We start from the raw sequence: 72,089 nt of genomic DNA on the forward strand, positions 1-72,089 counted from the left end.
GGCAACCAGGGATCCACTCTCCATCACTTTACTTTTGTCTTTTTGAGACCATCACAAAGCTGGATTCATACAGTATATAACCGTTGGAGGATGGCTTCTTTGGCTCACTGGTGTTCCCTCGAGGTTCCTCCAAGCTGGTGCATAGATCGGCTGAGTTCATTGCTTTTTTATTGCTGGGTGTCACCCCTCTGCGTGGATGTACCACAGTTTGTTTAGCCAATCACCTGTGAAGCACACTCAGGTTGTTTCCAGTTTGGGGTGATTATAAATAAAGCTGCTATAAATACTAATGTAAAGCTTTTATGTGAGTGAATTTTCATTTCCCTAGGATAAATATCTAGGAGTGGGATTGTTGCATCACACCGTACCATTTTGCACTCCCCACCAGCAATGTTTGAAAGCTCTAGCATCTTCACATTATCTCTAGCACTTATTATGATGAGGTGTTTGTTTTTTAATTTAGCCTCTATCAAAGGTTTGTGGTGGTATCTCATTACGGTGTATTTTTAATGAAAAATAATAAAGTAGATTTGAAAACAGATCACATCACAGGAAACAATGGTGAATGCGATGTTTTTAAAGATTTTACTTATTTATTTGACATCGAGACAGAAAGAGAGAGAGAGAGCACAAGCAGGGGGAGCGGCAGGCAAAGGGAGAGGGAGAAGCAGGCTTCCCGCTGAGCAGGGAGCCCGATGCGGGACTCGATCCCAGGACCCTGGGATCACGCACTGAGCCGAAGGCAGACGCTTAACCAACTGAGCCACCCAGGCGCCCTGGTAAATTTTATTTTTATATAAGTATGTGAGTACAGTCACACACATAGGTACATACTAAGTCATAATGCAAAATATATTTTATACTGCGGATTATGGTAAAAAAATGTTTGAAAGCCACAGTTCATACCACAGAAGGAAGACCCAGGATTGGCATTTCTGCTTGCTTCAGGGTGAGTTAGAACCTCAAAACCTTAACTAAGCTCCACATTATGGCAGGGAGAAGAAACCGAGGTCAGACTTCAAGGGCACAGATTGAGAATGCAGTCAGGAAAGATGGTGTCATCAGCGCTGAGAAGCAGGTTTAATAGAACTCACTCCTTTGTTCATTCATAACTGTATATGCAAACCATCATTCAGTAACAAGCTGTTGGCACCCGGGGCCTGCTTTAATGATTGTACCATCGAAGAGAGATGTGATAGAACCACAGATGTATCTACAGGACGTATTGAAAAATGAGGGTAGACGGTTCTTAAAAAAAAAAAAAGGCTATTTAATGCATTATACCTCCCTAAACAGTATATTGCATGTATAAAATAATGAGGTCATTTCCATGTGTTGGTGGGGACGTAGGTGTAGAAGGACCGTCGCGCGGCTGACAGGAGTGTGTCTGGTTGCATCCTGGAGAACATGCTTACAGTCCCTAAATCGCGTAGACACAAATTTGCTGACCTGACAGTTCTGATCATGGGTATGGTGTCTATTACAAACTTCTCACAGGTCCACAAGGGAACATGTACAAAAATGTTCCTTGCAGCATTATTTGGGGACACACGAAATCGGAGGCCATTTGGGTGACCGTTCCCAAGACCTGGATAGAGAAAATGTGGTGGATGAATGCCCGGAAGCACAAGGCAGTGGGCAGAAGCCACGGGATTGGACAATATTGAAAGTATCGTACGAAGGGAAGACTAAGTGACAGGATGAGATAGAGAGAGCACTTACATAAATTAAAACCACATGTATACAAAACAATAATGCAAATTTTGCTGGAACACACGCAAACAAAAAGTACCCATGAAGCACCAAGAGAGGGAGAGAAACAAAAATAGGCAGGTAGGAATAAAAAAAAGAATTAAAAATTTTTAAGAGAGCCTAGATTTTCCAGGCTGGTGGAGTGACTCTTAGCTCTGACCTGAAGGGATCTCAGTGGCTGTTGGGTTTGTGCTATTACATTGTGCAATTTGTACAATATTGTGTTATTTAGTATAATACTTACTTAGCTCGTTAGTTGATTTAGACTCTCATCACCTAGAGGGATCTCAAGTCATCCTAGTTCCAGTAGCTCCAGGAAGCTGTTTTCAAAGGCAGGCTTCCCGTCAACATGCCAATCTCCTTCATGCCTTGGTTTTGTTTGTACTCTCGCTGGTGGATGTTCTGTGTTTACCCTACTCAATTCGCTGAGAGCAGGAAACGTTCTGATTGGTCACATTAGCCAATATCCAGTGTGGTGTCCCCCTATCAGAGAGAATTCTTGCATCAGGCCACTTCACAGGCAACTGGTCCTACCTATGAATGGCCTTTGGCTCAGGCAAGGATCCTTAGCCCAAACAGATTATGGAAGTTTTAGGATTATAAAACAAAGCGTGACCTTTCTCTCTTTTTCTTTCTCTCTTTTTCTTTTTCTTTCCTTTTCTTCTTTCCTTCCTTCCTCTTCCTTTCTTTCTTCTTTCCTTCTTTTCTTTCTTTTCTTGTTCTTTCTCTCCCTCTCCTTCCCTCCCTGCCCCCCTCCCTCCCTCCCTTCTTTTCTTTCTTTTTAATAAGGAAGTTTAAGGATGCTTCTCTCAGAAGAGAGGAGTGTTGTGAGTCTTCCTGGCACTTCACAATGTCAGTTACACCCTGATTGCCGTGGGGAATGTGCCCTAGACAGAGGAGATGCATGGTTGTGAAACCCAAGGATCAGAGGGATTGAAACAGACAGACTAGACTGTCCCCCCAAACACAGCCAGGTCGGAAGGTGACACTGCAGCACGAGGACAACAGGTTTTGGAGTCATGTCTGGGGACCATCCGGACACTGCCAAATACTCAGTGTAGGACACGCTTCATTACTGCCCCCACACAGAATTCTTGCGTGGTTATGCTTAGCGTGGTGATTCAAACATAATACGTGCTCAGTGTACTCTGGTTGCGCGTCTTCCCCTCCTACCTGCCTCGTGTTGGGAAGTGTCAGTGTAGACCACGCAGCCTGTGTGTGAGCATCAGCAGCTCCAGGCATCAGCGGTCGTTTGCCTGTAGCTTGCCCAAACCTATTTAAACCAGATTTTCTCCAATCCTCCCCATTCAAAATAATTGCTTCTGAATGTATTCTTTTCTTTTTCTTCCCTTCTCTGAGAATTATAGCTCGTAGGTCAGAACTGGAGAGCAGGGAGCGTGTGAGTCACTGAGGCGAAGGGAGGGAGTGTCAACAGCCGAACTTCTGCAGAAAAATGGACTGGCTTCAAGGTCAGAGAAATAACCTCTATGCGTTTGCAGCAATCATGCCTGTCTTCTGTCTAAAGCTACATCTATTTCCCACCCTGCACTCCAGCCTTATATTTTAGTGGATTGATTGGGTAGAATTCAACTCTCTTGACATTTTTGCAAACGCCTGACCCCACTTACAATTTTGTTAAAATTTCTCCTGTGGAAAAATGTGTTTCACTCGTCCCAAAACTTTATGACCATTCTGAAGATCCTATGTTAGCACATTTGGAGAACAAGTGGGTTTTCTATTAAACTAATTTATAGCCATACCTTTTAGTTGCTGCAATAACGTTGTCAAGCCAAGTCATCAATAACACTGTGTGCAATTTTACTTCCCAGTTTCTTTTTCTGTTTTCACGGTAATGGGAGCTTCAGTCTGGAAGAAATGAGAGCCCTTGGCACTGCACACCCTGTCATCTGTGCGGGTGGGGAGGAGAGAGCCTGGAGAGTCCCAGCAGCGGCCCTGCGAAGTCACATCTTTCACCCAGTAGAAAGGTCAGCAGGAAATATTTCCACAGAGTATGTGACAGAATGCTCTCCTCTATTTTATTTTTATTGTACATTAATTGCATTTATTAGTTAAGGCACATGTACCTTAAAAATGAATGAACGAATATGTATCAACCAAATTGAAAACAAAAGCTTTCAAAACACACACACACACACACACACACACACACACAAAAGCTTTCATGACAAAAGGAAACGAATGAATGAAATACTAAAAGAAAGGACTGGCGTGCTGCTGAGGGGTGAGAGCGCATCCTGCATTTTTTAGATGAAGCAAAAATAAAAGGTCGGAGTCTTAAAAGTCTCAGTCTAGTCCATCTTTCAAAATTAAAAATCAACTCCCACTTTGCTAGGTGTTTGCCACTGAAATTTAACTTCTGTGTTCGTTCTCATAAACTCAAAAATATAGAGATCAGGAATTTGATAGGAAACTGAACGCTGAAAGCCTATTTAAAAAAAAAAAAAAGCAAGCAGCCTAAAATGTCAAATGACCAAATAAAATGTTTACAATGCAACATTTTAATTCAAGCACTTATAAGTAGTAGTTGAAATGAATGGATGCATTAATGAATGGATGCATGTTGAAAAAAATGTAGCATATTAGCCACAACATAAAGTAAAACTTTGTAACAAGATTATGAAAGTGATTTTTATTATTTTGGTAATGGTGTCCAGTTATAGGTAATTACAGATACAGAATGTTTTTAATCTGGTATATGGAAGAGTAAAAGATACATGTTAATGCTGTGTCACCAAAATGTATTTCAGTTACAACTATGTATGATAGTTGCTCTGTACATGTTAAAAGCAAACATGATAAAATACAAAAATAAGAAAAGGTTAAATAAAAAGTTATCATTGAGCTATAAACATCTACTAAAGTACCACACAGTGTGTCATAGCTAAGAACATACGAATTAATATAAATGCTATGCAACTACTTGATCTAATATAGATCTAATAAGGAAATATTAAGGACATAATAGCATTTCACAGGTGAAGGCTAAGTTCTGAGACATGAAAGCTTTCAGAGAAGAAAAAAAAAAAGCTTTCAGATAACCCACAAAACAAACCTGAGACATCTTTTTGTTTGGAAAAAAGTAATCTTCTTGCAAAGTCAAAGCTTCAGTATATAAAGGAAGCATTTAAGAAACAATATACTTTAACTATCATCATAACCTGGAGTAGATATTCTGACTACAATAGTGACCAGCAAATACATTCTTTCTCTGGAAGAAATAAAATAAGGTTTTCTGATTAAACCAGTAGCTGGATTATTGTAGCCTCCAAGTTTGGTTATTTGTATTTGTCTGTTTGGGGTTTTGCTTTCCTTCCTTTAACTAGATTATAAAATATAGAATAACCTAGTTGTATTTAAATAAGCCAGGTAGCCTCCAAGAGCCCACCTCACTTCCTATATAAGCACAGCTTCTCCGTTGCCAGAAGTCCCAGACGAACTGAGCCTACATCCGTACAAACAGATTCTAGCACATCTGGACTTGGTTGACTTAATGAGGCATCCAGATTGGTACATGATTACTCTTGGTACCACACATGTCTCAGAGTAAGTGGGCTAGGGCAGCCTAAAATTCCTGTCTCGGCCCTGCTTAAGGGTGGAGGGTAATCACGTTTTCGAAGACCTGGTGACAAAAAAATTTAAATATAGTGAGTAAGCCCGATTTCTACAGTTGGCTTTGGTGCCTTTAAAAATACTGGCACAGTTCTACATACTCAAGAGGTAGAGCCATGAGATCTTATTGACTAAAATTATACGAAATGTTTATTAATAAAAGAATTCCAAATTACAAAATTGATCTTCTGTGTTGTAGATTTTTTTTAAGTCTGCTTGGGATTTAACGTTGGGCCACGAAACATTTTTCTAAATGTTCGTATTTCAAATTTTGTGCTTCAGATGAATTAATTTGGAATGAGTGGGGAAAAGCTTAACCATATTTCTTCCTTTTCCTCTCTTTTCTCACCACCCCTACGCACAGCCATCAGACACTCTTCCCTTTGTAATTTTGATTAAAAGATTCCAAAAAGCTTAACAGAATATAAGAAGCAGTAAGCTTTCAGGACATGGTACACCTTCCTCTGCAAGTTCACATGCAATGGAAGTTAAAGCTCCAACCTTTACTTTGAACTTTTGCCATCTTCCATCATGCATTTTTTTGTGTGTTTTTTTTTTAAGGTTTTCAGGCTCTTTACATAAATGGAACATATGTATTTCATTCAGGCTTCATGTTTTCACAGTTACCAAAGTGACTGCTCACCAGGCCGGCCATCCTGAACAGCGCGCCTGATCTGATGGACTCCAATGGAACGTGATGCAATCTTCAAAACAGCCTCCTAACACTACCTTCTGATTCTGACTTTCCAAAACACAGACATGAACACTATTTTTTAAAAAATCATTTAAGAAACTAGGCCTATCATGATGGGAATCTCCCCCCTGGTTCTCTAATAAAGAGAACATCTAGATAATTCATTGCATTTTTCCCTACTCATCAGGCAGACACAGGTTAAATTTCTCTGCCTTGCCCAGGCCAATGGTCAGATTTCCAGTAACTTCAACTGGAACTCAACAATCAGAATGGCTTTAAAATCTAATTAAAATTTAAGCATGCCAAGAGTTTGGAATTATAACATATTAACTACATCGATTTCACAAAAAGATTCTAGATTATGAATATAATTTTAGAAAATATGTTGTAAAGTAATAAGGAACACATCTTAGAGATCCAATTTTGAGACTTTTTAGTTCTCATTCAAGTTGCAGATGAGAGAATGGACTTCGCTTTACCTTGGTTTCCATCATGTTAAAATAGGATCATTTCATGTATTTGAGCCCAAATTGGTTGAATTGTACTTTTTGATTGGTCTTTCTTTTGGAAAAATGTACATTATTCAAACTTTTCTTAACCAAAATAGCTAATACTATTTAATAATCTACTAACTAATACATATTGCTTATGAATAATTATATATGTAAATATATTGACTAGTATTTGGTGACTTTTTTAACCTATGAAACTTCCTGAAATCAGTGCATTATAATCATATACTGTAAAGCTTAGCTGGGCTGGTAAATCTTTTTTTTTTTTTTCTCATCATTGAAATTCTGTACTTTGGCAACAACAGAGGTATGACTTCGGCTTAGAATTTTTTACAATTTAACAACTTACACTTTAAAATTCCTGATAAATCATTGAATCCTACTATAATCACTGAATCAACCACACTATTAATTTCTTTATAAGCAAATGACTTTATGATTTATGCAAAAAAAAGAGAAAGCATATCACTAGGCAAAAAGACAAATCCATCCCTAGATACTACAGCCTCCCTAAACTATTTTTCATTGAAGAGGTGAGAAAGGAATTTCTGGTCTTTACCCTTTTCCCTTATCACCCTCAATCCCATGTCTTACACTGAAATTATTTGCCTTTGCATATTCAACAATATATTCTAAAACTTTGCTTACTACGATTTTCCTACGGGGCAGATTTCAGCAGCGGATCATCCATCTCGGACCCCACCCACGGAAGCATGGTCACTGAAACTCTTCTTCATTCGGTCATTTAATTCTTTGGCTCCAAAACCCTTCCACGAGCTCCTTCAGAGCCCAGCGCTCCTCTGAGCACATGTGTGAAGCACATCATCTCCCGGTCAGTTGGTTTATGCTCACTCCAGAGGCTAACTGAGAAAGTGGCGCCGAGGAGCTAGCAAAGTCTACTCCCCATCCCCCCCCCTTGAGTACTTCTAAAATTCGAGCTCGCTTCTTTGTGGCTTCTCACTGGCAGTCTTCCTCGGCTTGAAACTTTTGGACAGCACTATCGAGGAGCTCCATGGACTCTCTGAGAGTGACGTTGATTCGAAATGACTTGGGTTTAATGGTCAGACCGTAATTAAAATCCATCTTCGAGGGTTCGTCTGGATTGGCCTTGAAATTGCACTCGTGAGCCAGGATGGAAATGAAGAGAAACAGCTGCATCTTGGAAAGCTCTTCCCCAATGCACCGCCGTTTGCCCATGGAAAAAATCATCACGCTGCTGGCCAGGTCCTTGTCGATGCAGCCGTCTTTGTCCAAGAACCGGCCCGGATCAAAGTCCTCTGGGTTAGGCCACTTCGCTGGGTCATGATTCACAGACCACTGGTTAACAAAAACCACCGTGTCCTTGGGAATGTGGTAGCCCAAGACAGAGGTGCTCGTGGTGGTGGCGTGAGGAATGGTGACGGGCACGAAGCTGGAGAAGCGCATGGCTTCATAAAGAAAGGCCATGACGTAGGGCAGGTTGGGCTGGTCATCCAGGCAGGGTAGCCGGTCTCTACCCACGACTTGATCCAGTTCGGCCTGGACCCGAGCCTGCACTTCAGGATACCTGTTGGGTTGTTAACGCAGAAGGAGAAAATAAGTGAGGAAAATGAATCCTTCTTTCGTCTAGAAAGCACATGACCATTTATTTTAATTTCAACTTCTTTATCTGAATCAGTGGCTGAATTAACACTACCAGCCCCCAAAAAAGAAAAGAATCCCAAACAGCTTCCTAATTTCTCACTAAATTACAGGATGAATAAACTAATAGTTACATTTCCTGTAATAAGCCTCACCTGGCTAATGCTCTCTTTCCTTTCGTAAGTCGAAAACAGTCTTAAGTTTTCTAGCCTGAAAAAGCTCCTAAAGGACAAAGCCAACTTCTCCATGAGCACAAGGACCCACAAAACTTTCCAGGGGCCCATGAAAATGTTTTCATTTCATTCAAAATCAAAAAAAAAAAAAAAAAGAAGAAGAAGAAGAAGAAGAAGAACTGTTAGGTCAAAGAAAATGTTTTAATATGTAATTTTAATATATTTATCTTTATTCCAATTAGTAATAAATGTCATTAAAAATCTCTTATGGGGTAAGCTGTCTACAGAGGCAAGAGCACCCAGGACCCACAAAGGTAAAAAAGCAGCCCCAAAAGTGGATCCTTTTTTTCTTTCACCTCCCAGGATAATTCTAGCACATACACTCCTCTCACTTCACACCAATTGGTATCCTGATAGATAAAGCTACACATCTTCTAAACATAAAAGGAAATTCCCAACATTCAAGAGACGATGGTACAAGCTGTAATGCTTATTCACTGTTGGCAATACAAAAGTACTGTCTTTCTGGAAAACAAAATCTGAGTACAAAGCAAGATGCAGAAGGATAACTCCTCCCCACTCTTTTTAAACCCAGTAATCCATGCCTAGAAATGTATGTGCAGGAAACAACAGGTACAAAAATATATAACTACAACAACAGCTGAAATTTTAAAAATGCAATCAACACTATTAAAAGAAGTGATCAAAAATAATGGGGATATTATGACAAAAATACTAGGGAGCCAACAAAAATCACCAAAATAAAGTTTAAAAGACAGGGAAATGTCCATTACAATAAGTGAAAACGTCAGAAGTTAAAAAAAAAAGTAAAAAATTATTGCATCTCTGAAAAAAACTTAAATATGTATGGTATGAAATTATGGGTGATTTAAAAAACTGCTTCATGAACATCATACTTCAGGGGTCCGCAAACTTTTTCATGAAAGGCCAGATAGTAAATATTTTAGGCTTTGCTGACCAACCCCCCGTCACAACTCTCCAGCTCTGCCTTGTGCTAGGAAGGCAGCCACAGACAATACATAAATGAACGGGCATGGTTGTATTTTGCTAAGAAACTTACATACAAAAATGGGTAGTGTAATTTGCCAACCTCTGTCATACTGTCTTTTCACTAAAAAGAAGAAAAACGTATTCATCAGCTATATTGAATTGAAAGTGACTCCAAAATTGTTTAATTTACTTTTGCTGCCCAATTCAGTTTCTGATTTAAAAAAAAAAAAAAGGCGGTTTCAAAAGATGATATGCTTCTGGTGGGATGCAAAGGACCTACTGATCTCATTTTGGGATGTCTTTTCCCGATCTATTATTGACTTCTTTGTATTTGATTTCTGCTCATTGCCCATATGTGTTTCTGTGCTCTTAATACTGAAAAGCAATTGTTAAATATACAAAAAATTCCATTGATAAAAGTAGTTGCACAGGATCTAAGGACATAGAGGTTGCAGGATTCTAATAAGAAAAGAAGCAGTGTTTGCCTTCCAATGTCTGGATTGCCAGCAAATTCAGCATCCCCCGCCGCTTCCTTCTGAGCCAAGAAATGGTACAACCAGGACTTCAGGTCTCTCAAGGCAACCAAGATGTGCCTTGAGGGAGCCATCTGCCTCTGGAGCAGGGTTCCCGGACAAAAACAGGCTGCTCTGTTAAATCTAAATTTCAGATAAACGATGGTTAATCGTTTAGCAAGAGCATGTCCTGTGTGAATTTTCTTTTTTATTTTCTAAGTCTGGCAACACCCTATACCAGCAACCCGTTTGCGTCCTGCGTGTAGAGCTTCCCAGAGGTCTGCGACCGTAATCCAGGTGGGCACTGCCGACCAGCCTGCCAACCGAGCCGGGCCCGGGGACCAGAAAAGTCCGTCCGCAGGCGCCCCCTGGATACCCTGTTTGCCTTCCGAGGCGCCGCTGTGCGCTCGGTAAAACTGACTGCTTCTGCGATTTTCTTTACCTGGACGCTATTAACACAACTAGCGCGGCGGTTTCGTAAACCCAGCACAACCTGCTAATTTCTGGCCGCCTTCCTAAAGCTTCCGTGCCGGGTAAGCGCGGGCGGGGCCGGCCTCCGAGCGCTCCCTCTGCCCGGGAACAGAGCCCGGACGCGCGGCTGGCTGGCAACGCCGGGGCTGGGCGGCCTCTGATCTGCGCCCGGGACTGGCCGAGCCGATTCGCTGCTGTGTTTATTGAACATATTGCCCGTTACCCTTTCTTTCGGAACCGTGCCAATTTTGCTTCTGCTGTGCCAAGGCGGCAGAGATCGGGGCTGATCTGCGGACACTTAGAAGATCTTGCCTTTCAGGGGGCTCTCACAAATTTGTCCCCAGTTGGAGAGGTAGCGAGCGACAAGGTCAAAGATGCGGGCGGTCGGGGCCCGGCTGGGTAGGGTGCGCGTGCGGTCTCGGCCCGCACTCTGCCTTCCTTCCCGAGCTAAGCTTTCGCGCCGCGATCTCAGCTTCGAGAGGTGCAGAACCTTCGAGAGGTTCTGGCGCAGAACCCCAAACCCTGGGCGTTCGTCGCGACCTCAGCATATCCTAGTCCCGCTCCGCCTTTTACAGGGGAGGGAAGGAAGGCCCGGCCCACGCCTGCTGGAGGCTTTACCTGGTGAAAAGGATGAGCAGCCACTGCAGCGCGGTGGAGAGCGTGTCCTGGCTAGCGCCGAAGATGTCGGTGACAGTGGCCGGCACGTACTCCAGGTCCTGCCGCGCGCCGCCGTCCTCCGAGCCCTCCGCCGCCTCGGTTCCCGCCGAGATGATGAAGGCGTCCATCATGTCGCGCGGGCCGGCCCCGGGCTGCAGGCTTTCGCGGTGCCTCAGGAACTTGTCGAGGACGAAGTTGCTGAAGTTGCGGTTGAGCTGCTCGAACTCGCGGAAGGCGGTGCGCACGGGGTTGGGGAAGCGCTGCAGCCAGGGCAGCACGTCCACCAAGCTGCCCGCGCCCACCGTGCGCCCGAACTCCTCGTTGTGGCTGAGCAGCTCGCGGAACTCGGCGTCGTCGTGGCTGTAGCGGCAACCGAAGCACACGGCGCTCATGACGTTGGCCACGGCCACCACGGTCAGCGGCCGCGGGTCCACGAAGGCGCCGCCCGCGCTGCCGCGCACCAGCAGCGCCACCAGCTCCCGCGCCTCGCCCAGCACGTGGCCCTCGAGGACGCGCCGGCTGCGCGGCTGGCGCGTGGAGAAGGCCCGCATGGTGCTGTGCGCCGCGCGCCGCCGCACCTTCCAGCTCTGGGAGTACGGGCCGAAAGCCAGGCTGCGGCCGCCGGACACCACGCGGAAGGAAGCGAAGCGCGGCCGGTCGGCGAAGGCGGCGCCCTGCTGCACCAGCGCCTGGCGGATGGCGCGCTCGCCGTTCAGCACCACCACCGGGCAGTTGCCCAGGCGGATCTGGAAGACGTCGCCGTAGCGCCGCGCCAGGCGCGCGAACGAGAGGTGCGGCGCCGGGCCCATCGCCGCCGCGTTTCCGATCAGCGGCCACGCAAACGGGCCGGGCGGCGCGGACCCCGGCTGCCGCCGCCGCTGCCGCAGCAGCCACTGGCCCACGTGCACGGCGGCCAGCACCGAGAGGAGCAGCAGGAGCGTGGTCTGCTGGGACGACAGCGCGCTCGGCTGCAGGGGAGCTTCGGCACCGAGGCTGGTGGCCATGCTGGAGAGAGAAGGGCGGAGGCGTGACGCTCAGGTGTGCAGAGAAAGAAGCGGGCGCCCCGCGCCCCCACCCCTGGCGTCCGGCTACGGTGCGCTGTTGGGAAGGGAGGAGGTCGCGCGTAGGTCAGGGCGGGCTCACTGGGGAAGCAGCAGAGGACGCTTCTTCCCATCCCAAACCCATTCCTCTAAGGAGACGGGAAAGAGCGCGTTTCCACCTCTCTGTGCCCCGGACTCTCCGTCCCCACCTCAACCCCCAGCTCCGTAACGGTTCCAGCAATTCGGGGACAACCCGGAGGGCATCAAGACGGAGGCGCTCAGTTCCCTCTCAGTGCCTACCACCCCGGCCCGGTAAGGCCGCGGGAAGGCGGCTCCGCGGATAGACTGACCTGCGAGGTGGCGCGGTTTCCAGCGGCGCGGGATGGACCGCTCCGAAATCGGGCCGGGGCCTTTGTGGAGGGCAAGACGTCTCCAGGAAATCGGAGGCCTCGCCTGGACACCTGCTGCTCTGCGAGCTTGAGCACCCACTCTGGGGCCTCTAGACGTCGTCCGAGCCAGGGGCGCTGGGATTGGGCTGGGGACCGAGAAGGGTGTCTCCTTTGCCGAGCCCCGCTATACCTGGGGCCTCGGCAAAGCGAGGGTTTTCTCACAGAGTGCGGACTGAGACTGGGGGTCAACGAGTGCGGCCAGTTCCCAGCCCTCAGGACCCCCGCGTGTCTCTGACAGCTGGTGTCGCCGAGGCGTGGCCCGTTTGCACGCAGTCACGCCGGAGTCAAAACGCGCCATCCCGCCTGGCTTTTAAGGTCTGTGGAGGGTGGGGGGAGGAGACGGCCGAACCTGGCGGGGCGGGGCTTGCGGGGGGCGGGGCGCCGGCTCGCTTCCAGCCGCTCAGACCCCGACCCCGGTCGCCGGGCTCCCGAGGTCACGCTAAACGGCCGCGATTCTCCCGACGGCCTGGGCGCAGTGGCTGGCGGCTTTGCTAGAAGCTGCGGTGTGAATTTCCCGTTTGCCGGAAAACCACACTTAATCAGTCGCTCCCCATCGAAGCCGCAGTTTCCCGGAAGCGCGCTGGGAACAGAACCTGCGGGTCCCGCGGCGCTCTCCGTGGGAGCGCGCCCCCCGCCTGGAGCGCACGACCCCCCTTCCCTCTCGGTGACTGAGCTCCGTTCCCCGAGAGAAACCCGCTCGGGCTTGTTGGGCGCCCGGGCCGAGAGAGGGAACCTGTCGGTTTGGGAACGCGAAATGCCGGGTGGTGGCGGCGCTTGCCTTTTACAGCATCCCTAGTTGTTTTATTTATTGGAACTTTCGTGCAAACAAATGAGGCTCTTTGGCGCGCAAAGTTCTGCTTCCCCCTCGCGCAGCGAGATCAAGAATCCCCGTAAGACTCCGCTCCCAGACCCCGGGCCCCGGCCGCGCTTTGCACACAAAGGCCGGTGCTGGCCGGGCGCAGCTGGTCGCGAGGTTTCCCGCTTCGCAACCCCCCAGGTGGCGCCGCCCACTGCCCCGCGCGGGGTCGCGCTGGCCGCGTCCAGGACCCTCGGCGGCCCAGAGCCGGGAGCCAAGCTGGGGCGAACGCGCGGCGAGGAGCGGAGGGACGGCGCTCTGATGATCCCGGAGGGAGGGACGAGGGGGAGGAGGAGCAGGAGGCCGTTCTCCTCGCGCCTATCAATTTTATCGGGTCGAAGTTTCCTCAGCTGTCCCTCCCCCTTGCGTGCAGAGCAGGGCTTTGCGTGCGCGGCTTCTGGAAAGTCTTGGGCTCTGGTCATATCCTTGGGCGCTTCTCACGGCACCTGCCACGCCGAGGCGGCGGGGGCGGCGGCCCAGGGCGGGGTGCCGGCCGCCACCACCCTCCGCGGCGCACGCACGGCCGCACCCCGGCTGGCCACCGAGGCGGACGCCCTTGAGCACCCTATCCGGGGGCGGATGTGGGCGCTGTGAACTCGAGATGGGGACGCTTCCTTCGAAGGGGGGAAGCCGGAGGTGCTCGCGCCCCGGTAGCTTCCCCGGCCGGCTGCGCCCTTCCTTACAGGCTGGTACAAAGCATTTGCAAGCCCCTGGGGAGCAAAGGTCTTCTCCGCAAGGCTGGGGAAAGGGCGAGCCCAGGGAAGGGTGGGATGTATGGTAGTTGCCCAGGCTGGAATTGTACCTCTCTCTGGGATCCTCAAGCGTCAATATAAAAGTTGGGCGTTTAACACGTGACAACTCTGCGCTTTGAGTATTACCCATGCTAGACATCTCTATTTTTCTATTGCTTCTCAGTTTACATATGTGGAAACTGGTGTTCGGAGAGGTTATGTGACTTAACGAAGATCACACACACTGCAATACAATTACAGTCATACAGTATAATCTTGGGGCGCCTGGGTGGCTCAGTCTGTTGAGCCTCAGACTCTTGATTTCGGCTGAGGTCATGATCTGCGACTTGTGAGATTGAGCCCCATGTCCACCCCCCGCTGGGCGTGGAGCCTGCTTAAAATTCTCTCTCTCTCCCTCTGCTCCTCCACCCCTCTCTTTCTCCCTCTCTAAAAAGTAAAAATTAAAAAAAAAAACACAATATAATCTTAAATGATTTCTCTTTTCAAGGAAGTGATTGAAATGCTTGATGGTTTTCTCTCCTTCCCACTTCTTACCAGCTATCAAGAGGTGAAGCCAGAATTTGAACCCCCTGAGTCCCATTCTAGATCCATCGTACCCGTTTGTGTGGAAGGAAATCCTCAGACGAAAAAAGCACAAATGCTATCTTTCCTGAGTGCCTTTAAAAAAAAAAAAAAATTCAGCTGGAAGGATTTTTTTAAATAGTTGTTTTTGTTTACAGAAGTGAGGACTCTGAGGATCAGAAAGAAGAAATAGTGTGGTCACCTTTTGCAATAAAATTGGATGAGGGAGGCCTGTGGGCTATGCCTCATAGCTGACCTGGAAATAAGTGGTTAAATTTTAAAGAAGCCTAAAGAGGTGTCTGAAAAGAGACACCTTCAGTGAGAGACTGAAACCAACAATAAAACATCTGACCCGATAAGAAAATGCTTTTTGTAAAAGTCTCCATTCAGCAGTTTTTGAGAGGTTCTCTGAAAATGATTTCATACACTGTAATGGAGCAAATCCATGATGAAGTTATTTTTGAGCAACTGGGTAAATAAGCACTGGTTTCCCAGAGCTGTGTTGGCCCGCACATCCTGTGAAATGAGGTTCATAACCTTACAATGTCCAGCTTTAGCAAGACCCTTGCCTAATAATTCAGTTCAAGACGACTGCACGCATCAATCTCTCAGTAGGCGTTAATTTAATAGACGGGAATTGTCTGTGGGCTTATGCCAATTCTGAGCCATCAAACATTCCTGAAAGCCTCTATCCCAGCATCCCTACCAGAAACAGAGCAAATGGGGGTTGCCTTTAAATCGAGTACATTACTGTTTTCAAAAGTATAACCCAAGGCTATTCCTAAGCCCTCTTGTTAATAATTCCTGAATAATGCTGTATAATTTTTCGATAAACTAGATGCATGCCCACTTGCCATAGACAATAATTTAAGCATATCCTCCAAGCTGTGGTGCCTTGGGCTCAGCTCTTGTTCTAGGACATGCTCTAAAAAGCAGAGTAACCAGTTGGGCCCATGCTGTCAAAAAGGCAGGTCCTTATCGATTATGACAAACCCAAATGACCGGCTATGATAACAGCTTCTTCAGAATTTGCAGGTCTCAGGTTCTCTCAGACTTTGTGGTGGAGGATCCATCTGGTACTGGACAGAGACGTAGGGTAAATCCTAGGTGGCCCGTGGGAACCCCCGACCCAGCTCAAGGCAGGGCCCTCTTGCTAGTGAGAATCCACACCAGGCTCTTTAGTTACCAACACAACTTCTCAACCAAAGCCAGTAGTATTTAAGGCCCCGGGATCTCCTTTCAGTCAACAGCACAGGATATGGGCATTTCGCCCTCCCAGATCCCAAACTTGAATTATGTGGTGCAAATAACTTTCAAAAGAACAGCTAAGCTAGAGAGAGAGTTTAAAGTGGAGGTTTAAAATACCTTATATTATACTGATTCCAAAGACCAGAAATCGAGCACAAGCTTGTTTAAGCAGACCAGGAATGCACTGGCTCATGTGCAGAGAAGGCTAACTATGGTACCTTACAGGATGGAAGGATCTGGGGCTGCTCTCCCCGATATCTGTTATGCCGGTCTCTGCTTGGGCTTTGTTCTGGAGACTCTCCTTATGTGCTGGGAAAGCTGGCCAGAGGCAGCCCCAAATGAACCACCCCAAGAAAAAGAGAGTGTCTCTCTTCCAAGGTCATTATACAAGACCCCGGAAGGACTCTGACACGCCAGGCCAGCATAAGGCCACCCTGTGGCCAACGGTCTAGGTCTGATATCAGGAAAAGAGGGATGTGGGAAGAGAGAACATGCTAGCAAGCCAAAGATAAAAGCCCCCTCAGTCCTCATGTATCTCACTTCTGTCCATCACTCCCTTTTGGGTTGAAGAATACCCCAAACCTATTATCATCATCATCATCATTTTGGTTTTTTTTTTTATATTTTATTTATTTATTTGGGTTGGGGGAGGGAGGGAGGAGGGGTAGGGGGGAGGGACAAGCAGACTCTGCACTTAGCGTGGAGCCCAACATGGGGCTCCATCTCACAATCCTGAGATCATGACCTGAGCCGAAATCAAGAGTCAGATGCTTAATGGACTGAGCCACCCAGCCTCCCCCTTCATCGTCATTTTAAATCAGCAAATCAGAAAGATGCGTTACACCTGGAGCCAATAGCCAGGAAAGTCAGCCCTTATGTCATCAGGCTAGAAGTCGGTTTTCTTGATGGGCTTTCCCTCTAGCATAATCCTCCAGCATAATGTCAATCTTGCGGCTGCACACCGTGCTCTCCCAACCCCCTCCAAACACACATATGCACATGCACTGAGCGGAGAGAGGAGTAAAAGCAACAGTTTCTCGCAAGTCTTCGACATATGGGATGCGCAAGAATCCATCATCAGACCCATGCTAGCAGGCAGAGAAATAGCAGTCGGGGTACAGCAAGTGTCCCAGGCCACTGAGAGTATGGCAGAGAGAGGAGTAGTAGGAAGCTACAGATCATATGCTGGGAAGAGGATTCTTAGCAGGTAACATCAAAACCCTGTGCCCCACCTGACTTGATTCTGCTTCCTTCCTCCTGGTCCACACGGGCTAAGAAGCACAGAGCTAACAAATCTTTCTTATTTTATCTAATCTAAGAAGTTATCATTTGTGGATGCACTGTTGTTTTATGCATTAATGTAAACACAGGGGGCTGCCATTTCTAATTATGCCACCGATTAATAAGACATAATCTAATTTCCCAGAGGTTAAAAACATTTTCAGTGTGTTTTAGAATCGACAAAGCACTGTGGGCGCTGGCAGTGATCCTCTGGGTTCTCTGCCTTTGTATTCAGTAGTAGTGGTCCTGAGAGCTCTTAGATGAGGACGTTGGAGCCCGGAGTGTTACCTACCAAAGCCATAACCCCTTTCATTTTTTTTTTTTTTTACTTGATGTGAACAATTGATGTTTTTTCAATTCCATGTAAAGCATAGGGAACAGCTTTGCTTTGGAAGATTTTGCTAATTTTATTGACCTGAATAAACCCAAGAAATGGTCACTTCTAAATCAGTGCAGCTTAAGACCATTTTCTTAGCCCTCCTCCCCTTCTGACCTGAGCGCCCCACTAAGCTCTTTCCATATAGTCTGGTATTCATGAAAGCCACAAAGCTACACTGGATTATTCCAGTTTCCCACCAGAATACTTTCATGTGTATTTAGAAGTGAATGGGCATCCGTGTTTGCAACATACTCTCAAATAGTTCAAGAAAACAGAGAGGGAGGGAGGGAAGGAGGGGGAGAGAGAGAGACAGAGAGAGAGAGAGATGAAAATCATAAAGCAAATATGGTAAAATGTCCATAATTGGAGAATTTGGGTAAAGGAGAGTTCCTTGTGATGTTCTTGCGACATGTCTGTAAGTTTGAAATTGTATCAAAATTAAATGTTACCCCAAAAAATTAAAAGTTACTAAGAATAGAAACTAGGAGCATGAGAAAGAATTATCTTCCTGACATTATGATCTTACATTGTCTCCTCAGTTTTGATTGAGAATCTCTTATGAGAAAGGACAGTGACAAGAGCCGGGGATTGGCGTGTCCATGGGGCTCCTTCATCTGTTGCAGCTCCTGGAGTTCTGGGCTAGGAGAACGTATGGACGTGCTCAACGGGGATGGCTTTCCCCAGTTTCCTCTCTGATTTGCCCCTTCCCTTCTTTGCTGTCCTTGCTCTTTGAATGCTCTAAGTGTATCTGGGTTTTTGATCTCCTTCAAGTCCTTTTGAAAGTGAAAGGAATATAGTATGTAAACAGCCTCTGCCCCTGGTCCCACTGTTTCCAGGAGATAAGCCACTTACCATTTCCCCCCGCGCTGCATAAAAGCCGCCAATGGCGTGGTTCTCGGATTGCTTCTTCCCGCTTCTGTCAGTTTCCTTCCTCCTCAGCCTTCTTTCTTCCCCTTGCTCTGCATTTTTCCTTCTTTCCTGCCTCCCCTTCTCTCCCCTTCTCCCTTTCCTTGGGTCCGTCCTTGCCTCACGTCACCTGCATTCCCTCCGAGACCTCTGTCCTTTCTGGAGCGACCACCATCTCTACTCTCCTTTGTCTCCTTCTCTCTCTCTCTCCATCCTCCTGCCCACCTTTTCTCTCTCCCCAGACAGTAAAGAGTTAGGGGTAGAGGAGAACAGAGAAGAGGAGTGAAGAAAGTAAGAAAAGAGATCAGGGAGATAGAACAACTAAGAAAAGAAAAAGGGGCAAAATATCAAAGGCTGGGGCTAGCAGAGAACCCAGTGATCGTTAGGGCAGTCTCCCACCCAATGGGACTCTCCTGTTCCGTGTTTGTGGGGGGAAGCAATCACTAACTCAGGACGGTGATGATCCAAAGGAAGGGAAGGGACGCCAAGGTCTGAGGTTGCTTCTGTACCTTTGTTCCCTGAGTTTTTACTACCAGCCACCCAGTTCCTGAAATTCACCATTCTCACAGTGGAACTAAGCCTGCTGTCCACTACTTCGGTCAACAGAATGCAGGTGACGTGAGGCAAGGACGGACCCAAGGAAAGGGAGAATGGGAGAGAAGGGGAGGCAGGAAAGAAGGAAAAATGCAGAGCAAGGGGAAGAAAGAAGGCAGAGGAGGAAGGAAACTGACAGAAGCAGGAAGATGCAATCTGAGAACGGAGCCATCGGCGGCTTTTATGCAGCTTAAATGTCCTAACTTCGGTCAAGCAGAGAAAACCTTTAGGCAGATGAAGGATATTGTTTTTCATTTTTGTTTCCTAAAAATGAATATTTACCAGGTTACCAAGAAAATGCATAAAGCAACAATAAGTAAAGTGCAACCACCAAACAAAAATGTACATTGGGGTTCAGCGAAATCAGTGTCTAGCCGTGGGCTGCTGACTGGTACAGCTTCCAGATCTGGGATGGATTCTTGGTTGAGGATCCAGATTCCAGTCTTCTTTTACTCCATGAACCTCTTAGCTTTTAGGGTTAGATCTGTTTTCCTTAACAGGTTTTCTTCTCTTTCCTCCAAGGGGCAAAACTTCAGGTCAAAAACTGCAGTCATATGCAGGGCTTAAGAAAATATTGGGCAGTTAAATAACTTACGTGGTTATCCCTCCCCTGCCCATTCCCAAAAGGGAACGCGAGGGCTGGATAATTATACATTGGCTTTTTGACCATCAACCCCCAGCGGGATTTTTCTGTTCGCCAAGGGGAGTGTTCATTTCTCAGCCGTCGCCTGGCCTGTTGGTGGACTGCTCGGGTTAGAAAGCTTCAGATGTTAGAAGGTTCTTTCCAACGTTACCAAAGAATCTGGAGTGAACATTCTTGTCTTCTGCTGAACTTAGAGCTACCCTTCGGAGAGACATGAAGCAAGACTAATGTCCTTTCATGTAACAGTCCTTCACGTGTTTGAAGATGGCTGTTACACTGCCACGGAGCCATCCTTTCATCAACCAAGAAAGGCTCCAGCTCCTCAAGTCACTCTGGGTTTCTAGAGCTTTATCCAGCTTGTCTGTGCCTTCTAGACAATGTAGTCCTTCAATATGCCTAAGTGCGTACCTGAAACCGAGCACCATACCCCCAAAGGTGTGGGTGACATCCTGTGCAACCCAGAGGGACGCAGTTACTTCCCAGAAGACTCAGTGTTCCTTTTAACGCAAACTAAGGTTTTTGTACTGTTTTAAAAATCTGCATTCCACTGTTGTGCCCATACTAGGCTGGTGATCAACCAAAGTCTTCAGCTTTCATTATAAGACTTGATACCATTCTGAGCCTTTAAGTGCCCTTAGGCAATCAATTTTTTAAAAAAAAACTAAGAATGAGGTTTGCATTAATTCCTATTAAATGCATCTTGGGGCTTTAAGACAGTGTTCCGGTCCATGGAAGCTATGTTACTCTTGCTGACCCTCAGGGCCAGAGATCAGGAGCGGGAAAACAACATGGGGATAAATATTTATTTATTTTATATAAATATATATTTATTTTATATTTACAACATGTATTTATTTTTATATATGTATGTATATATATAAAGTATATTTTCTTTTTTGGTCAGATAGAAATTTTTAAAACACACAAGTAGCACATAAATAGATTCTCGCTGCAAATGATTTAATCAGAATATAAGAATATGCAGGAAAATGGGAAGCCCATACTCCCACCCCTTCTCAGATGTGACCCCGGGAACCATGCACCTTCTGTTTACGTACATGCATATGTTTGTACGTATGTATGTATTTTTAATACAAATGAGATTGTAAATTACTGTTCGGTGACTTTTTTTTTCCCACTTGGTGACCACAATAGAAGGTACAGACCTACCTCACGCTTTTGAACTATTGTATGGTATGACTATAGCATAATTCATTCCACCAACTCTTAGATGGTCATTCGTGCTGTGTCTCACTTGTTATAGACTTCACCGGAGATCCTGCACTTTTCTGTGCAATTCTATGTACACGTGCAAGTGTGTCTCCAGGAGAGATGTTTAAACCATGGGTATATGCATTTTAAAGGGTCTTGTTACCCCCCCTTTGTCTTCTGGAAAGGTGCACCAGGTTTGCATCCTCAGGAACCTGGGGTTTTATGCCGAGGAGTCTGTGCCAAAATCCTCTTCCTTCTATAAAGAACCACGCTTTCATTTAGCTTTGCAAATGTAGAAAGAGAACAAACAAAACAAAAAGCTTACTTGTCTTTCAGACCTCTTCCTTATTTTGAAGAATATGTGTGCTTGTGTTCGGATGTCTCTTCTTGACAGATGAGGGAAATCCCCAGATTAAAGCCTGTGAAGCATCAGAGGGGGAACATTCAGGATCTCCACATCCCTGTGGAAGACATCACAGATGCCTGGGTGGGAGGGTGACCTCGCTGTGCCTTGATGTCCCCTCTGGGATAATGGCAAGTCTTTACAGGCTCCTGGGCTCAGGCCCAAGTGCCTTCTAGGCTTGTCTCATCCTCCCAAGGAGATTAAAAACAGTAAAGCCAGCACACCCCCCTTATCAGGAGTTTGGCTCCGGGGACCAGGCACTCTTGGGTGTGAGGCCCAGTGTGCCTCAGTGTACCAGCAGTGACCTCGGCCAGCTTATTGAACTCTGCTGAGCCCACGTTTCCTCCTCTGTGCAACAGAGGTAACACTATCCCCACCTCCGAGGGCACTCGTGGAGATTAAATGAGATACTGTGAGGGAACTAGGGAGCGAAGAGCGAGCTGTCGGTAAGTTAGCCCTTACTATTACTGATTGTTGTTGTTTACTACTACTACTACTACTAAACCTATACATATTTTTTCTGTTTTGGTCAGATATAAATTCTTGCTCCTTTCCATTAAGTCAGAGTCCTGTACGTGGTGCTCACAGGGATAAGGACACACGCCCTTACCCACCTGCAAGCTTCTGAAAGCCTAAGGTGACACCAGTCACCCACTCCTCGTATTCCTGAGGCAGCGCGGTGAGCAGAGCCAGCCGGGGGTCCGAATCCGGCTCGACCACCCACATCTGCGTGACTCCAGTTGCTGCAAATCCAATCAGTTCCCGGGCCCGGGTTCCGCTTCAGTAACACGGAGGTGATAGCAGGACCTAGTTCACAGGGTTCATACCAGGGGACTCACTGAGCCAACACGTGTAAGCTTTAGAACGGTGCCTGGCCCCCGGCAGGGGCTCCCACGGTGTCAGCTACGGTCCTGATTCTGTGGGGGGCTGTTACGGAAGCTGCACTGGATCGCCCTATGGAAGAACCAAGCAGCACCCGCAGATCTTGGAGGAGGTTTATTTAATGCCGGCGGGCTCAGAAGAGAGTGGTCTCCAAAGTTCTGAGCCCCAAGCCCAAACAAAGGGGACAATTTATACACTTCTACTTCCGCATACTTGGCACCTTGGGCGCGTGCGCGAAGCGGGGCAGGGAGAAGAACCCGGATTGGTTTGCGCGGGAAGCAGAGCAGAGAGAAGGACCCGGAAGAGCCCCGAGGCAAGGACTGGGACTCTCTCACTGGCTCCGTGCTCCATCTTAGGACACAGATTTTCCTTATCAGAGCCATTCGCTGCTGCCTGTAGGAGGCTGCTCTTGGCAGAAGGGCTCAGCACCAATAGCCAAGCTGCATTTTCCTCCACCTCGCAGATGGTGCCATACCCTTCCTCACCTCGTGTCAGCTCACCTTGGACGAGCTTCACCTCAGGACCCTAGTACAGAGGCAGTTCTTTAGGTGGGAGGATGCCATGTTCCCGAAAGATTGTAGCCAAGGCCGTGCTGGGTTCCTTCCCCTCAGCTCAGCTTGGGGCCAGTCCCACCATGGCTTTTGTGAATGCTTTGCAGCCCTTAGTAATGAGGCTCCGGGACAACACTCATGCGATTCCCTGCCAAGGACAGTTGAGAAAGCACCACTCCACGTGGTGCAAATTGGAGAGAACTCAAGCGACCTCCCGGTGATTTGTACAAATGAGACAGTGCTCTCCAGCTTCCCAGAAGCTCCGGCCTTTTTTTCTGAAATTACAGGTGGGGCTGAAAGCACATCTAACAGCTCCGCTGGAGGGGCCGAGGCCATGCCCAGGAGCCAGAACCGGAAGGCAGGGCGGGCGGCTCTCAGCTCCCCGTTCTTAAATGCCGCGGAGGAAATTGGCCAGAATGCTCCCCCATCCAAAATGGAAAGTTAAATTTAATAGTCCGGACTTCGGTGGTGACTAATCTCTGTTTTTCTTTTCCCCATTGCGCTGAGTCAGTCCCTGGTGGCCCGTTCATTTTAAGGGTTTGGATGCAGAAGGAAGGAGGGCTCTGGCAGTTTCTGGGCCTTGAAAGGATGGCACCCTGGTTTGTTCAGGTGTGGGTGAGGCCCCTCACCACCAGCTGTGCTCTTAGGCCCCTTGCTCTCTGTTCACTATTTCAGGGACTTCTTGATGCCCTAAGAATGTGACTGAGCCCTGAGCTCCCAGGTTCCGGCGCCACGCCACAGAGGCTTACCTGGGGCTACGGGGTAAAATAGAAATCTACCTCCCCAGCAAGGACTCGGGAGGGATCTGACTCCCAGAAGCCCTCATTTCTGTTCTCTTTTACTGCTGGGCTCTCAGCACCATACCTGAGGCAGACCGGAGAGGTAAAAACCCAATTATACATATCATTGAATTCAACAAGGGGTAAACACACCAACTGTGAGGGCCACGTGCAAGAGCACTGTGCCCAGCTTGGGAGGACGATCCTCCACTCTGATATAACAGTCATAAGGTCAGGGCCTGTGCTTTATGGCCCTCTATGATCTTAGGGTGCCTAACATCACAAAGCAAGTTGAGACAGAGAAAGACAAGGAGCTAATATTCCTCCCCAGTGCCAGGAACTGTTTTCTGTGCTTCACATCTACTATTTCATTGACCTCTCCTAATCATCTTCAAAGTATTGCTAATTTTAGCCTACTTTACATATAAGGTGATTAAGGTTCAGAGACAGTGAACTATTTGCCCAAAGTCACACAGATTGCAAGAGAGGGGGTCAAGATTTGAACTCAGGTCTGTAAGCTGCAAAACTGATCCATACCCCAGCAGGAAAGACACATTAAATTTGCCTAGGATCTTGAATCTTACAACAGCCCCTCCCTCCCAACTCTATGCTGAGTTTAGACTTCTCTGGCACGATTATGGCTGCTAAGGACCTGGGCAACCCCAAGCCTCTCCACCCAACCCCATCCTGCCAGGGAAAGCTGACTCCCTCGAATGGGCCAGGACCCCAGCAGGCAAAACCATCTTGGTTCCAGTGAGGGGTGCGATTCAAACCCCGTCTCTCCCCTCCCAGCAGAGCCTCTCCCTGGTATCTACCCTACACAATTTAATCTCTGTAATTTACAGTCTGGTCTTGGGAGAGCTTAGAAATTTTTCCTTTAAAACAGTGGCTGGAACATGCCAAGAGCTGGAATGAGAATTCCACATGGGCTTCATGACTAGATCTGCTACACTCAAATCCATTACATTGAAATTACTATAAAATTCACACAATTCCAAATCTCCAGAAATGATGGTTTTATTTAGAATAAGTGAGCAAAGGGATGATTTCATAGACCCCAATGCCAAAATACTAGCTCAGTGCTTCTCAAATGTTTTGTTTTCAGGACATCTTTATACTCCAAAAGATTACTATTGAAGCCAAAGAGCTATTGTTCAATCTAAGCTACATCTACCATTATTTACAATTTTAGAAAGGAAAATGCACAAAATTCAAAATATTTATTCATTGGACAAGAATAAACCTAATACATTTATGTTAACCTAAATAACATGTTTTTAGGGAAAATAACTATATTTTCCAAAATCAAAAATATTAGCAAGAGTGGCATCGTTTTACATTCTTACAAATCACCTTAATTTCTGACTTAACAGAAGACAGATGAATACTCATATCTGATTCTGCATTCAGTCTGTCCTGATCGCAAACATCATGCGTGAAAGGCCCCTGGAAAGGTGAGAGAAAGAGAGGGAGAAAGGCGAAGAATAGCCTATGACCAGTCTGAAACTTGGGGATCCCTTGGCAGGGTCTTGGGGACCACCCACCCTCTCAAGGAGTCCCTAGACCACACTTTGGGAACCGCTGTCTAAGCTTAAAAGGTGATTTTTTTTCTTTGGACTGTCTCTCCATCCAAGCAATATCTAAGGGGCTGTAGTCTTGATATAGGAAGTTGGTGGGAGTGGGGGTCAATTTCAGGGGAGTGATGGCCCAGCTATTGGTTTGAGGAGGAAAACCTTGGAGACACGTGTGGACACATTCAAACTGTGTGGCAGCCCGGCTGGGCTACCCAGAAGGACCATCCACAGGTGTCCGGCTGGGACGATGCATCTTAAGTCCCAAGTAGGGCCAGGAAGAAGAGGCAGGCTGGTAGCCCGAGCTCTGCTGCCAGAGCCCAGGCGATGTCTGAATCGGGGGGCTGGGAGAGCGCAGGGGAAGAGGTGGAGGGTGAGGGGTCCTGCTCGGGTGTGGGGCCAGGACGGCATCTGAGCCACAGCCTGAAACGCAGCAGCTCTTCAGATAGCAGCTCTGCCAATCATAACGATGACAACAAAAAGAATATACAGCCGATAACGTAGAACTACCATTTACTGAGCACTTGGAGCCAGGCAGTGTGCCAAGCACTTGACAGAAATCCTTTCATTAATCTCTCACAACCAACCCTTTGAGGTAACTATTAACCACAATCCCTTTTCTATGGACAAGCAAAGCAAGGCGGAAGCGATTAGAGTTATCAAGGTTGCACAGCTCCCTGTGGCGGCTGAGCCAAAATTTGAATTCAGGTCTACCAGACCAAAAACTCTCTGCCAGCTCCCAGCCACACCAAGTGGGCAAACTCCTGATGGAGAAAAACCCAAGTTTGAGGGCAGGAAGCCTGAATGTTACTGCTTCCCATGGGATGAAGCATGGGGACAGAGTCGACCCCCTTTGCAGCTCCAAGCATCCTCTCGGGGGCTTCAGAGCTGAATTGTATGGGGGTCATCAGAAACTGAGGACAGTGAGGAGCCAAGGTGAGAGCTCTGGGTGTACGGCCCCTGGCTTTCAGGAGCCCCCCAATGACCCTCCCCACCCGACTCTGCCCCCGCCAGCCCCCTTACCATCGTTTGCCACCAGCGGGGCAAGTGTGGGAATTGGCACGCCCCCCCACCCCAAGCCTCCTCCCTGAAGGTCTATAAGAACTACACCCCTTCAAAGCCTTGCCTTGGGGTCCTTCCGAGCCCCATTCCCCAGCAGACCGCCTGGCACAAAGCCACCTCCACAGCCCGCCCCTTCTGAGCTCAGGCTCCCAGAGGTGCAAACTTCTCATAAACAAGCACTAGGGGCCATTCCCTGAAAAAATAAACAGGGAGATGGTGTGAGAATTCTCTTCCAAGGCATCCTCCCCTCTCCCTAACCAGAGGCTCCGGGGAGTTCAGCTTTGCACGAACTTTTAATTTGCGTGCAGACAAGCACAAAAGGCCCAACCGGATATACCTGTTATTTCCCAATGACCTGAGAGTCCGAAGTTTATGTTAAGCCTTGGGTTATGGCTCAGCTTGCACGCAAGGCTCCAGGACTCCTGCAGGCAACTGAGAGGTGGCGGTGGGGAGGACAGAGGAGCGGCACTGAAGTGACAGCACATAATTTAATTCCCCCTAAGCTTTCCAAGCATGCAGACTGTTCCTCTTTTGTCAGCCTATAACCTAAGTGATTTGTTCTACTCAGGCAAGAAATGTCTAATTTAAACCATATTGCAGCGAAACCTTAGTAAAGAGAGCTCCCTGCAGCTTGGAGTGTGTGTGGTTAGGCTGCGTGGCAGCTGAGGCGAAGCAGGCTCCCCACAGCCCCTGGGTTTCCTACCCAGGTCATGACTGGCAAAACAGGCATTCTCGGGCTCTCATCACCACGCTCACTCGGCCTTCTCGTGCTTCATCCCTCGTGAATGGGTTTAATTTTAGTAAGAATGTTTCTAGGAAAGTGTGGGCTCATCGTGCCCTGTGTCCCGGGTTAGAGTTCCACGTGAGCCCCCGGTGGCTGTGGGACTTGAGGCAAACCTCTTAAACTCCAGCCATCATTTTTCTTCCCTGAAACATAGCCAGGAGCGGTGCAGATGAGACATTCTAGTGGCAAGTAACCTGGTTTACTTGTTTAGGAGGGAAGAAATCTGTGCCCCAAACCTGGCTTTGCCCCTAACCTGCCAGGGATTTGAGACAAGAAATTTTCTCTGGGCATCAATTTCCTCATCTGTAAAGTAAGTGACTTGGATGAGGTGGTCTTTAAAGTTCTTTCAGCTCTAAAAGATAATGTATGCCCTAAATCGCTTCCAGTTTGACAAAATAATAATAGTAGTAGCTATTATTACTATAACATTATTATTATTATTATTATTATTATTATTATCTGCGAGTCCCTTCTGTAATTCCAAAGAATTCACGAGCCAGGGAAATCTTCTTTTAAAGTTTTCAAAAACTACTTTTATATGCCTTACTTCCACGAAACAAGGAGGATACTAGCCCCCGACCCCTCCATGGCGAGATCTGATGTGAAAGTTCTAGTCCAACTCCTTCCTGTCAAATTATTGAATTTCCCCTGTAAGCTTGCCAGACGGCTAAAAATGGTCTCTAAACACAGCCTACATTTCAAGGCTGTTCCCTCAGCTAAAAATGCCCCCTCCCTTTCTCTGCTGTGAAAAGCCTCATTCCCCTTTTGCTGTCCTCCCCATTATGGAAGGAATTGTTTTCTCCTCTGAATCCCTTGAGCACTTTGCACTATTATTCCATTGACTTCATTCTATCATGTTATTTTTGGTTTCATACCCAATCTATCTCTGCTTAACTAGACCCTCAGGACCTGGGGAGAGGGGACCGGGTCATCTGTACAGCTCAGCCTCGCTGCTCCCCTCCTTCCCCCTCCCTCCCCCAGCACCTGGTATATATTCCGTGATCGTAAAAGAATTAAACTGTTGAGCCCTGTGGATTTTATCACAATGGGATAAGAATGCTCCAAGGGTTAGAAGTTCACAAGCCTGGGCTGAGCGGCACTGATTCCCCACCACTGATTAGGCTGGTGAACCGAAGGAGGCTGTGGGCTTGGGGGGGCTGGTTGGGATCCCAGGAGCATGTGTTGTGGGGCCCAGGAGAGAGCTGGCTTTTTAGTGGTGGGCAAAAGTTGGTCTGGCCTCACTTGATAGGAGGGGCTGCATATTCCCTCTCTTTAGCCAGCTTTAGAACCAGCTGGTCGACCCTCCTGTCAGAATGTTTTGTAAATAGCACCCAACTTGGATTACATGGGAGCTTTTCTGAAATTTAAAGAATAATTGCTATTCAGTTTTACTTGCCCCAGGCTTTTCTTTTTTCCAGCATATGGTAACTCTCTTAGGAGTGTTTCCATTTGCCCCAGTCTTTCTCCAAGGTGGACCCTTGCACGCACTGGTACCTTCCTTGCCTTTAGTGTGAAGTCATGTTTGGAGGCTTCAAGCCCTGTGGGGTCTTTTCATTTTAAAATAAGCAAGGACTTAAAAAAATTTTTTTTCTAAATGAACAAGGATTTGAAGTTAACCTAATTAAGAAAAGCTTAGACGAAGTGCTTTTAAACACCGTGGTAGAGAGATAAGAAGAGCTGTGCTATTGGAAAGGTGATTTTACATTCAGCAAAGCTTTTTACAATGAAAATGAACAAACAGAAAAATTTTGTAATGAAGTGTGGCAACCCCCCAGAAAGTTCTGAAATCCGCCCTTGATTGTTGCCCTCTCGTGGGAGAAGGAATCATGGGTGCTGCAAACTTCGAACAATTTCTTCAGAAAAGGATCCGTTTAATTGAAAAGCTGAATGTCTCGGTAAAAATAGTCTAAGTATTGAAAGAATTAAGAGCTAAAATAATTGTGTCCTTGGAGGTACATTTGCCTTAAAATATGTGAATTATCTCACCAAAGACATCTGAAGAAGAATCTGTGTGGTTGTTGCATGCAGGTCACTAAGGGCAAAGGAAATTGGGGATTTCATTTCACCTGGGCTGAAGAAAAGCCAGAGGAGGAATAGAGGTCATTTCTGGTGATGGGGAGAGCACTGGGTTGGGAATTCAACGGATGGTAGGTTAGCGTCCTTTTGCTTTAATAATTGGGATAAACATGACAGATACAACTTTACAAAACATTCCCAGATAGTGAGAGAGCCAGGGAAGGCTGAGACAATTTACATGAATGCTTGGGAAGCAAAGCAGCTAAAACCTGTTTGCTAGCAAAGGGCAGATGGGGGAGCAACATTCCAGAAATGGAGGGGAAATGAATGAAATCTCAGGTCCCAGAGGGGAGAAGCAAGGCCTGGAATGCTGGCTCAGAAGAAAAGGAAGGGTCGGGGGTTTTATTTTTTAAGAAGATGTCTCAGCAATGAGAGTGAACGTGGCGCAGGTGGCTTTCAAAGATGAGGAGGGGAGTGAGACAGGTAGCTGTGGCCTGTGGCAGATAGGCAGGGGGACCTGGGAGAGGAAAGAGGGCTCCTGAACAGCATCTGGCAGCTTGGGTGGAAGGACTGGCAGCCTTGAGGTCCATAGACCGAGTGGAGAAATGGAAGGGCAACAAGAACGACTTTGGGCGGGGGGGGGGGGGGGGGGGGGGCAGCAGGGTGGGGAGGGGGTTCTCCTTTCTGAATCTGAGGAGGGGACTTCACGTTGAGGAGAGCCACACAGGAGGGACGGGAAAGCCACCAGCAATGCCAGGAAGGCGTGTGGTATCAAACCTGACCTCCAGCAACAATTTCTGCAAAGATGGTGACACCACAAGCCTGTGTCCCTTCACCTCTGCCCTAAAAGTGCCATTAGCTGAATGTCTGTTTTATCAACACTATGTGAAATTGGCTTTATTTGTGGAATTCTGCTAGACAACCTGCAGTCATGGGAGGGCACATGTGACCCAAGGAGAAGCAGGCCCTTCTCTGAGGCCCCAGGACCCTGGAGGCAATTCTTTGGGTTTCAAAACTTTTCTTGGAGATTTTGAGAATAGTGAAATGGGAGAGAGTGTTTACCTTAGAGTAATGTCAGGGAGCAACAATTCCTGTCTGCTCCAAGGTTCTTCTGGCTGGACCAAGAATCAAGTTGACATGAGACAGATTTATAGGAGAAAATTAAATTTCATAGTGTACTAATGGGGAATCCACACAGACGTGGAAATTTCAAAGACAGGCAGGCAAAATGAGATATCTATGTCCTCCTGAACGAAGGAGAAGGGGTAGGAGTCTGGGACTTTGAAGGGAAGAAATGCAATTCACAGGGCAGTAAGAAAAAGAGCAGATGTTTGGTGATTAGATGTTTGCCCTGCTCTACAGATGGGTCATTCAGAAAAAATTTATCTCTGGTAATAACCATTCTTCTGGGAAAGATTTCCAATTTAGATTCCTCTGTGTGGTTAAAGGAGGGGCAAAGAGTTTCTCTCAACCCACAGGGTCTCAGTTGCTTTCAGGTCAAGATAATCTTCAGGCCAAAGTGGCCCATCTTGGGGAGGCCTGTCTTTGGCCCCTTCAGTTCCATCATCTGAAACTTCCCGAAGTTTCACACATTAAAACTTGAGCTGGTAGATTGTTTTGTCTCACTGAACCACTCTCCTTGGTCTTGACAATAGGTCAGTTTAGTTAAACTCACCTCAGGAGGTGGTGATGCAGGTATGCTCTCCAAGTTTGCCTATGGTCCCAGTAATCAGGTATTAAAGAAGAGGCCTTATCTATGGAAACAAAAGAAAAGCAGTGGCTAATGATTAGATCAAGTTATACACCAGTCTCTGAGTTCTGAGGGTAGCCGGTTGAGAAGACTTCTAGGTGTCAGACTTAAAGCCTCTTTAGATAGAGTGAGGGCAGGCCGTGGCAATCGGACAGATTTTCTTGGTTTGTCGCTAAATGTCTCTGGTGATCCTTTGAGTGGCCATAGAGCAAGAGGCACAAAGATCATCTACACATGAGCTACTGTGGCGATTTCTCTGAAATTTACATCACATCGTTTATATTAAGTTTGCAAGCCCTAAAAAAGGGAAGTTTTAGTTCTCAAATGATTCCAACTCAGAAAGATCGGAGAACATTCAAAAATGTTAGTTTGGAGAGCTGGAGCCAGGCTTTGGAGGACACTAGAAGAAATCAGGATTTAGTTCAGCGTATAATGAATAGTTGTTAAAATCTAGTATTTACAAAGGTGTGTTATGGAAACATATTCTCTCTATAATCACCCTCATTTTTACCGAAGGTAGCCAAATTAACACTAATTTATTTGCAAAATAAGTCTCATTTCAAAACAAAACAAAAACAAACACCGCCCCACCCCAAACTTGGCCTGATTATTTACATAAATGCAGCAATAGTGGTTGACCATATAGGCTTTTTAAACTCTGCTTTGCTGGAACTTTTCATAAGGAATCCCTAGAATGAACTTTTAATAACCTCTTGAGGTCAGAAGCCAAGCCAAATACTTGCCATCTGATTTCATCTGCAATACTTATAGATTTGGGTGAATTCCTCTCTTCTCAAGGTTCCAAAATATCCTGAGCTCCCTGCACCTATCAGAAGTGACCTTCTTTACTCACCTGGTAAGACTGCTGGGAACTCTGTGAGCAAGGCACCATGCTGATGTTTCCAAGGGGCCTTATCGGCTCCATAAAGTCAGCCTTAGTTCCTTAAAGCTGTCTGTTTATATCTGAGACTATGCGTGTCTCTCTCAAATATGACATGGCTGCCAAAGCCTTGGTGACATAACCAAGATTTCCAATTGTGTCCTGTCATAAAGAGAACAGATTCTTTATTGAACTTAGGCAAATAAATACATTGACGTAAAAATATAAGACTACTCATTGAGAGTTTCTGAATTCTGGCGGGTAGGGAGAAAAGATAAACGTTTCAATTTAGTCACGAAGGTATATTTTATCAAATTGCTGTCAGTTAGCCTGAGAGAAAAAGTTTTCTTCAATCTGGAAAAAAAAACAGTATTTTTTTAAAGGCAGCAATGTTTCAAACAAAAAGTCATAAAAATTATAATTATCCTCCTTAGTTTATTGAGGTCCCATGTGATTATTAACTCTTGTTCTGCTTGAATCCAGTTTTTTCACTAGTTCTGGATTTTTTTTTTTTTTTTACCTAGTTCAGTTTTATGGTCTTGAGGTTATCAGAAACCTGTACTCAGAGTTCTTTCCATGCACCTCCCTGAAGATAAAGCACATTTGCAAGAAGCTTTTATAAAAAGCATCTGAGTAAAAGTATAACTGTCGGGAAATAATAAAAGACTTAAAAATGGCCACAGTTAAAGATCTGATTAGAGTTCATCACAATGCAATTGACAAGGAAATTTGGTTAGTTTTATGACCCACAACAGGTCAAGATAATAACATACCAGGACATCAGATTTCTAGGCATTTCACATAGTTTTTAGAACACTGATTTAAAACACACACACAGACTGATTTTAATAATATATCTACATAAATGTCATCTAAGCGGCTTTACTATCACTTACTAGACAATGCTTCCCATGTAATTTAACACACCAAATAAACCTAATTATCTTAATTTCTCAAAAACTTGTTTTTAAAGAGTTCCAGGGGCCCCCTGGAAAGGTTCAGTTAGATTGTGGTCAAAAACCTCCTTTTAGAATTTGATTTTTGGAAATATGTCAAAAAATGTCCATCAAAATTGATTAAATACGATCACAAATCCCTATGAAACAATATCAAATGATCCATGTAAACAAAATGACAATAAGAGATTTCAAACAGGTTACATAGCTGTGAACAAAATTTAGCTCTTAATAAATACTAAGACTCGGTTTTCTTAAGTAATCAAAGAGCTGATAAATTTAGGAGATTAGTTTGGCAATACAGATCATTGTTTTTTAGGCAGATAACTTAAAAAGATAAAGAAAACTTTTGTTTACAGTTTCTCTTTAAGCGCAGACCCATAGTTTAAGGAAATTCTGTCCTTTTCACAGAGAGAAAACAAAATTTTAATTTTGCCTGTGTTTATTTACTTCAATTTATCTTAATCTTACCCAGTACTGACCATGCACAAAAGTTTTTTCCAAAGATTCTTTTTCCATAAACCTTCTGCAACTTTCTTTTTTACATTCAGATTTTGTCCTATGTTTTCCCTCTTTAAATAACTAGTCTCACTTTAGGACAAAATTATTTTCTTTTCCTTCAACAAAGATGGGTTGTTGGTTTTTTTTTCTTACCGAAAACACGTATCTTACCTTCCTTGCATACAGAATTATCTCCCTTAACTCCAGTAGTCTTAATTACATTTATCAGAATTCTTCATGCTTAGAAACCTTAATTTTTAGTGAAAACCAAATAGTAAGAAATTGTGCATTGTCTCCTCTACCAGAATTTTTCAGATTGGCAAATTTATGAATATATTTCATAAATTTCAAGAATATGCACTTTTTCATAATATAATCTGTTGATAAAGCATAAAACATGTTTACAAACAGACCCAAATTTATCTTGAGTTTCTCTGTAATAAGACAAAAGTAGGTAAGTTATTTTCAGTATTTAATGTTCATTATTTGATCTCATTTGAAATGATCAGGATAATCAATGAATTTAAATTTACTCTCCATTTAACTTAGCAACATTTTAAAGTTCTAGGTTACCAAAGATTTCAGAAGCTATTTAAGAGTTTGCCTACAAACTTTTTTATCTTACACCTACTTAATTCACTGGCTCCTAACAATTATGCTTAAGACTACCCACAAAACTTCATGAGGCATTAGACAAAGTCAGCCAGTATTCTAAGGGTTTTTTTTCCTGACAAATTTGGCAAGAGAGTTAACATGTACTTCTCTGACTTTTAGTAAACACAAGCAGAATGAAAGTTTTATATTTAATGCTGATAATTCTAAAGATATGTCTATTTTAATTAAACCAGCAACCTTAAATTAGCTTTCGTTTCAGACATTTTCCCAAATCACATGAACTTGGAAAACACTTGGGTTAGTTTCTAGCTTTCTGAGTTTTAGAATGCCCAATCCTTACAAGTGTTTGCCTTCAAACCAGCTAAAATAGACCTCTTTTACAATTAATTTTAGCAGTACCATCCGGAGATAGAGAAAATATTTCACATTTACAATATACAACACACAAAAATACAAAGACAAGATGCAAACAAAATCTTTTACAGCTTTTGCTTTTTTACTAATATTTGCGGAGAGGACATTATAGGCCCAGTTTCCAAATATTTCCCTCACCCCGTGAAAAACTCCTCCCTGAAGTTTGCATTTCAAAGACTGGCTCTTAGGTTCTAGAGAAGGAAGGGGGGTGGAGGTAGTTTACATCACAAAGACAGAAAGTACCCAAGTTTTTTTTTCCAAAGTGGATATTGGGAGCATATCTGCCTATCCTCAGATGTGCTAGTTTGGACATTAGAGCCTTTTGAGCAGTTTGGATTTTAAAAGGGCCTCTTCCCCACACCCCCCGCCCCCTTCTTTCCTTCAATCTCAGGAGACTGTGGGCTGTGTTTATATTTCAAAGACATGATAAGATTTATAATTTCAAGGGACAGAGAAAGAATGTAAAAAAAAATTTTTCCCCCTAGAGTTTCAGGATAATTGTTATTTAAAATTTACTTTTTTTTTTTTTTTTTAAAGTACAGGACAATTTTGTTTCAGTATCCTGATATTTTATAACATCCACAAACATTTTGAGAAGACTAGGTGAGTTTTGGAGATTGGTAAAGATAGGTGGGCTTTGACTTGTTTCTAAATCGCATTTCGGTTTTGTAGAGATTTGTAAAATAAAGACAGTTGCCCCTAAGTCCCCAAAGATCAAAAAATTACAGCCTGAATATCAAAGGACTGGCCCACCTTTTATTTTTTTATTATTTTAAAAATTTTTTTAAAGATTTTATTTATTTATTTGACGGAGAGAGACACAGAGAGAGAGGGAACACAAGCAGGGGGAGTGGGAGAGGGAGAACAGGCCCCCCGCTGAGCAGGGAGCCTGATGTGGGGCTCGATCCCAGGACCCTGGGATCATGACCTGAGCCGAAGGCAGATGCTTAACGACTGAGCCACCCAGACGCCCCCTGGCCCACCTTTTAAGCTAAATTTGCTTCTTTTTATCAGGGAGATTTTTAACTAAAATGGGAACCAAAAGATTTTTGCCTATATAGTCAATATAAAGCATTTTAATAAAAAGCCTTTTTCCTGGGTATGCACCTAACCTTGACTTCTATTAGCCCTGATTATTAGTCTTTTGCAGATCATTTGTAGGAGGGCCTCTGAGAAATTCTGGTCGTTTGTTTCCTCTGTGAAGGGAAGGTTGTGTAATATAGTCAAATATTCTTTGTAATTTCTCTCTAAATTTGGTAGTATCTTCTAGATACTAGAGGTAAAAGGGCTTCCCGGTTTAAAAAATCTGCTGCTGTCCAGGAGACATGAATTCTTTTGTGATAAGCAGTCTAGGATACACCCGCAAAGCACATTGTGTAGGAAGGCCTGAAGCAGGCAGAGGCTGATGATGGAGCCCTGGGAGGGAGGAACAAAGGGAGCCTTATAGTCAGGCTCAAGGGCTTTTGTTAAATTCCTTTTCTGGCTTTCAGCACTTACAGGAGCAACCTTTATACTTAGAACCTAGAGATTAGGCCAGAGTGCTCTCCGTAAATCTTATAGGGAAAGGGAAGTTAAAATAGGCAGATGTGCCTGGATTTTAAGAAGGGGAGTTTACGTTGGATATGGACATTTATTTTTAAGTCTTAAGTCTAATTTCTGTTTGTTTGTTTTTTTATTTTGTCAAAGGAGTCCCTAAGACTAGTCATTATACTAATAAGACAGTTGGAGCTCTTCATTTTATATATTTATATATGTATAAATTTATATATATATAATTTAACTTATATATTTATTTTTATATTACATATTTAATTTACATATTATAATAATTTATAAATAAATTATATATTTATATATATTTCATATCTATATAATATATATATAATTTAAATATAACCAATTTAAAGGATCCATTTTCTGGTCATTGGTGAGTAGGATCTATTAACAGCAACCCTAACCAATAAGCCTAATGGCTTAACTGAGGATGCAAGAGGTGTCCAGAGAGAGCATAGAGGATGCAGCCCCCATGACCCAAAAGTTTACTCCTGAAAGTAGTCTAAGAAAGCAAAAGCTTTCACTGCAGAGGCGGTAAGCATGGTGTAGTAAAAACAGTGTCTCCAGTCTCCCCCCAAATCGTGAGCTGCCTCCAGTCACAGACCTGCTAATCTGTGACATTGAGCAGGCGCTACTAGAATGGGACTTTCCAGCACTAACAAGCAACGAAGGTTGAGATGACGAAGGTTCCTATAGGCTGCCGCCTCTCTTGACAAGCTCCATGGCTGGACAGAGAGAGAGAGAGACTTAGGTCCCTAGTCTATTTGACTGGCCACCAAGGTGTAGCCCTGTTAGTGCATCCTCTGGATGGTGGAGACCAAAGAGAATGTTCTCACTGGTCACAAAGCCAAGCTCTTAGGACATAAACCAAGACAAAAGGAAGTCTTATCCAGTATACACACATTAACAGCTTTTCTAAGCCGTGGGTCTCCTGGAGCCAAACTAACACCTAGGAGGGATGTGCCACAGAGTGGGGGGTTTTGTGATGTTTTCCAGTGTACCTCATTGCATGGACGTTTTGTTGATGGGTGACCTTGTGTCGATCTAACCTGTTCCACGATCAACTGATCCTAATACAGGAGTCCGCTTGAGGTGGCAAGTGCTCTAATGGTGTTTAAATGCTCAGCCCATGCCCACCATTTTGTGGCTTTGGCTAAGATGTCCCTTAGCAACAGACTTTACCTCACGTGCCCATCGGCCCACAGCAAAGTTCGTATGACAAATAATGTAAAAGACACAGGCAAAGGAAAACAAAGACAATCTCTGGGAGGAAACGGATCAGCAGCCAAAGAGTATTCTATCGAATTTAACCAAAGAGTCACTTAGCCCAAGGAACTAGTTTCGCAAACATTTGCTCCTGCTAATCTAAATTTGGGAAGAGAGGAAAAGGACTCTGATCTCATCATTCTCACTTCGTCAGACTCTGCACATAGAGATTCTAGGAGGCTGACACGGTTAAGAACTCTTGCCTTCCGTCAGCTGTGTGTCCCATGTGCCGAGATCTCTCAGCGGCAGCAGTGTTGGGGGCAACGAGGTCCTGATCTTTTATAACATCCACAAACATTTTGAGAAGAATAGGTGAGTTTTGGAGATTGGTAAGGATAGGTGAGCTTTGACTTGTTTCTAAATTGTTAAAGCATGCTGCTGACTATGCCAACTGTCAGGGAGCAAGAAATCCTGTCCCCGTGAAGGTCCTTCTAGCTGGACTAAGAATCACGTTGACGTGAGACAGATTAACAGGAGAAAACCAAATTTCATAGTGTACTAACGGGGAATCCACACAGACATGGAAATTCCAATGACAGTCAAGCAAAATGAAAGTATCTATGTCCTCCTGAACTGAGGAGAAGGAGGTTGGGGTCTGGGACTTCAAAGGGAAAAAATGCAATTCACAGGGCAGTAAGAAAAAAGCAGATGTTTGGTGATTAGATGTTTGCCCTGCTCTACAGATGGGTCATTCAGATAAAATTTATCTCTGGTAATAACCATTCTTCTGGGAAAGATTTCCAATTTAGATTCCTCTGTGTAGTTAAGGGAGGGGCAAAAAGTTTCTCTGGAACTCACAAGGTCTCGACTGCTTTCAGCTCAAAATAATCTTCATGCGAAAGTGACCCGCCCCTAGAGTAATAATAGCACCAACCACTGCTTTGGTGCCCAATGGGCTTAAATCTACTGGGATAATTAGCCTAGAAAATTCATGAGTCAAGATGTCCACACAGTGGGCCCCACAAAGTCTGAAGAGGAGGGACAGATAAAGCCAGAAAGCCAGTAGACTAAGTGTGTGTACATGCAGAAGTGTTCATCACTGTGGCTATTTGGGGGAAAAAATAATTTATACATATATAAATGTATTGTTTTTTCTACGTATTTAGTCCAAATGTTTGTTAAGATATCTGAAAACAACTCCAGACCAACCCCCACCCCATCTTACTTTTTTACCCGACAGGCAGTGTTACAGAGATATCCAAATGCTCTGAGAGGAAGATCTTAAATATACAAGGATTTCCTAATTTTTTTCTTTTTTTTTTTTTAAGATTTTATTCATTTATTTGAGAGAGAGAGAGTGTGTGTGAGAGAGTACAAGCATGGGGAGGGGCAGAGGGAGAAGGAGAAGCAGGCTCCCCATCAAACAGGGAGCCCGATGCAGGGCTCGATCTTAGGACCCTGGGATCATGACCTGAGCCGAAGGCAGACGCTTAACGACTGAGCCACCCAGGCGCCCCAAGGATTTCCTAATTTATCACCACATGCATGATGTAAATAATCACCCACAGCGCTGAGTTGGGTAATGTCCTTTTAACTCTAAATTATAAGTTAATCCAGGACAGGGGTGTTAGATTTCAGACATTAGTTGCAGCAAATTGTAGAAGAAAGGCAGGATGCTATGATTCATGACCTAGAAAGAGGAGCAACAGCTTCTAATTTCCACTCATCCTTGGTGTCATGTGGTATGTTTCAGAAACTCACTTAAAATTGAGAAAATAAGCTATTCCTAATTATACTTAAGGAAATAGTTCATTTATGACTCTAAGAAGATTAGAGAATCTTTAGTGTGTTTGTTTAGAAACTATGCCAAAATTTTCTTCAGAGGCATAAACCTGGTTTTCCCTTTCTCTTAAAAAAAAAAAAAAAAAAAACCCAAAACCTTTAGTAAAGCCACATGTATATATATATTTAAAGATTTACTTATTTTAGAGAGAGAGAGTGAGAGCGAGCGTGTGAGCATGAGCAGGGTGGGGTGGAGGGCCAGAGGGAGAGGGAGAGAGAGAATCTTAAGCAGACTCCACAGCCAGCTCGGAGCCTGACGTGGGGCTCAATCTCACAACCCTGAGATTATGACCTGAGCCAAAATCAAGAGTTGGACACTCAACAGACTGAACCACCCAGGTGCTCCAAGCCAAACATATTTAAAAAAATAAAAAAATAAAAAGGCTATCACATGCAATTACTCCATTCAGAGATCTTGGCAATGAACTCACCTCTGCTCTGAGTGGAGATTTTTGACTTTATGGCACATGACTTTGGAACAGAGACTTTGTTTATTTCATTCACCATTCTCTTCCCTTAGTGCTTGGCACATAGTAGGCATTCAATAAATGTGTACTGAGTGAGTGGATAAATGATATGACATTAATCTGTATTTATTTCCTTTTGGGCTGTCTTTGTCAATTTTTGGTATTGATTTTTTGTGCCCATTACCGAGAAGGAGAAAGGGGTGGGGGAGGAAGGAGATGGGTTTCACAGGCCAAGGATGAGCCCTGGGGTGCTCCAATTGTTCAGAGTTCACATGGAGGGAGAGGTGCCTGCAAAAAAACCTGAGCAGGAGAAGCCTGTAAGTTAGAAAAGAAACCAGCAGAGTGTATTATCATAGGATGTGGGATGGTTGGGTGTTTTCAGGAGAGTGGCTGGTTGTAGACGCTGCCTCTGCCGCTGGGGCTCAATCAAGACAAGGCCCAAGATGTGTCCCTTAGATGTGGCAACATGAAACGAATCCATGATCTAGACAAGAACAATTGGAGTGAGTGCTAGGGACTCACTGGGAGAGCATGGAGAATGGATGTACAGTAAGCAATTTGTGGCGAAGAGTGTGGAGAACATGTTCCCTTTTGGGAAGGGAACCTAAGAGAAATGGAGTGAAGGCTAGAGGGGCCATGGGCTCAAAAGAGGGGTTTTGTTTTTTTGTTATTTTTGATCTGTTTGTATTTTAAGATGGGAGATGAGAGAGTTTCTTGTATGCTGTTGGCAATGATCCAGGAGACAGATGATAGAGATGATGACGATGATGTAGGAAGGAAAGGGAATGTTACAGGAGAGAAGTCCTTGAGCAGTTGGGCAAATGTGGTTCAAGTAAGGTGTTGACCATGGCTAGCCACGTGGACTCTGCCACAGTGAAAGAGAAAGACAGAGAAAATGGGGTTCCAGTACACAGTGTTTGTGGCGGGGATTGGGGGGTGCACTGATTTGGGGGTGAATGGATAAGAGTGTTACCCTCTATGGCTTCTATTTTTTTTTTTTCTTTTTTAGGTAGGAAACCAGGATATCAGCTGGACATGTGTGGGGGGGGGAGGGATGCAGTAGGGTTAAGAAGAAATGAAACCAATTTAAAGAATTATCTTGAAAAGTAGGAAAGCAAACTATGTAAGAACGTGTGGTAGGATTGCAGCGCTGAGTGTCCATTTGAGTTTTAGCGTCATGAATTTGAACTGAGACAGACAGATTTGGGCATTTTCCCAACACTTGTGGTGGGAATATAAATTGTTGCCACTCTTCTGGAGAGCAGTATCTTTTGACCCAGCAATCCCCTTCTAGAAATTCATCCTAAAGAGAGTTGGACAAGTTTGCAAAGATGTATATACAAAGATGTTCAACAAAGTATAATTGATAAAAAATAATTGGAAAGTACCTAAATATTCAACAATAAGGGATTGGATAAATAAATTATGAGATATCCATGGGATATTTTCCAGCTGTTGAAGACTATATGTCTACACTCGTTGATATGGATAGAGAGCCAAGATGAGTTACTGACTGAGAAAAGAAAATTGCAGCTTTCCAAGAGGCACACAGAGTAAAACCTGATGTGTTGGACGCTGACGCAGTTGCTATAGAGTTCTCGGCTGAGCCCACAGGGGGGACAGGAGCTGGGATGGCCTTTCTGAGGTGCCTGGAATCAAAGCAAGGGCTCAGGGAGGGAGTGAAACCCTGGTTGAGGCAGAGCCCTTCAACGGAGAGCAGTTCCCAGTGGGGGACTCAGCAGCCAACACTCCCCACAGCCAAGGGGATTGAGTTTCTCTGTCCTGAGGGGACATCTGGGGAGCACACCATAGCATCCACTGGAGACCTGCAGTTCCCAGGCTCTAGTTACAGAGGTAACTGTAATGTCTGCCGTGTATTTCTCTTTGGGCTAGTGTGAGGAGCTAAGGAGATAATGCATATGAGATTGCTCTTTAAACTGTGACAACTATCAACTGTGGTGTTTTGTTATTCATCATTACCTGTTGTTCTATCCTGCCTTTCGCCACCTTCACTAGGCCTGAGGAATCACATTTGCCCTTTCTCCTTAGCTTTATTCTTGGGTCACTAACACAGAGAAAAAATAAGAAGAAAAAGCAGGGTAGAATTCTAAAAAAGAAAAAGTCCTGTGCTTTTTCTGCCCGGCTTCTGTACAATCCTCAGTGGGCCCTGTCAGGAGCTTGGGCCTTCTGCCTTGCCCGGCGGCTGACCCCACTCTCCCTGGCCAGAATAGGGGTCTGAGGAGGGTCGGGAATGACCCTAGGAAGGTCTTCCTACCTTCTCCCTCACTGAGACACGAGCCCATGGATTATCTTGGAAAGATAGGAATGAAAGGAAAAGCCACTTCAGGCAACCACATTTCACAGTAGCAAGAGGAAGGTGCGAGGGAAAAACCAAAGCCAAAGTGAAAATCTGAAGCATGCTTGAAGAGAGGCCACAAATACCTTTCTTGTGGAGAGTCATACAAGGGGAAAGCAGAGAAAATGGAGACTATTTTCCTGACTTTTTTCTGTGGAAAATTTTGTTTTCCTGTGAAGCACGTAAACATCTCTTTAAAGAATGTGTGTGGTCACACAGTTGAAGGGCTGAACAAATTACCTCCCTGCCTCCAGATGGTTTTAAATGGTAGCAGAGAGGAGAAGGAGGCGTGAAGGCTCCCCACCCACACCGCAGGCCTCCTGTCCACTCTCCTGGTGCCCCTAGCTCTGAAAGGGCTACTAGGGCTGCTTTTCAGACCCAAGGAATGCCTGCAGGCTGACTGACAGGCATTCAAGAATTAGAGGTTTGTATTCCCCCCTCCAATGCTTCCCCCCCTCAACCCCCACCCCCCTTCAGGCTCTGAACCACTCAGAAATGCTCCAACAAAAGACACCGGAGCTCGGGGGCGCCTGGGTGGCTCAGTCGTTAAGCATCTGCCTTCGGCTCAGGTCATGATTCCAGGTCCTGGGATCGAGCCCGCATCGGGCTCCCTGCTCAGCGGGAAGCCTGCTTCATCCCTCTCCCACTCCCCCTGCTTGTATTCCCTCTCTGGCTGTGTCTCTCTCTGTCAAATAAATAAATAAAATCTTTAAAAAAAAAAAAAAAAAAGACACCGGAGCTCCTGGAAAACAATGGACCACAATGGAGCAAAGAGAGAGAGAAAACCACTCCCCTCCCAGGAGAGAAGAGAAAGGTCTCTGTCTCCAGAAACACACACAAGAAAGAGAACACAGATGGTTTTGTGTGCCCTCAGCTGCCAATGAAATGCTCTGTGCCCTCTGCTGCCAATAAAATGCCGTGTCATGGGATTTGGGGGGTTATAGGGCCAAGCAGAGATCTCATCGTCTTTACTTGTGCTTTGAGCCAAGGTTATGAGTAAACGTGCTTATCCTGATTGTAGTTAAAGTATCTGGCTGGGTGCATCCAGACATGGACTACTAGACCAGCACTGAAAATCATGGGAATATGGGGGAACATTCACAATACATCCGTAACTTAAAATAATTTAATAGTACATTGTTAACAAACTAAACAGTACACTGGGTAGGATCCCAATTTTGAAAAACAAAATAAAGAACTCTCAGTATGCTAAGCGAAAAGATGGCAGTGCCAGATACAAGATGTTTAAGTGTTTCTCTTGGTGATGGGATTATTTTCTTCTTCCTACCTTGCTGTGTTTTCTGATTTTTCCCCTACAGTGATCATACATTTTTACTGTCATCTGAGAAAGAGAGCACAAGTATAGTTTGGTCAGAGGAGCTGGTTCCGTGGCTGTGAGCACTCCACAAATGCACAGGCACGTGCATACATAGTATAACACATGGGGTGTGTGCAGGCCCACGCATGCGCACGGGTGCCCCAAAGCTCTGGGCTACTCCTTCCGTCTCAACCAGAATCCTTTGTGTCTCTGGTGAACCCTCAAACTCTGTGTAACCTCAGACCATGCTTCTGGAGAGATGATCTCCTAGAACGGAACCCCCAGCCTTCTACCAAGGGTTCCTGGCAGGTGGCCATTGCCAGTTTAGCAGTAATAGGGCCGCCAGGGACCCTGGCCTTGGTCTCCACCGTCATACTCTGGGATGGAGGAGGGAGGAAGAGGAGAGGACTGTGGTTTTCTGGTCTGCAGCTTTGCTCGTGTGCCCCTTGGCAGAAGGGCTCACATGTGGTGCCACATTCTATAGGATTAGAGAAGACACCTCCAGAGCTGAACCCTAAAACTGCTGAGCTCCAGGGACAGGAGAGAGACTCTGCCAGAGGAGCACCCCATAGGCCGTTGGCACTCAGCTGAAGGAGGAAATGGATGAACTGCCTGATTCTCCAGCTTTATGTTCCCATCCCCACTTTCGGAGGTTCTGGATTTCCTCTGACAGTAACTGCTTCCCGTCCTCACAGGGTAGTGCCACCCCTTTCCTCCAAGCATCTTAAAAGGCAATTTAGGGCGCCTGGGTGGCTCAGTCGTTAAGCGTCTTGCCTTCAGCTCAGGTCATGATCCCAGGGTCCTGGGATTGAGTCCCACATCAGGCTCCCTGCTCAGCAGGAAGCCTGCTTCTCCCTCTCCTGCTCCCCCTGCTTGTGTTCCCTCTCTCGCTGTGTCTCTCTCTGTTGAAAAATAAATAAAATCTTTAAAAAAAAAAGGCAATTTAAACAGAACAGTGTATTAGATGAAGGTTCATATTCTCCTGTGCCCTCTTCTTTACGCGTGCTATTGGCCCTTCTCCCACTCTATTGTTGTTCTCATTATGAAAGCCCATAAATTCTTAGCTGCCAGGGCATTGTCTTTGAGGGCTTGACTCTACCACCACCACCACATACCTGTAAATGATTAATAAGCAGTGTTTGGTTAATAACTAACATTCAGCTCTGATATTAATAACAGATTTTTAAAAGCTAGACACAGCTGGTGATGATTTAGTGACACCGGGTCACCTTAGTTCTTTATGCGTTAGCTTGGAGGAGAGACTGAATGCTGCCAGATGTCACCAAACTACAAAACAAAACAAGACAAAAAACCCAAATGTAACTGTGTCCTAAGAGAGGAACCTGGAGGTTGTGTGTGTGTGTGTGTGTGTGTGTGTGTGTGTGTGTGTGCGCGTGCGCGCCCACACATACATAAGAGATTCCTGCTCTTCTCACATGTCACCTCTTGAGACCCTGTGGGTCTATCTCATTGATGATGACTCTCCACAGATCTTCACGTCCCTAGAGCAAGTACATTTTCTTGTCAGAGCTCACTGGTTGGCCATGGGTCAGAAATTAAGAATGCCCCAGAAGGGGCGCCTGGGTGGCTCAGTCGTTAAGCGTCTGCCTTCGGCTCAGGTCATGATTCCAGGTCCTGGGATCGAGCCCCGCATCGGGCTCCCTGCTCCGCGGGAAGCCTGCTTCTCCCTCTCCCACTCCCCCTGCTTGTGTTCCCTCTCTCGCTGTGTCTCTCTCTGTCAAATAAATAAATAAAATCTTTAAAAAAAAAAAAAGAATGCCCCAGAAAAGTTAGGGAGAATTGGTTCCTCAGTAGCGAGGCATCCAGCAGCATTCCCGACCGGCCATGTTTGTTCTGCCATATTGAATAGCTTGCTCAATGCTAAGTGCTTCCAGGGGCTGGGATTACAAGAAGAAAACTTTTGTCTTCCTAGGGCTTCACTTGTGTGTGTGTGTGTGTGTGTGTGTGTGTGTGTGTGTGTGTGTGTGGTGGGGGTGGGGTATCCCGAACAGGAACTCCATTCTGGTCTGTTCAAGTTACAAGTGGATGTTTGACCTTGCTCAGCTGTGGCAGATGGCTCCCCTGTTCAAGCTCCTCCTAGCATAGACATCTTTTTCCTAGCTCTTATCCCAGTAGGGACTGGAGTTCTTCCTTCAGTCAGAGAAGACAGGTCCTTTTGTTGGCTTTTTCCAGACCATACTCTTGAGTGCCGTCCAACAGGAAACCTCCCCTGACCTCACTGTTCACATGGGACCTTCTTTGGGTCAGGCCAAACTTTCCTCTTCCATCCCTCAAACTGGCGCTTCCCATACTCATGGACTGGCTGTTTCTTGAGAAACTCATCTTTTACTTGTCCTCAGTGTGACAGTGGCTTTGCAACCATCTTTCAAGTTTCTCCTCATCACGCCCTCTTTATCATAAATGAAGATCCAGAAATGTCTTTATGTATATTAAATATGTAACATGTAGAAAGGGACTCCTGTCTTCAATGAAAATAAAAAGCTATAGGGATGATGTATGTAGTCCATTTTGACTACAAATGCTGACCTTACAACAAAAGACTGGGGAGTAGGGACGGGCAGGGGAAGATCCCAGCCCTGACCCACTACCTCTTAGGCAGTCCACAGTTTTTCTATTTGCAATTCAAAGCCCCTGCAGAATGACTGATAGCCTGAATTACTTTCCTCTCTTGAAGTCAGAAAGAGACCCCTCTTTAGCAAGATCACAGAGTTCACAAATTGCTGCCCAAATTCCCTTTCTTACCCATGTGGACTCCTGTCCAGCACCTCCACGGGCTGCTAATCCCCTGCCAGTGGGGCAGACACTGCCAGGAACAAATGCCTTCCTCTTTCTCATTCTGCTTCCTTCTTCATAGATCAGCACCCCTGTCTTCCCTTTCCATGTGCTTTCTCTTCCTTTTCTTAGGAAAGAATGTGATATTTGATGGCACATTGTCAGGCAGCAGCATTCTAATTATAGCTCCATCACCATCAATCTGGGTGTGCTGGGGAACAGACTTGTAACCAATGAGAGATGACAGATTTCACTGTGCAATTTAGTTCTTCAGATCACTTTGTCATTCTGACTCCTTTCTATTTAACCAGATGCTATGTCAGAAATTCTAATTCAACCATTTGAAGGGCTAAGAATAAAGGATTAACAAAACCCTTTCCCCTTTGGCATGAACATTTGACTTTTGGTTAACTTTGTTGCTCTGCTTTCTGGAAACCTGATAAAAGAAAGTAAACATGGCCCTGATTGTAAACTGTATCCAGACTGGGACAACTGTAAATAGATTGGAAGACATACCTTTGGGTGTCCCATAGGGCAGTGACTCTTGTAACTGGCATGACCCCGTAGGGACAACAGAAGCTATGCCTGTGGGATATGGGGCTTCCAATACAGGGTGACCTCCATACCCTTCTGACATGAGTCTCATCTCTTCACACCAGAGTTGTCACCTGGGGGCCAAAGAGAATAGCTTTTGACCTCAGTATGGATGGCCTTGTTTCCTGCTGCAAGGCCCTGCAGAAGAGCAATGCCATCTGTGCCCACTGAAACCCTCTGCATCCTGGCCTATGCCTCCTTTTGAGCCTACTGGTGTCCACAGGGCAAGGAGGTCTTGTGAGTCTGCATGGTTGGCAGAGCCTTAGAAGACCCCCTGGCAGACACGGCGGGTGAGGTTTTGACTTTCAGTGGTTTGAACAAGAGCCTTTGCCTGTGAAGCTGTCTGTGTGAATCCACAGGCCAGTCATCTGTTTTTTCTTAATTGCCAAATTTTCTTTATAAATTAAAATAACACTGATGTGAAAATGGACAGATTCCTCTTGAGGACATTACACTAAATGAAAGAAGCCAGTCACAAAAAATTAATACTGTAGGATTCCACTTATACGAGGGACCTAGAGACACAAAGTGGAAGGTGGTGGTAGAGGGGTGCTGGCAGAGGAGAGAATGGGGAGCTGTTTAATGGCATAGAGTTCCAGTTTTGCAAGATGAAGAGTTCTGGAGATTGGTTATGCCACAATGTGAATGTACTTAATGCACTTAGAAATGGTTAAGATGGTAAATTTTATGTGATGTGTATTTGACCACCATTAAAAGGAAAATTTGACAGCATCCTCAGAACATCACACTTAAATCATATTTTCAATGATTGGGCTTATGCTAAATATTTCCAAATTTTACTATAAGTATACAGGAAAATTTCTGTGGTCATCTTCCCAATACTGTCTTCCAATTGTGGTTAAAAATCACGTATATTTCATTTATCATTTGACCAACTGACAGTTTCAGCGATCGGTCATCACCGTGGGCTCTCATGTTAAGTGGTTACCATGCCCCTTACTAACAGAAGACCCCACCTAGGGGTCATTGGGAAACTACAGGTGGCCAGATAGGGGATAAGTAAGGCCTCCCCCAGGCCTCTCACTCCTTGAAGGGAAGGAGCACCTAGAAAGGGAGCCAGACCTAAGCACCACTCTTTCTCCACCATCCATCCAGTCAGTATAGTTTCCAAGATCCTGCTGCTATGAAAAGAAAGATCTCCCAGTATTTACAGTATTTGAGGTTAGAATAAATAATCTTTTATGGGTAGAGTACTAATATCTTGCTAATAAAAGCTTCAACTCCTAATCTTTTATTATTCTCTTAAGACAATACAACATCTCCAGTGCAAATAAAGCTAAAAATTCTTGCACAAACTCTTGTACCCACTTAAGAATGAGATAGAGTAGTTTGGGAGAATGGCCAAATGATTTTGCATTTGGTACATTTGTGACAAGCCTGTATTGTATACAGAATCCCAGGGTCACAGACCATTGGACCTTAAACAGCTTTAGAGACCAGCTGGTTTAGAGACCAGTGGTTTTCAATCATTATAGTGACAACAGCCCTCTTTGACACTTTGATACAAAATGAGAGGCTTTTGTCCCATGAAAGGCTAAAGTAGCAGAAGGCAACAAGAGGTGTAGACCAAGAGAAGCTCCGGAGTAGCTCTGGAGAATTGCAGGAAGAAGTCTGGCTTCTTTGGGAAACCTCTCCCCAGGGACTTCTATAAAAAATCCCTAGAAAGAACTGGGAGAAGACTGGACTTCCAATGTAATGGGAAGGGTTCTTGCTACAAATGGGATACTTTGATTCACGGGAAACAAATGGTAGGGGAAAGAGCCAATTCTGATACATTTTGGTTTAAGCTCCCCATTGAAGATGGCAGGAGTCACCTGGCATTGCAGGTGAGTCTCCCACAGCTGCTGCCTGGGGAGCACCCAGCTGGCATGGACTTTGTAGCAAATTGTCATAACGCTTTCTGAAGCTCAGTTTCCTCGTCTACAAGAGAGGATCAGGACTTGTTGAACACCAACTTTCCTTCCAACGTGGAAAATCTTCTGCTCCTATGACCAAATTGGAAGGCCAGGTTTAGGCTCTTTCAGCAGATCTGAGTGAGTCATTTCTGAATTGTTTGCATGAGCACTATCCTCTTCACTCAGATATTCCCTTGAGGCATAATTATTTTGAAATTTGGGTAAGGGAGACTCTGAGAGGCTGGAAGGAAACCTATAAGAGACTGAAAATCATGTCCCATAATTCAGAAAGAAAATGAAAAGGACAATTATCAGGATTGGAGTTATATTCAAGGTGATGGATTCCAAGAGAATACACCAGCAGATTTGGGTCTCGCTGGACAAGAGAGGTAGGGCAAGCTTGCAGGGTGACTAATGCAATGGCCCCTGTCCCACTTCTCCACGATGCACAACTCTGTGTTCAGTTCCATTCTCGGGCTGGGAAAATATGGCAATTGCAGCAAATATGGCCAAGCTTGCTGTTTGTACATTTCAGTGTCCAGGGAGAGAGACTCTCTCTTCCTATCGCTCCCTCTTAAGAGTGGGGAATTTGCCAGAAGCCCCAGCAAACTTCCCCCTTGAATCTCATGAAACCAAACTGGTTCACATGCCCATTCCTGAACCTATCACTGACAAGGATGAGGAGATTGTACTCAGACAATTCGGGCCTACCCTAAAGGTACAAGGCCTACAATGGGGAAGGGTGAATACCTGACAAAAACCAAGGCTTGTTGGAATGATGAAGAATGGCAGCTGAGCAGACCACCATCAGTGCCTATCACATGCTATATTTCAAAAGCCTTACTGCACTCTTCTTTACAGAATCATCTTTTGAAATACAGTGGGTGTGTGACCATGTTTCCCATTCTACAGATGGAGTAATTAAACTCAAGGTCACAGAGTTGGGTTAGAGCTCGGGGCAAAAACATCACTACTCGGAAACTGGAAACCAGGGTTTCTCTATGTACATTCCAAAAGATGTAAGTTTTTGGTTTATCCTTTCACCCAGAAAGTCTACTTCTGGGGATTATTATAAGGAAATTATTATAATTTGTTATTATAATTATAATGAATGGGAATAAAGAGAGACAAGAATGTTTATCCCAGTATATATGTATATATATATATATAATCATATATATATACACATATATATGTGTGTGTGTGTGAAAAAGTGGAAACAACCTGAGAGCCCAATGATATGCAAGTAGATAAATCAATGGCAGTATGTACATAACAACAGAATATCATGCTGCTATTACAATTAAGTTATAGAAGAAAAAGCAGTTGCAATGACCTGGAGAAATGTTCACAATATATTGTTACTTAAAAAGCAGGCTATAAAACCATTGTAAAGTTGGGGCGCTTGTGGCTCAGTCGGTTGAGCGTCCAACTCTTGATTTTGGCTTAGGTCATGACCTCAGGTTTGTGGGATCAAGTCCTGCGTTGGGCTCTGCGCTCAGCAGGGAGTCTGCTCAAGATTCTCTCTCTCTCCCTCTCCCTCTGCCCCTCCCCTACTGTACTCTCTCTCTCTCTCCAGAATAAATAAATAAATCTTTTTTAAAAATAAAATTGTTGTAAAAGAAAATCATGTCTAGAAAAATGAGGAGATGTATACACCACCATTTTATCAATGCTTATCTTTGCAGAGCAGAGCAATAGATGATTAATTTCCTACTTTGTGCTAATCTCTATTTTCCAAATTTCTTTGATGCGAATCTGTAACAAAGGATTTCTTCTGTGAGAACATTAGAATTAGCAAAATACGTCTGTTAGGTTTACAATGTTTTTTAGGAAATAGTTTTGTTTTCACTAGAACACTGATTTTCATGCTGCCAAGTACCAGAGGGTTCCACAAAGGATTTCGGGAAATAACAGTGGGGACTAATGACAAGAGCCCTCACAGTGGCCGGTGCAACAGTCCCCTCAGACCTCTCCTCAGTGCTGATGAAATCTTAGTTTAAGAAACATCGCTCAAGAGGATTCTAAAATTTCTTACCCTCTGCTGCCTTCAAAGAGTGGTTCCTGTATCCATGGCTGATGAGCGAAGCACAATGTGTGCTTTGGGGACCACAGGGAGAACTACAAGATACAGATTCTCCTTAAGGCGACACTTAAGGATAATAATTATTTCTGGAGTTCCTGGCATTTGGTGCCTAATACGTATTGCGTAAATGAAGAGATGCTAGGCCAGGAAAAATTATTTGAAAATATTAAGCAGTGAAATCACTAATTTCTAAATACTGAGCATAATCCCTTCTTCCAATTATATTTGGTGGAGGACAGAATGACTCTCATGCACTCTGCTTTTTCTGGACTCATTCCTGGGCCTCCTGACCACCCAAGTATGCAGAGTCATCCCACATTGATCCCAGTTGTCACGGATGAGAAGCACTTTCTCTTCTGTTGACCTTCTAGCCCCTGGTGATTCTGTCTCCTGAACAGACGGAAAGTACCCAGGAAACAGCATGACTGAAAAATTCACATTTTCAGCCTCAAAGCAAAACCCCAAAGGGAAAAAAAGAAAAACCTAAAGGAATTTAAGGTCCCAAGTTATTCAGGTCAGAAGCTAAACTGAACTGGCCTACCCCACATTCTTCAAATAGGTAAAGACTGGAGACTGCCAGATCCTGAACAAGTATCTTTTAAAAAGAGCACATCCAAGGGTACCCCGGTGTCTGCTCTGCTTTGAAGACAAACGGCCCCCATAATTAGAAACAGCTTTATTCACATGCCAGATGTCCATGCTTCCCTTCCAATTATTTTCAGAAACATCATAAAGATCCATTAGCAACAGTGTGAAATGCCCTTTAAAAAAAAAAAATCTGTTCATCCTTATGAGTTTGGTCTGATATGAAGATTGCAATCTGCTTATTCCTAAGAGTTGGGTTTTGTTTTTTGGGTTTTTTTGGCAGGATGACTATGTGTTTGACTTGAACTTCTACCGCCAGAAATACTATCACATATTTGGTTTAATCACAAAGAGCAATCTTATAAAACTTTTAACCAAATGTCTTCTTATATCGCACACATGAGCGCACGTGTACATGCACACAAACACAAATGCACGCAGGCGCACGAACACCACATTAGTACACCCTGAGCATTCCCTAAACATAATAAGAACAATCGAAAGTTTTTGGAAGCACAGGGTCCATATCATGAAGTAACAGTTCTTCTGAACTCTGCACTGGTCAGACCACTTGGGAATATACTATTAAGTTCTAGAAACCACATTTGGCCAATTCAAGAAACCCCAGAAACTGGGAATAGCACAACCACTATGGACTTCAGACTTCTTTAGGGCAGGGTCTGTGTCATGTCCTGTGTGGCCCCTGGCACAGTGCCTTATACATAGAACATGATCAAAACTATTTGTTGAAGGTGCCTGGCTGGCTCAGTCGATGGAGCATGTGACCCTTGGTCTTGGGGGTGTGAGCTCAAGCCCCACATTAGGCATAGAGCTTACTTAAAAATAAATAAATAAATATTTGTTGAATGAATGAGTAATGAATCTATACTTAAAGCATAATTGTTGAAGAAGTACATATATTTAACCTGGGAAATAAAAGATATAGAGGATGTGACAGCTCATTTCAAAGACTTGAAGGGTTATCATAAAGAACAAATCAGAGATTTATTCCCTTTTGTTCTTTGGACCAGAATTAGGGTTACTTAGTGAAAACTACAGGATCCATATCATTATTGTTCTGTGTATCTACCTTGGAGAACTATGGGATGCTTGGGTACGTTCCAGGTGCTCAATTTTAGTTTGAATATTATAGAGATATAGAAAAAGAAATTTGGGCTTGTGGACAAATTAATTTCTTCAGGAAATCTTTATTGTGTGTGGTGCCAGATGACACTGAGAGATAGGTGGGTAGCTAACAATAAAAGGCAGGACTTCTTCCCTTTCGAAACTTGTTGTCTATTCAGGAATGCAGAGGAGTAAACAGGTGATCACAATATACATGGGGGAGGAGGGCTATGGTGGAACCTGTGGCAGCCCCTGGGTGCTCAGGAATCCCTGCAGGCTTAGATCAAGTGATAACGCAGGAGATGGGTAGGCTGATTCAGCGTGCATAAAAGCCCCAGGCATGAGAGAAGGATACTTTGGAGAGCCCTCCACCACTGAACCCCGAATCTTTAAACCAACCACACTTGCCACTTCCAGTTCTACTCACTCTTGGCCTGGGGAACGTTCTCCTATTTCAGTCCTACAGATCAGCCTTGATGGCTGAATTTTGCTTTTCAGGTTCTGATTCTCATTGCTGAGGCTTATTTCGAGATTCAGTATCTATCTCATTCCTGGTCTGAGGGAGTCAGGCCTCTGGCAGAGGAGCTCTCCAAGTAGAGAGGGAACTTGGGATATCTGATCTCAGCCAAGAAGATCACTACACCAGGGCCGGAGGCAACATGCTAGAACCAAGAGCCAAGCTTCAGTGAAGCTACACTCAACCCGACCCGACTGACATCTGAAAAGCAGCAGGACGATGGAAATGTTCTGGAATTAGATCATGGTGATGGTTACACAGCCTTGTGAATACACTAGAAATCACTGAAGCATACACCTTAAATGGGTGAATTTTATGGTATGTGAACTCTATCTCAAGAATGATGATTTTTTTAAAAAGCAATAAGAGATGGCTGCTGGAGGAGGCTGAGCTTCATCTCTGGTTAAACTTCCTGCTTTCCCTGTATTTACTGGAAAGGGAAGTATTTGTCCCTAGACATAATATTTTTGCCATCTTTAGAAATTCCTGACAACCTACACCCCTTTTAAGGCATGAAAACAATTGGATTAGTGCTGACTCTATACACAGTGTATTAATTAATAACTAAATAATGACATGTTGTCAGATTCATGATTTATCCTTGTAAGCATGTTTTCATATTTGTCATCATGGGTGGCACTGAGTAGTGAAAAAGCATCTGGGGAGGCCCTAGGATTTTGCCATTAGCCAAGCCCTGGTTGGGGGGCAGGTATCCTAGAACCTCTGGTTCTCTGTCTCCTCAACTCTGACATGAGGGGTTAGACTCGGTCGGCCCAGTTTGTCCTCATGATTCCATGACTCTCTGACCTTCAAAATCTTCAGAACAACCCTAAAGGTAAGTAGGCAGAGGTTTTTGTCTATATTTTACCCATGAAGAAACTAAGGACCAGGATTAATTAGTGTTTGAATCAGGACCAGAAGTGGGTTCGCCTGAGTTCTAGTCCAATATTTCTTATAGTGGGAGAGAAATGTGGATCCTTCATCCCAAGAATTTTCCATCTAAGCTTATTCAGTTGGTGAGGGTTGGAGGCAAGATCGTAGGCTCTGGGGAGAGTAAGCAAGGGAGGCAGGAACATCCGGAAGGGCCAGTGAGACCAGGGTCATGACCACCATGGAGGAGGTAAGTCAGCAGAGGTTCTTTGCTGAGGAATTTGCATCCCCCGGAGCAGAAGGAAAGTGAAAGTTGCCAGGAAACCCTGAGTTTTCCAATTTGGCAGTCAGTACACAACTGAGCTTTCATAGGAAATTGTTCAGCTCTTTGGAAATTTTATGCGGTATAAATATGGCCTTGGAGTCTATATATGTGCTTAGCAAAAGGCAGAAACAGTGTTGGAACCTCTGCATTTGGAATATCTGCTAGCATTATTATTATAATTACTTTCAGTTGAACAGTATAATACAAAATTGCATTGCTAAAAGCAATTTAATTTTCTGATCTTTGTAACTTCTTGGTAACAAGTAAAACCCAAGCAGAGGGAAAGTGGAGTGGAAAAAGCAGTTTATTCTGAATCAAAAAAGTTAGGTCATGAGCTGGCTTCTAGCTGACTGTGTGTCCTTACACAATTCATTTGGTCTCTCAGATCTTCAACTTCCTCACCTGCAGATAAAGGAGTTTGAGGAAATTATCTTTAAAGTCCAGCTTTAAAGAATGCTCCAGAATCCTATGATCAGATACCATATACTTGACCACATTCTTCTCCCTAAATCTTGGGATTCAGTCTCCTCCAGCCTGTACACATCACCCTCATTCTCTTTGCCCTGGGAACAGGAAGGCCAGCACTGTCTGGCGCCACCTCTAAGAGCTAGCTATAACAAGTGACACCCAGTGGGTCTCCCACGACTGTCTGCACTGCTTGGAAAAGTAACCTTGGAGGAACATATCGAGCCTGACCTTGGCTAGAAAGCCAGTATAGTGCATAGGCTCTGGAGTCAGACAGACCTGGGGTGAATCCTGAGTCTGCCACATACTAGTGACCTTGGGCAAGCAAGTTCACCATGCCTGATACCTAGGGACCACTCAGTGAAGGTTAGCTGTGTAGGACAGCACAACCTTATAAAACCGTAAGAGATGGTAAATGTCACACAGGCTGGATCTCTAAGAGGAAATGCCATCCCTCTTTTCTCCAACATCTCTGGCAAAGTTGTTACTGAAACCTAACAGGCCCAGCCAGTCATGGACCAGAGGGAAGTGATCTCCATCCAAAAGGAAGAGCATTTGACTTAACATTTGAATGAGTTGCTTAAATTCTTATGAAGGAGTAGAGTGAGAGAAAAGGCAAAGAAAGAGAGGGGATGGATGAGGACTGAAGGAACAAGAGAAGAGTAGGTGGTGCCTGAGGTTAATATGATAATTGCTATTTTATGATAAAATGCATTTCTAAGCAACTTCTAACCATTTTATCAAGGAGGAAAGAATTAGCTAACTCATGTTCCACTTACAGAAACGCATGTGTATTTTCTCTGCATGTGGAGTTTGTTTAAAAATGAGGCATTGCATGTTTTTAAATATATGGATATATTCTGGGCATGCACATTCCATCCAAAATCATCTTTCTGCCTCTCTTCCCTGTATCCTTGCTTTTCTTACCAGCTTCAGGCTCAGAGCAGATACCACACCTGGTGGTTTGACACCAGCTGCCAGTGACCACACATGAACCTGTCAACCGTTGTGGAACTTCAGCAGAGCAACTCAAAGTCTAAGCCTAGTCCAGGCGGGCCTGCAGCTGCCACATTCTGATGCATTAAAGCCGCAAGTGGCTAAAACATGAGCTCTGGTTCCAGATGTCCTTGGTTCACATTTTGACTCCATCATTTCCTAGATGTGACCTATGGCAATTACTTCCTTTTCTTTTTTCTTTTCCTTTTTTCTTTTAATCTATTTAGAGCTCAGGTTGAAATCTACCAAACGAGGGGCACCTGGGTGGCTCCGTCGGTTAAGCATCTGCCTTCGGCTCAGGTCATGATCGAGCCCTGCATCAGGCTTCCTGCTCAGTGGGGAGTCTGTTTCTCCCTCTCTCTCTGCTGCTCTCCCTGCTTGTGCTCTCTCACTCGCTCTTTCTCTCTCTCAAATAAATAAATGAAATCTTAAAAAAAAAAAAGCAAAGTAAAACATTGACACCCATGGAAGAACCACTAATCCAATTTTTTTTCAAAAATTTTTCATTGTAGTAAAATATATATAACCTAAAAGTTACCATCTTAACCATTTAAGCGTACAGTTCAGTGGTAGTGAGTACATTCATACTGTTGTGTAGCCATCACCACTATCCATCTCCAGAGCTCCTCATCTTGCAAAACTGAAACCCTATGCCCATGAAACAATAACTCCCTATTATCTCTCCCCGCTGCCCCAGCCTCTGGCAACGACCATTCTGCTTTCTGTCTCCATGATTCTGACTATTTTAATTACCTCATATAAGTGGAATCATACACTATTTGTGTCTTTGTGATTGGCTTATTTCACTCAATGTCCTAAAGTCTCATCCATGTTATAGCATGCATCGGAATTTCTTTCCTTTTTAAGGCTGAATAATATTCCATTATATGTATCTACCATATTTTGCTTATTTGTTCATCCATCAATGGACACTTGGGTTGCTTCCAATGCTGCTATGAATGTGGGTGTACAAATATCTCTTCAAGACCCTATTTTCAATTCTTTGGAGTATACATCGAGAAGGGGAAATTGCTGGATCACACGGTAACTCTATTTTTAACTTTTTGAGGAACTACCACACTGTTGTCTACAGTGGCCAATCCAATTATTATTACCCTGTCCATCCACCATGTTTTCACAACATACTTATAAAAATTAGAGCCACCATTTATCATACCAAACAGTGTGCTTTTGAAGATGTATCTGAAATAACAGTGCACTGTTTAGACTTGAGTCCTCTTAAACAGCTTGATAACACGTGGAGTCAGGTGTTCTCTGGGCCAAATCATTTCCCCCCCAAACATTGCAATATGCCTAGCCTTCTCATTATATGAGGTTCCCATATGATTTCTCCACCTTCTCTCTAAGATTCAGAGTGTTTGTATATAGAGACCCTCAGGATCCAACCAAATCACCAACAGACAGCTAGTGTTACTTTCAAATTACAGACTGAGAAGCTGAGATACACAGAAAGAAATAAAGCTGTTCTGCAATTTGGAAAACCATGTGCAATGCTATAAAAATGTCTCACCGGACTCTTGACCACATAAATTATTATTTTTATTGCCCTCTCCCTAGATGAGATACAGATTAGTTTGAGAGAGTTGTTTATAGTTTGGCAAGCTATTAAGTAAAAGAACCTAATTTCAATTCTCCATTCTGGTGAGTGGTAGGAATAAAGGGAATTTAGGGAAAGAAGAAATGATAAGCATGGGAAGGAAATGTTACACCTAAAAGTTTTGTTTAGAAGCCTACTGGATAGTCCGTGCATTTAATTTATCCAAGCACGGGTGTGGGGTCAGATGGAATGGGTTGAATTCCTAAGCCGCCATTATGTTAATGTTAGTTCTCACAACCCCCTTTCCACAGTAAGCCTGGGACTGACGTAACAGCTTAGTGAGCTAATGCGTGACTAGGGTGTCACAAAGAAGAGGTCACAGAAGCAGAGGAGAGAAAAACAACTAATTTCTTCCATCTTTCTCAATGTTTCTTGCTCCCTCTCTGTTGTTCTCATCCATTTTTCATTCCATCCCATTTCCTCTTTCTTCCCTTTCATTTCCTCATTATGGGACAGTGAGAGGTCACAGTCGTGCTGCCAACAGTTGCAACACTCCCAGCAGTCATGACAGCCACGAAGCTCGACCCTGTCTCGCAGCCTTGAGGGAGTGTCTGTCTGGAACTGTGCAGGGGGGCCCCTACCTGTCCTGTAGATCCTTCGTTTTAATTTTGTTCACAACGCCTTTTGTCAAAGATCATTGAAAATTTAAGGGTGCAAAGTCTAATCAAGTCAGTCTTTTCTTTATGGCTTCCAGGTTTGTGTCTTAACTTAGGAAGACCTTCTCAGTACTAAGATTATATATTTAAGCAGATATATCATATTTCTGTAAACAGAAATTTCAGCAAACTGACACATTGGAAACAGGGCTATCTCATCACATTTGCATGTGTGGATATTGTGCATGTGCTTGGACTCTAAGATTTAGTCTCCCAAAAAAAGTGCCCAGAGTTATCTTTCCTCCTGGCTCCTTTACTCACTCCCTGCCCTCAGCCCCCACCCCATTTCATCTTAGGGTAGGGGAACATTCAGTTGCTACAACCAGAAACTCACTCAGACTAACTTAAGTAAATGGGAATTGCTTGTCCATTTATAAGGGAATATTATGAAACCTGATTTTGAGAATTATTCCTGTGGCACTGAAGAGCTAGTGTCCCCAGGCAGCTACTCTTCTTCTTTTCTCTCATTTTTCTTTGTCCCTGAGCATTTGCCCCATTCTTCTCTTTACTGCAGCCTCCTTCATTTACACATGACTTAAGATGGCTACCCGCCCCCCTCACGCCTAGAGCCACAGGTCTTATGGGTTCAGCACCTCTAGACAACTAACAGCTTCAAGGCTCTTGGTATCCCAACTCCAAGATCAAGACATCTGATTGGCTCAAGGCAGGTCAGATGTCCATGCCTGGTTCAATTATTGTTGGCCAGGGGCATCAGTCATGTGGTTGCCCCTTAGAAACAGCGGGCTAGGTAAGCTTCTAGAAGAAGGGAGTGTGGCAGGGAGGAAATGACTGCTTAACTAGTCTAGTTCCCACATCCATATTGCTCTGTGACTTCTGTTCCCCTTCAAGTCTGCCCTTGACGTTGTCTCTGACTGGATTTTGTTTCTACTCATGAGAGGATTTATACCAGATCCAGGATCTTTTCAGGATGCACTGTGGTCCCCTTGACCAGGGGAAGCTCTGATCTACCATTGCATCCTCCTGGGAGTTAGGAGAGAGGGGGGAAAAAAAACAACAACAACCCTGGGCTATAGATGGAGAAAGATGAGTAATTCCAGCAGCTCTGGCCCTCAGCACCTCTGACAACTGTCTCACCACCATGCAGGCCACCAATGGGGGTGGGTGTTGGAAGAGTGTAGAAAGGCTACTTCAGTCCATTTCTGTTTCTTCTTTCTTCTGCACATTACTCTTGTTACATGGCTGGTGGAGTGTGGTGGTGGCAACGAGCAGAAAAAGATGAATTTAAGAGGTGCTTCCAGAATTCTCTTCATAGAGTCAATATAGTCTTAATAAGTTTTCTTCTGAGAAATCTTTTCCATTTTTTTGCAACCAGACTAAGGATTTGGTATAAATGGAAGGAGAGGATATGGTGGAACTTTAATCAGTTACACGGCTTTCATGATGCTGTATTTCTTTATCTATAAAAGAGGGGACAATCTGCTTGGTGATAGAAGATCTTTTGAGATCCCACTAACTCCAAAATGATGATGTTATATCATTTATATATGTATAATATCTATAATATATATATAATGTATATATATATACACATTCATTTATATCATTTATATAATATATATATATATATATATATATATATATATATATATATATAACACACCAAAGAATATTCATTGTTGAAATGTGCTTTGGAAAAAAATTGAGGGCTAATATTGAGACAAAATACATATGGAAATTTTGTTAAAATGTCTTTCTCCTCCACTTTGCCTGTTTTTTAACCAACCACCTTCCTCCAGAATATTCCTCCAGAGTATAAAATGCTTCATCAGCATGAGAGAAGAGCAAATGTTTGTAGTGATTCTCCATATGGAGGCTGTTATATCATCACCACAAGGCGATTTGGGTTGGGTTTGAAAACCTCGTCCCACACCAGTTTTAAGCGCTGACCCAGATTCTGTGGCTAACACAGGAATTGGCACTGATGAGTTTGGAAAAATCAATCATCCTCTTCTAACACATGGTTCTTTTGGGAAAATATGATAGGATAATGACAGTTAACCTGCAATAATTTGAATTTAGAAACTCAAGGTTCAGGCGTGGCAAATATGCAGGAGCTTAGGAGGGTTTAAGGTCATCTGGTGTCTTCTGAGCCACTGTAGGTGGAAATAGTTTGCAGTTGTGTCGTCTGGGCCACCTCTGATTGAAGGTGCAGGCCCGTTCCATGGAAGTTCTGAATCACATAGGCCCGAATATAATCACAGCTGCATCCACGTCAAAGTGACTGGTAATAGGCTTACCAGTATTGGTAACTGGATTCATTGTACATGAAACACAAACATGAATCACTTATTCCCTTTTTTATTTTAGAGTGGCCTCCAAATAGTCAAGATTTCCTACTGTGAGAACCTTCCATTCTAACTCCACAGAATGTGTAAGATGAAGACGCCGATGACCAGAACACTAAAGGCTTATGACATCTCCATCGACTGCCCTGGTTTTGCTCATCAGAATCCACAGGGAGAGATGGCCTCCCTTTCCCACTGCTGCCAGGGGCATTGGCTGAAAGCAAAGATAATCTCTGGCCCTCAGAAAAAACTGCCCTTACTCTGAAGCAGGGGCCAGCAGTCTCTGTAAAGGGCCAAATCCTAAATATTTTTGCCTTTGGAGGGCTTTCAGTCTCTGTGACTTGACTCTGCCATTTGCAAGCAGTTATTAGACAAAATATTTATATGAATGGGCATGGTCAGACTTGGCCTGTGACCCACAGGCTGCAGTTTGCTAGCCCCTACAAGAGACAAACCCTTTAAGAAACAGAGTTCTATGCTTGAAAATTGGTGCAGAAAATAAGGGAAGGCAAACTTCACACAGCTGATATCATGTCCCTCCTAAATGACTTGTGTCACTGTGGGTCCCCAGGAAGGTCTTGGGCACCAGCCACGTGTTGGTTTTGGGCAGAGAGGGCTATTGGAGTGGGAGTCAGAGGATGGGTACCTTGTGCCCCTCAGAGCCTCACCCTCCAGACTGCAGCCTTGGTCTCCTAAGTCCTCTGACTAGAAGCACAGGAGCCACAGAGCCCCTGCCAGGCTGCGGCCCCTGGCTCCGGGGTGGGCATGCATTGTGGATGTTTAGCTTGGGTCTGGTACAGAGGGAAGAGTGCTAAGTGGCACTCAGTCAACACCTTTCAAATATCATGTCTCTTACATGTGTTACCAGATGTGTATCATCGTCCTTTCTTAAAGAGAAACAATATGAGCCTTTTCCTGCCAGCTCAGGCTGTATCAGACACCAGTTTTCATAGTATGATCTTGACCCTACTGTAAGCAGGCAACTGTGCCCTTTTGTGTCTCTTCTTCAAACTGCCTGACCCTGGCTCTGCCCCACAGTGACCTGTGCTCTCCTGAGCACTTGTATGCAGGAAGACTATCATCTGTCCACTTGGCCCCACCAAGGACCCATGCTGCCTCTCTTGTTCCTACATGGGCTGGGGGAGCACCCCCTGTTTGGGACCTCTCTCCTGGGGTTCACATTCCCACTCAGTTCAGAAAAGCCACAAAATAGCAAGTATGTGGGCCAGTTTGACATGGATCCTTTCAGAGAATGTCCTGGAAGCTTCCATGTTTCGAAACATTTTCAGCAAGTTTTCACTGAATCTTTTAAATTATTGCCACAGGGAAGCCCCTAAAACTAAAGCTGGGATTAAGGAGCTTAGACAGAGGCTTCTCTCAATGTGTGTTCTTTTCCAAACAGCCGAAGGAACAGAACCCTGGGCAGGTACTATATGAACAATGCCCAGAGAGGCAATAAAAAGAGTGAACCTCTATAGTATTAGTGGAGGGATGAAAGCGGTTGGAAATTACCCTGTAAGTTCATTTTTTTAAGGCTCATTATTAACTTTTAAAGGACTGTTTGTGCAGGACAGGATAGGAACGTACTGACCTATCCTTCCTCTGGCTGGCTGCCTTCCTGATGACTGTAGATATGAACGTCCCCAGCGGGGTACTGGTAAACTGCCCAGTGGAAGCACAAATTGGAAAATACAAAAAAACGAGCTTCTTCAAGCCCTGGAATTCACCAGCATCATGAATATGTATAAGATGCAATAGTTTGTTAATAGGCTCCGAGACATTGCAGATGTTGGGCGTGGGGGGTGTGGGCGAGCACCATTGACGCAAAAGTTAGTGTGGGCGGTACACTTTGCCAAACTCTGGGGGCCCGCCTGGTTTATCGTACACATGGTGGGGCTTCCAATGGGGCTGAGCAGAGGCCAGGGAGAGCTCAGTGGCCTGGTGTTGGGGAGAACAAGACAAAACTGAACAGATGCCTCAGAATTCAGGATGCAGAGCCGTGTGTTTGAGAAATGTGAGTCTGTGTTGTGACTCCTCTCCAGCTGAGGTCCTGGGGTCCCCACAGAAGCAGGGTGATGTCAACAAAGAGGGGCCAGGAATGCCAATCTGCCTACAAAATTTAACAGATGCTCAGAGGCCAAGGGTTTCAAGGTTTCAGGCAGTGGGGCTAAAGGCAATGCAGTTCACTAGAGCACTGAGTTCCAGTGCCTTGTTCTGGGACCCACAGAACATGAGACTTCCCTGAGGTCCTTCAAATGGTGCAAGTGTCAAGCCTCTTCTGAAGACCTGTCTTTTCATGCATTCTCCTGTTCCATTCTCTTGGTTTTCAAGGCAACAGAAGTTTATAGGTGAACTTTTTTAGAAGTATAGCACTTATACAAGCAGATGTTCATATTCTCTTGTGTCATATCATCAAGAAGCTAGAAGAGATCAGAGATTACTGGATGGTGGTGGTGGTGGTGGTTCAGAATATGCCCTTAGAGCTGTCACAGATCTGACACCCAAGAAACATTGGGAGGCAAAAGAGAGGTAGATTCCAGAGTTCAGGCTTTGCAGTCTTCCTATTGGAGGTCCGATGGCCTTTCCTCTTTCTACTCCCCAAGATGTGGCAGAAGAGCCCCTTCCATGTTGCCCCAGTCCTAATTTAATTGGATCTGATTAATCACAGTGCAATGGCACAGCAATGGGGCTGTCAGAGGCCCAGGATAGGCTTTGCTCTCTCTCTCATCATGCTGCAGATTTTTGCTATTGTTCCTGATAGGGATTCCAGAGAGCTCTTCTGCTGGCCTTTCCAATTCTCCAATGAGGTCCCTTATCTAATGGGTCTGAGGAAGTGGGAGGCAAGAGGGCTTCTTCCAGGAATCTTGTTTTCTTCAGAGTTGATGGACTAACCTCTTCCGTGGAGTTAGTTACAGGCAAATTCACAATTGCACTCAACGTTGTGAATACCTATAGAGGTGAGTAGCTCAAAAATAGCCACTCTTCTGGGGCGCTGGGTGGCTCAGTTGGTTAAGCATCTGCCTTCAGCTCAGGTCATGATCCCAGGGTCCTGGGATTAAGCCCCACGCCGGGCTCCCTGCTTGATGGGGAGCCTGCTTCTCCCTCTCCCTCTGCTGCTCCCCCTGCTGCTTGCTCTCTCTCTCTCTATCAAATAAATAAATAAATAATCTTAAAATAAATAGCCATTCTTCTGGGCTATAGGCTTTTGAAGGAAAGAGATGATGGAAAAAAACATGGATTACCACAAAGTAGCGAAGATACTCTGCCTTGAGGTCAAACACACTTATACTTAAAGCCGGTTCTGGTACTTGTAGAAGTGACCTAATGCTAATGAACCCCACGGAGAGTCAGTATGCTCATTGATAAAAAGAATGCCTGCTTCTGAGTTGCCATGAAGTCTTACTAGAAAGTGCCCGGCAGGCACTGCTGTAGGAGGTGCTCAGTGCAAAGCAGCTGTTGTCGGTTCAGTTTTCATTCAGTTTAGGCACTCATCTAGAACTGAGGGCCACTGGGGCTATTCAGCTGCTCTGTGAGCAAAAGATAAGTTGTTTCTCAGGAGTGTTTTAAATTTCTAAATTAAATATTTGGGGTGTGGGAGCCTACCACTTGTGTTTAATTTTCTTGTTTTCTATGAAACTAAAAACTAAAAAATCAGCTCTTTTGTTTGTGGCAGGATTTCATCTCCAATTTGTTTTTAAAATGCTCTTTGTAACATGGACATGGCCAAATAGGTTTTCCTTGTTTTCAAGAAAGTAAAAAATAAAAGCACCCTTTTTCGTTTGAGACCAATCATATTGAACTTTGGAGCATGTAAATTATTTTTTCAGAAATGTGGATTTAGGGTGGGAGGAAGGTGGGGAAAGAAAGGGTTCAGTGAAAATCTATTTGTCCCCTGGTGGCTCCCTGGAGATGGGCCCCAGCATGTCTGTGACATAGTAACTCACTGACTTTCTCTCTCCTTAGCTTTTGTGATTCACAGTAAGGAGTCATCCTAAATTATTCTTCATGAGGACTCTGGACACTCTTCCTTCCCTCCCCTTCCTTTCCATTCCCTCCCCTCCCCTCCTCTTTCCTTTCCTTCCCTCCCTCCCTCCCTCCCTTCCCTCCTTCCTTTTTTCCTTCCTTCCTCCCTTCCTTCCTTCCTTTTTACAAATACTGTGGCCACAGACGCTAGCTTATCTGCCCTTTTCTTGCACACTAAACACACATTATGAGAGACTGTGTTCAGGTTTTGCCCCCATCTCTACCCCTCTTTACAGCAAAACTCCTTGCCTTAGCTTGGGCTTCTATAACAAATTCCATCAAGTGGGTGGCTTATGAACAACAGACATTTATTTCTCATAGTTCTGGAGGCTGGAAGTCTGAGGTCAGGACACCAGCACAGTCAGGTTCTGGTCAGGGCGCTCTTTCGGGTTGCGGACTGCCAACTTCTCCTGTCCTCACATGACAGAGAGCAGGGAGAAGAAGCAAACTCTGTTGTGAATCATAAGGGCACTCATCCCATTCATGAGGGCACAACCCTCATGACCTCATCTAATCCTAACCTCCCAAGGGCCCCACTTTCTAATACCATCACATGGTGGGGGATAGGGTTTCCACATATGAATTTCAGGGGAAAACAGACATTCAGCCCACAACACTTCTGTTGTCTATAATTGCTATCTTTAATTCCTCTCCTGTGTGGGGCTTTGAGGGTTGTGGGGAAAGCCTGGTCTTTTCCAAGACCTATCTGTGGTGCCTTTAGCAAAAAGAATCATGGGGTCCTTGGACACGAGGACCCCTATGTCACAGGGCATGCTCATCTGGGTGATAAGCCTTTAGACTCCCTCAGCTCACTCTTATGGAAGGTGAAGATGTGCATTTTAGGTCTCCAAATTTACCGTCCCTTGGCTTTAGGCAGTGGCCGATTCACCATCTACACAGCGGGGAGAGTCATCAGAGACAAAAGGCAGATCGTTGCCCAAGCCCTGGTGCCTGCACACTCATGATTCTTTCTCCCTCCTTCTGGATCTCCCTTTTTCCTGGCTATTCGGTCACTACCCTTGCATCTGGCCTGGTGTCTGTTTCTTCTTTAAGTTCTCACAGATCTGCTTTATGTATTTTGAAGCTCTGTTATCAGGAGCATATACCTACAGAGTTGTTATATCTTCTTGATTAATCAACTCGTTTATCATTATAAAATGCCCTTTAAAAAAATGTGGTAATACTCCTTGGCTTTACCAAACTTCAATCTCTGACTCCTCATCTCAGCAAGATGGCAGAGCTCTGTTTGGGCTGTCCCTCCCTTTGCAGCAAACTGCAAACTGCCTCCAGACAGGAAGCGGGGGTTCTCTTGATTTGTTCTCTAATCACTGCAAATTGTGCCTGCTGCCCAGTGTTTGAACTTTGTTTCATATATTTCATATAGCCATCCCATATTATAATAAGTAAGGCTGGAAGTGAGTATCTGTTTTTCTTTTACTAGGTAAATTAAGGTTTTTCATACTTACTGATGTGACTGGTATTTTTGGACCCAACTTTGTCATATTATGTTGGCATTGCTATGAACATTGTGTCATATTTACTGAGTTCATTATTTTACTTGGTGTACTTTCTTTACTTTTTGGAAAATTTCTTTTGGTATTAAGAAAAATTTTTATTTTTTTTCTAATGATTACCTTTGTAGTGTTCTTAATTGCTTTTATTTTAAAATTATTGATTTTATTTTTCAAAAATAAAGTTTTCATTTTATTAAAAAATAAAAGCAATTTTTAAAAATTTAAATTGAGCTCAGCACTCAGCACAACTTGAGATTCTTTTTCTTTCTCCCTCTCCCCCACCTCTGCCCCTCCCCCAATAAATAAATAAAATCTTTTAAGAAATAAAAATAAAAATAAAAAAATACATCCTTTCTATTCCATCAGAATATGTTTATATACCATTCTTATACCTATGTCTCTAACCTTGTATTAGTCCTTGCTCTACAATTAAATATGTGAAAAGGACCTTCGGTCCTTTTGCTGAAAACATCCCCTTGTAATCTCTTGGCTAAATGAAGTTCATTCTCTTGTAGATTCCTCAGGAAGGGCACATGTGCACAGTATTCCAGTTTTCTTGCATATTGGACCCGTTTTTCTACCTCCTTGACACTTGAAGAACAGCTTGGCTGCTTATCAAGTTTCTTGAAAATGCTGCTGCATTTTTGTCTTGCTTGACATGTTGTTTTTGAGAAATCTGATGCCAGTCTAATCCTCTCCTTCTCAGCGATTTCATGTCAGGATGTTCTATGGATTATTTTTTTTTCTCCTAAAACCCAAGCAGTTTTGCTAGAATGTATTTCTGGGATGATCACTTCAGGTCAATTTTACCAAGTGGACCCTTTCACTGAGTGGATTTAGTATGTGATTTATTTCTGGAGAGTTTTCTTGGACTATAATTTTAAACATTAGTTCAGTTCCATTGTTTTGATATTCTTCTTCAGGAACTCTAATTGGACTCACTTTGCCTAACTTCCATTTCATTTGCTTTCCTCTGACCCTTTTTACTTCTTTCTTTATCTCACGTTTACTCTCTTGGTTGTTTTCCTGCTTTTTTAGTAATGCCTTTTATTAAATTTCTCTTTAAATGTGCCCTTCCTTGAGCTTGGTAGTTTACTTTTCATTTCTGGTAAGACTTGTTTTTCTTTTTCTGTTATATCTTTCCTAACTTCAACAACTGTGATTTCATTTCTTCTGCTTTGCTTTTTTGGTACATTTATGTGGTTAGGTTTTATATTTTTTTATTCAAAATGTGCTTTTAAAATAATTTTTCTTTAAAGGTAGTTAACTTTTATTAGAGTATTTGGTTTAATTTTCCTCTTTAATGGGGGCTGGGAGAGGGGTATTTTTTTTCCAGCTGAATTACTTTGATTTACATTTTTTTAAAAACAACAATTTTGTTTGGATATGATCTCTTTTTTCCTATTTATGTTCTTTCTGTGGAGAGGATTTCTAGAGTGAAGGCAGCATCTTCTATCAGTTCTGCCCTTTTCTGTGCAGGTTCCTTAATGCGAGGTGTTGGTGGTGAGGTTAGGAAGAAGGAAAGGGGTTAATGTGTCTTTCTTTCTTCAGGGTCATTAATTTTATCCTCTTATTTCCCTTCTTTCCTTTTACTGATATGTTCCTCAAAGGTACCACCTCTTATCTCTTATTCTCCTCAAGAAGCAATGCTTCTCCAAGGCTGACACTTCTGGTCTCACTCATTTAATTTCCTTTCCCCATAGCTGGTGTTGTGAACTACCAAGTTCCAAATCATGTTTTTTAACTTAGTTGGATTTTCTCTTTCTAGGGCTGAGATTGTCTATACTTCAGGTAAATCCTTGATGCCTCTCTGCTCTTTTCAGATAGTCCTTTAATTCCCACTTCACTCTTCACACCCACAGGCTTGAAGCAGTGGGCAAAAGGCAAGTCTGTTGGAATTTGGTTCATTTTTGTATTTGCTGGTAATTTGAAGCTTATAATATTCTCTGATTCCTTGGTAGTGCCAAAGGCATGGTGTTATTTTTTATTTTCTCTCCTTATTTCATGGGTTTGTTTTTGTTTTTGAAGTTGTGTGGGGAGATTCAAAGTGAGGCCGCCACTGTTGTTTTTCATACCCGAGAATTAGTAAGTTCTAAGTTAAGAAGCAAGAAATTAAAAACTTCTGTATTTACAGACATATTTCCTTTTCTAGTGCTTTTTATTTCTTTGTGTAAATATGGGCTTCCATTTGGCATAATTTTTCTTAGATTTAAGAACATTTTTGTTTAAATATTTCTTTTAGTGTATATCTATGGGTAATGACGTCTCTTAGGTTTGGTTTGTCTGAAAAGTCATTATTTTGCTTTCATTTTTAGAAGATTTTTTCCCAAGTATAAAATTTAAAGTTGAGAGTTTTTCTTTTAGGACTTCAAATATATAATATGAATCCTCAGCTTCCATTGTTTCTGATGAGAAGTCTGGGGTTATTCATACATTTATCCCTCTATGTTTCATGTGTCTTTTATTCTCTGACTGCTTTTAAGATTTTTAAAAATCTTTGCCATGCAACTATTTGATTATGATTTCCTAGATGTGGTTTTCTTTGTTTTTATTTTCCAGTATGGTGTTCATTCACTGAACTTCTTGAATCACTGTGTTGATACTTTTCATTAAATTTGGGGGGGAAAATGACTATTATTTCTTTAAGATTTTTAAAATCTCAATCTCTCTTCTCTTTTTCTGAGGCTCCAACTACATTTATGTCTGAGCATTTAATAATGTTTCACAACTAACAGAAGCTGTGCCATTTTCATTTTCGGCAGGCTTTTTCCCCTCTCTTCAGTTTAGATACTTTCTGTTGCTCTGTCTTCAAATTCACTGATCCTTTCTTTTGCAGCATCCATTCTGTTGTTAAGTCCATCCAATGAAATTTTTCATTTCAGATACTTTATTTTTCAATTCTAGAACTTCCATTGAGTTCTTTTTTTAATCATTTCTATTTCTCTATAGCAGTTTCCCATCTGTCTACTTATTATGTCTATCTTTTCCTTTAAACCTAGAAACATATTCATAATGGCTATTTTAAACTCTTTATTAATCCCAACATCTCTAAGTCTGTTCTATTTTCCGTTTTTTTTTTTCTTAGATATAGGCCACATTTGCTTACTAGTTTACATGTCTAGTAATTTCCTATTGTATTCTGATCATTGTAGGTACTTGAAACTTTCTTCTCTTAGCCTCGGTGACACAATAATCTCTGGATTTTTCTCCTACTTCTCTGGTATTCTGTTCATCTTCTTTAACCCTCACTGTCCTCTACCTGACTCTTAAATGTTAGAAATCCTCATGTCTCAATCTTACACATTACACTTTTATCATATTACACTTTCTCCCTAGGCAATCTCATCTATACCTTCTACTGTAATTACTACCTATATATTGATGATTCAAAGGCATATAAATTCAGTTGAGACCTCTCCTCTGAGCTCCAGACTAATTGCTACTTGTTTCAATGGTACATTAAACTCAGTATGTCCAGAACCAATTCATGATCTCTCTAGGCTGTCTACACACACACACACACACACACACACACACACACAGAGTTTAAAAGTTTAAAAGAAGGCTTCAATTGTTTTCCATTGTTTTTAGGATAAAAATAAAATTATAAAGAGGGACTGGCCCCTGTTTGACTCATCTTAACATGCTTTCTTTGCCCTATGCCTCTCTGTCATCCCAGTCCTGTCTCTGCCCTTTAGCTTTCATCCTGCCTCTGGTCTTTATCTAAGCTCTTCCATCTGTATGAAATGCTCTTTTCTCTCTTCATCACCTGGTTAAGGCCTTCTCCTCCTCCAGATCAGAACTCAGGAGTCCTTTTCTGGAGAAAGCCTTGCCTGACCCCCTTCACTAAATCTGTCCCACTCTTCTATGTTTACATTGACACAATGTGCCTCTCATTTGTAGTGCTTATAATAGTTGTAATTTTACACTAGTATTTATGATTACTTCATTCATGTGTGGCACCTCTGCTGAATTTAAACTCCATGAAGTTAAAAGTTATGTCTGCCTTTATTCACTCTTATATGTTAAGCATCAAGCATAGTATAGTTCAATAAATATTTATGGGACAAGTGAATAAATGAATAAAATGCTCTTCCATTGTTCTTTTTTGTAATCATTCTTATATTTGTCTCTACCTTTTTAAGAAATGATCTAAGCAAAGGAGGATGTTGAAGGGACTGGTCAAGCATCAGGAAAAATAAGTAACATGGAAACAAAATAAGTTGGTCACTTGTAATTAACCTTCTCAGAAGAATGCTTTGTTTCTTCCTTAAAGATGAAACTGGAATATTAAAATTGATATTTTGGTCTAAAAATGATAAATTTAGAAACCGTTGTAAACAAAACATGTCTCCTGTTGTGACTGGTGGCTCACTTTAGTCTTTCTTACCTGTAAGCCACAAGGAGCCATCCAAATGACTGTGTCATCAAGAGGATCACAAATCCCAGGTCTTTACCCACCTTTTAATGCTTTACTTTTAACAGGAGAAGATACCTTCCCAAGGGATTCCCTGCCACATTGTCAAGCCTCTGACTACGCTGGGCTATAGTTGTCTTGGTGTAAGAGGGTCAATGTTTCTAAGGGTAGGATATGGTTTGGGATGATATTGAAGAGGATAATCCTGGGGAAGTGAAGATGACTATTAAGGCCAAGTATGAAACAATGATAGACAGAATGAGTTAATATCAAAAATTTCTGCAGAAACAGTGATACTTCTGAAGGTGGAAATCTAATACATGGTCTGGGGATAAAAAAAAAACTAAAGGTGAGAGAAGATACAAGGGATGATCCAGAAATTTGATAGAGTAGATAGGGTGGGTATCAGGGGCAGAAAGGTATGGGGCAAGTAAGGCCATGGATGTGCTGGTCTGGAACACAAGATAGAATATTCTTAGGTAAGTTGGTTTTGTTGACTATTAAACTAGATAAATTTGAGGCATTTTTATCTATGTTTGCTCTTCATGTGACGTTTTCTTTCCCTAATTCTTACATTACTTTTGTCATCTCAGAAACACATCAGGAGAAAGACAGAAGCACTTATGTGACTTATTAGTAAAGGAGCAAAGTACTGGGAGAAATTGATCCTTCCTTTCATAAAGACCTTCATTCCTCACCAAAATAGAACTTTCAGTCAAGTATTTGATCTTTAAAAGAAAGAAAAGAAAGCATGAACTCTATCCCTTTTTTGACTAAATACTGTGAAACAACTTGTCTGTTTATAAGTAGAAAATTTCTTTCCACATGTTAAATGCATATTTTTAAAAAAATGCCACTTGGCCCCTTGCTTCCTGAGTTCTCGGCAGAAAAACAAAATTGTCAATAACTCATTTCAACATTCACATTTAGCTGAAAAGCTTTTGGTGATTCAACCCCACAGATGTAAGGTGAAAGGGTTCCAGAGAGCAAGTGGGAGCCATGAGTTTACCAAAACTCTGTGAACACATTCTTTTTAAGGCTTGAAAAATCCCAAGGCTTGCCCTTGTTTTAGGAAGAATAACTATCTCAGAAGTTTCAGGCCACCAGAAGACATGGCCCAACATGAGGAGGGCAGGAACAGCTGGGCCCAGGCCACAGTGGGCATGTTACCCACCTCCAGCCTCCCCCCTGCCTTGCAGCTCTCCCCAGAGATACCACTGGGTGGGAGGAGGTCCATTGCCAGAGAACATAGTCTGATGTTTTCTGTTCCTGCTCCAGGAAGTCCCCCTTCCCCTGCCACCCCCATATCCTCAGCCTGGAAACAACTTTTAGAGAGGAGAGAGGAACAAAACTGCAAGACAGATACCCATAGTGGGGTTTGAAGAGAGGGGCCCCCTGCTCAAGCATTTCTCCTCCAGACTTGAAAGAACACTTCAGATTCATTCATTTTGGTTTTGATCTTCCCCAGTATGTAAAAAGCCACTAAGAAAATTTAGTGTGGGAAGACAAATTCCTGAAGCTGAGTTAGACACAGATAGCTATTACCACATGATCTGCCCTTTAGTTACCTCTGACTTCATCTCTTCCCACTCGCCTCCATGCTAGACTGGGCTGCAGCCACTCAGGCCTCCTTGCTGATTCTCAAACAGCTAAGCATGCTCCTCACTCACAGATTCTGCCCATCCTGGTCTTGCTCCCACATATTTGTATGGCTTGTTCCCTCACTTCATCCAGGGCTCTGCTCAAATGTCATTCTGGCAGACATGTCTTTCCTGGCCATCCTGCTCATACCCTTATTCTACTTATTTTCCTTTATAGCACTTTTTTACCACTTGATGTGTTTTATGGTCATGTTTGTTTGTGATACAGCTCACCTGACTAGAATATAAGATCCATAGAAAAGAGACATCCTGCTATACCCATGGCACAGAGTGGGTGCTCAATAAATATCTGAGGAAGGAAGGAAGGAAGGAAGGAAGGAAGGGAGGGAGGGAGGGAGGGAGGGGAAGGAAGATAGGGAGGGAGAGAAGGGGGAAGGCAGAAGAAGGGAGGGAGCTGAGAGAGGAGGAAGAAGGGGGGTGAGATGAAAGGTGAATGGAGAGCTAAATGGGGTCTCTGAAAGTAGACATGGGAGGCACCCAAAGAAATATTCCTACTTCATCTGTTCCCTGTATCTGAGATAATCTACTCTAAATTATAAAGAAATATCTTGATTTTGTGTTAAATCCATGTTAAATGAACTATTGATCATGTTATTCTCTTCCATTCCCCAAACTCATACTAGCCTCTGCTTTAGTGCCTATTCTTTTGTTCTGCCTTGTTAACCCTAATTAGGCCCCAGCCCTTTGAGAATGGTAGCCCTGCCCTGACATTCAGTCTGATGACTGGAGACCCTCTGCCTTGCCTTAAAGGAGTCTGTCCTC

At 43.9% G+C, this 72,089-nt stretch overlaps 1 protein-coding gene across 1 annotated transcript; it reads right to left on the bottom strand.

Annotated features, from left to right (window-relative positions):
• Window positions 1-4,383: 4,383 nt before the first annotated feature.
• Window positions 4,384-12,829, bottom strand: CYP1B1 (cytochrome P450 family 1 subfamily B member 1). The gene is made up of 3 exons (XM_036070380.2): window positions 12,423-12,829; window positions 10,994-12,037; window positions 4,384-8,134 (listed from the first exon to the last, which is right to left on the bottom strand). The coding sequence occupies exons 2-3, from the start codon at window positions 12,034-12,036 to the stop codon at window positions 7,546-7,548; spliced, it is 1,632 nt and encodes a 543-aa protein (XP_035926273.2). The 5' UTR covers window position 12,037; window positions 12,423-12,829; the 3' UTR covers window positions 4,384-7,545.
• Window positions 12,830-72,089: the final 59,260 nt, after the last annotated feature.

Source organism: Halichoerus grypus, chromosome 10 (genome assembly GCF_964656455.1).
Source record: "Halichoerus grypus chromosome 10, mHalGry1.hap1.1, whole genome shotgun sequence".
In the NCBI taxonomy this organism is placed as follows: domain Eukaryota; kingdom Metazoa; phylum Chordata; class Mammalia; order Carnivora; family Phocidae; genus Halichoerus; species Halichoerus grypus.

Bases quoted from the DNA above. Each gene is read 5' to 3' on its own strand.
- CYP1B1 (XM_036070380.2), bottom strand. From the start codon at position 12,036: ATGGCCACCAGCCTCGGTGCCGAAGCTCCCCTGCAGCCGAGCGCGCTG. The intron at 8,135-10,993 runs GTAAAGCCTCCA...ACAACCCAACAG, and splicing joins CTGCTCATCCTTTTCACCAG to GTATCCTGAAGTGCAGGCTC.